The sequence below is a fragment of the Elaeis guineensis genome, chromosome 7 (genome assembly GCF_000442705.2).
Source record: "Elaeis guineensis isolate ETL-2024a chromosome 7, EG11, whole genome shotgun sequence".
NCBI lineage: Eukaryota > Viridiplantae > Streptophyta > Magnoliopsida > Arecales > Arecaceae > Elaeis > Elaeis guineensis.
Window position 1 is genome coordinate 23532476 of NC_025999.2, and position 72089 is coordinate 23604564.

Here is a 72089-nt window from a genome sequence, read left to right on the forward strand (position 1 = left end):
GATTAGAGCTGCGGATACTTGTTTCGTGCTCGCCGCGATTGCTCGCTGACGGGGTCACCGGAGGCCGAAATAAGCTTTCCTCTTCTTCCTCTCTTCTTTCTCCTTCTTCCCGTGCCTCTGTGCATGACTGCCGGTGACAGGTGTCGCCGATTTTTGTCAGAGAAGGGACCCCTGTTTGGTCTCTTCTTCCCTTTGGTTTTCCGACGCCGGCGATCACTACCGACCGCCGACCTTGCCTCTCCAAACTCGAGAGAGATTGTCCCCCTCTGCCATCGGGTTCGCCGTGTCGGCCGTGGCCTGAACGGCCGATCAAGGGAGGGGACCTGCCGATTTCCTGTTTCGGCCAGGAAGGAGCCCGAGAGAAAAGAGAAAAGAAAAGAAAAGAAAAAGAAGAAAAAGAGAAAAGAAAAGAAAAGAAAAAGAAGAAAAAGAGAGAGAAAAAAAGAAAAGGGGGAGAGAAATTTTCTCTCTCTGCTCTCTCTCTTAGATTTTTAGGATTTATGGAATCAAAAAAAATAAAATAAATATAATAATAATAATTAAAAGAAATATAAGAAGAGTTTCCATGGATCAATCCAAAAATCCTGGATGTTGTCGTCTAGTTAATCCATGTGAGGATATTGGATTTTAACAAATTTTAATTTTTTTAATTCGATAAAATTTTAATCAAAAATATGATATTTGACGTATCAGGTCCGGAGAAGGATTTTCAAGATTTCTAGAATTTCTAGTTTGAATTTTCTTTTGAGGTAAGTAGTGTTTACTTTTATTGAATTTATCTGATAAATTATAAATTCTGAATTAAATAAATTCATGGCATGCTTGTGATTGAAAATATTTATTGAAAATAATTATTGAAATTATTTATGATTGAAGTTATTTGTTGAAATTATTTATAATTGAAGTTATTTATTGAAAAATTATTATGATGATGTATGATCATAAAGAATGATATGATTGATTTGACTCGAATATCATTTATTTATATTATTTTTAAAAATAATATATGAATTAGAAGATGATATGAATTTGACAACCTGACTATGTAAAGGACCCCACCAATGGAGGCATATACGTTGGCAATTGATTGTCCTGAGGATTTATATCGCCAGCGAGACCAGCGACATGTCGTTAGAGAGACCAGCGACAAACCGCCAGCGAGACCAACAGTTTCAAAGGACTTGGCTGTCAGATAATTCATAGCCTACCGCAAGCAGATACGCGGTATTATGACCCTACCACAAAAAAAATATGGTCATAGTCATGGTTGGTAAGAAGAACTTAAGAAATTGATGAATTTAAGATGATAAGTATAATCTGAATTATGATGAATTGAAATTTTATATATGATTGATAATATAATTATGATTTCATGAATTTACATATTGATTTTGTTATTATTAGTAAACCGGCATGTACAGTATTATTGCCTGATTTATTCAGTTAAAGGTATACACTGCTTACTGAGCTATTTAGCTTATGATGAGTTTTATATTTTTCTTTACAGATCTAGAAAATTAGCATGATGTGAGATTTCGGTTGGGAGATCGATTAGAGATGGAGTTAGCTCATTTGATTTAGGATTTTCTCAGAATTGATTCAAGACTTTTATTTTAAGTGTTAACTTTGTCAAACAATTATTTTTCTTTTGGACACTGAGTTTTGATTTGTTATTTGAACTAAGATTTGATTATTAAAAATTAAAAAATTATTTAACTTTATGTGTAAGATATCATAATGAGATGCCTTGCATGCTTATGGAAAAAGTTTTCTATGAGTATGCGGCGGTTGCCATGACCCTCGATTCAAATCTCGGGTCGGGGGTATGACAATTAATATGGTATCAGAGCATAAGTAGATAGATAAAGACATGTAGAATAGAATGAGCGAGTGATGGGTAGATATTAGGAAATTTGAGAGGTTAGTTATGATAATTATGATCTGACCTGTTTCAAGTAAGTTTATAACCTTATTAAGGATAAGTTATTATCTCAAATTTATCATAGGTCAATATGCCTCCACGATGAACGAAGAATACTCAAGGAGCGATAGGAGGGACATCAAATCCACTTGGTGATAACACTCCCCAATTGAATAGCAGCACATCTCAGCAGGAGGGAATCCTTGATCCTACCGAAAATACTCCGACAGTACAGGAGGAGCCGAACATGACTCAACTAATGCAAACTCTGATCGGAGTAGTTCAAACACAGCAATAGTTACTTCAACAACAACATGCACAGCCACATCAGCATCCTCCACCGACACCTGAACATGGAGAACATCCGATGCAGAGAAATAATATCGTTGAGTTTAAGAAGCTAGCCCCTCCAGCCTTCAAAGGGACCATCGAGCCACTAGAAGCAGATAACTGGATTATGAAAATGGAGAAGGCATTCACTGTGCAAGAATGCCACGATGAAGAGAAGATCCGCTACACAGCATATCTGTTACAAGGTGAGGCATATAACTGGTGGCGTATACTTGAACAAAAATATGAAAATGATAGGATACCACTCACTTGGGAGAGATTTCGAGATAAATTCTTGAACAAGTACTTCCCTCGAAGTGTCAGAATACAGAAAGTGTAGGAGTTCATTCATCTGAAATAGGAGAACAGATCCGTTGTAGAATATGAAGCTAAATTCATGGAGTTAGTCAAGTTTGTTCCAAGATTAGTTGAGATTGAACAAGACAGAGTACATAAATTTAAAATGAGACTGAAAACAGAAATTAGAAAACAAATTATACCCTATGAGTTAACTACTTATGCCTCAGTTCTGAATAAAGCTCTAATAATTGAGAGGGAAGTTAATGAAGCACATGCGGAGAGAGAACAGAATCAGAAGAAGAGAAATAGATTTGGTGGAACTCAAGGACGAAATCAGAACAATAAGGGTTCAGCAAAGAAGCCAGCAAATGATAAGAATCGTGAGAATGAGACAGCTAGATATTCGAGATGTGGCCGAAGAGAGTATGAGTCTTCTAATTACCCATGGAATATTGATTTTTATTTTAGCTGTGGACAGAAAGGATACAAAATTGCAGATTGCCCCCAGAGGGATGAGAATAGACCCACACAAACAAAGGATGGAGGTCAAAGGCCGAAAACTCAAGGAAAGATTTATGCACTCACACAACAGGATGCTCAGGCCTCTAATGCTGTGGTGACAGGTATCATTCCTGTATCTGATATTTATGCTTCAATTTTGTTTGATTCTGGTGCAACCCACTCCTTTATATCCACTACTTTTATTAAATAACATGATATAGTATGTGAACCTATGAAAACCAAATTATATGTTGAGACACCAGTAGGTGATATTTTGAGTATCGAAAGTATGAGCAAGTCATGTAGTATCAGAATTGGAGAAAGAGAATTACCGACAGATTTGGTGGTCCTAGATATGCATGATTTCGATGTCATTCTAGGAATGGATTGGCTTGCTACTTATCATGCCTCTGTGGATTGTCATGGAAAGAGAGTGAACTTTCAAATACCGAAAGAATTAACATTCAGTTTTGATGGAAGTACAGGAACCACCCCTCCACGTATTATTTCATTTGTGCAAGCTAGACAGATGCTAAGAAAGGGATGTAGAGGTTACCTAGTATCAATAAAGAATAAAGAACATAATGAATTAAAGTTACCGGATATTCCTATCGTAAATAAATTTTTGGATGTATTCATTGATGATTTAACCGGACTACTACCAGACAGAGAAATTAAATTTACCATTGAGTTGGCATCCAATACCGGTCCGATTTCTAAAGCTCCTTACCGAATGGCTCCTATGGAGTTAAAGGAGTTAAAACATCAATTATAGGATTTATTGGATAAAGATTTTATAAGGCCTAGTGTATCTCCTTGGGAAGCTCCAGTCTTATTTGTGAAGAAGAAAGATGGTAGTATGAGACTTTGTATCGACTATAGAGAGTTGAATAAGAATACTATCAGAAATAAGTATCCTCTACTTCGAATCGATGATTTGTTTGATCAGCTGCAAGGTGCACAAGTCTTTTCTAAAATTGATCTTCGTTCAGGATATCATCAGTTAAAAATCAAAACAGAGGACATACCAAAGACTGCATTCAGAACTCGTTATGGACATTATGAATTTCTAGTGATGCCATTTGGGTTAACCAATGCTCCAGCGGCTTTTATGGATTTAATGAACAGAATATTCAAATCCTATCTTGATAAGTTTATTATCGTATTTATTAACGATATCTTGATATATTCAAGAAGCAAATTGGAGCATGAAGAATATTTATGGTGTGTACTACAAATATTGAGGAAAGAAAAGCTTTATGCCAAATTTAAGAAGTGTGAATTTTAGTTGGACAAAATAGTCTTTTTATGACACATCGTGTCTAAAGATGAAATTTCTATAGATCTAACAAAAGTGAAAGCTGTGATGTAGTGGAACAGACCTACAAATATTTTCGAGATTCGAAGCTTTCTGAGAATGGCAGGTTATTACAGACGATTTGTAGAAGGATTCTCCCATATAGCTGCACCTTTGACTCGTCTTACTCAAAAAGGGGTTAAATTCGAGTGGACCGAAGATTGTGAACAGAGTTTTCAAGAGTTAAAACAACGATTAGTTTCAGCCCCTATCCTTACTATACCAACAGGAGATGAATGATTCACAATATATAGTGATGCATCTAAAAAGGGACTCGGCTGTGTATTGATGCAACATGGTAAGGTAGTGGCCTACGTCTCAAGGCAATTGAAACCATATGAACAGAATTATCCGACACATGATTTGGAATTAGCTGTAGTGATTTTTGCCCTAAAAATTTGGAGACATGACTTATACGGTGCGCAGTGTGAAGTGTTTACTGATCATAAGAGCTTGAAGTATATTTTTACGCAGAAGGAATTAAATATGAGACCGAGAAGGTGGTTAGAACTATTAAAAGATTATGATTTAACAATTCATTATCATCCTGAAAAAGTTAATGTCATTGCTGATGCCCTTAGTAGAAAATCTATGAGAAATTTGGTAGTTTTAATCACACATCAAAGCTAATTATTGGATGATATAAGAAAACTGAAATTAGATATCCGAATATATGACTCAACAGTACGATTAGCCAACATGAGGGTTCAGTCAACACTCATTGAAAGAATTATAGTTGCCCAGAATGATGATCCATAACTAATGAAAATAAGAAATTCAGTGAAAGCTGGTGTTCAATCTGAATTCAAGATACATGATGATGGTTCGTTGAGGTTTGAAAACAAAATTTGTGTACCCAATGATTCAGTACTCAAGCATGAAATACTTCAGGAAGTACATCAGATCGGTTATACAGTTCATCCAGGAGACTTAAAGAAAATATACTGGTGGAATAATATGAAGAGAGAGATCGCTCAATTTATGGCTCAATGTTTGGTGTGTCAACAAGTTAAAGCCGAACATCAGAGATCTGCGGGACTACTTCAACCTCTTGATATTCCAGTATGGAAGTGGGAACATATCACTATGGATTTTGTAACTGAACTACCTAAGACTCCAAGTAAAAATGATGCAGCCTGGGTGATTGTGGACCGATTGACAAAGTCTGCATACTTTCTACCAATTAGAGTTGGATTTACTTTGGAAAGACTAGCAAAATTATATATGAAAGAAATTGTAAGGCTACATGAAATTTTAGTGACCATCATATCAGATCGAGACACCAGATTTGTATCACATTTTTAAAAGAGCTTACACAAGGCATTAGGAACAAAATTGAACTTCAGTACAGCTTTTCATCCACACACTGATGGTCAGTCAGAGAGAACTATTCAGATCTTAGAAGATATGTTGAGAACTTGTATTTTGAATATGAAAAGTTCATGGGATGAGCATCTACCTTTGATTGAGTTCGCTTACAATAACAATTATCAGGCTAGCATTGGTATGGCACCTTATGAAGCATTATATGGTAGAAGATGTCGATCACCGATTCACTGGGATGATATTGGTGAGCGGAGAATATTGGGTCCCAAACTTGTTCAATAAGCAGTCAAAAAGATTCAATTAATTAAAGAATGACTTCGGACAGCACAAAGCAGACAGAAAAGTTATGCAAATAACAGGAGACAAAAATTAGAATTTTAAATTGGTGACCATGTATTTCTCAAAGTATCTCTTTCAAAAGAAATTTCAAGATTTGGCATTCGTGGCAAATTGAATCCTAGATATATGGGTCCGTTTGAGATTTTGAAAAGAATTGGTGAGGTGGCTTATAGACTTGCCTTACCACCTTCACTTGCAGGAGTACATAATATTTTTCATATTTCTATGTTAAAGAAATATTTACCAGACCCAAATCACATCGTGGAACTTGAACCATTGCAAGCTAGAAAAGATTATTATACTCAAATATTTATCTCCAGGGTATAATGAAATTTGAAGTTAGAATTTTTTTGATCATTATTATTTCTCTGACTGAATGGAAAAGATTGAGGTTATCTATTGATATTGACGATTGTTCTACAAAAGATGGATTAGAGTTATTTATAATTTAATTTGATAATGAATTGATTAATTAAGAGTTGTTAATGTTTAGATAAAGAAAATTGATATACTTACTTAGAATAGAGACATTGATTTTGATTATAAGAAAAATATAGTTTTGATTTAGATCAATTTTTGAGTTATTGATTTTTATTATGGAATGACTTAATGATAAAATTTGCTTCAAGAATTAGAATATTTAAAGAGTTTGAGGGTTTGAGTAAGAAAATTTTGATGACTAGAAAATAGTGATATTGATTCAATCAACAATGGTGATACTGATCTTTATGAAATGACTTAATGATGAAGTTACATTGAGAAATAAAATATCAAAAGTTCGAGAATGAGATTGAAATGATAAATCTTAAACCTTTGAAAGTATGAATAAGAGAAATATTTTTGAATTTTGATTGATTGTGATATCATCAAATGATTCACATAAGTATGTTTTTCCTATCTTATGATGGGTTGAAATTAAGAGTGGTTAATATTTTGAAAAAAAAAAAATGAATGATGATGATGAATGAAGTTCTTATGCAAGAATAGAGATATTGATCCTCTTCTATTTACAAGAGATAGATTTGATTTTAATTTGAGTCATGAGATATTGAACATTAATTTTTACAGGAAATGAGATCATAATTTTGAAATCTTGAAACATTGAAAATCTTTGAGACGTGGATCTTGATAAATAAGAAAATGGATGGTTCCGTTCAGATCGATATTTGATGTACTGACTTTTTTCTTATGAAATGATTTAAGAATGAATTTATATCAAGAATTAAAATATTTGTGGATGAGATTCAAATAAGAAACTATGAAGACTCAAGCAAGAAAAATTTCGAGGACGAAATTTCTTTTTAGGGGTGAAGAATGTTATAGCCCAAACCCGTTTCAGCCCACAAAAGTCCAAACAGAAAAAAAATAAATAGAGGAATTCTAAACCGGGAAGAAGACTCCCGATAGGAGTCTCCTTCTCCGGCGAAATCCGAGCAAAGATCGAACTCCTAAGACCCCTCGGAGTCCTAGGAATTCCTATAAGAAGACCCCCTCTCTTTAGAATCAATTCATCGGTCTTTTCTTCCCCTCTTTCTCTCCGATTTTCCCGAAGAAGAGCCGCGGGCGCAGTTGGTTCCTCGCCGTGTTTTCTCTCCGACGAGGTCCCAGGAGGTCGTGGTAAGTCCTTCACTTTTTCCTCCCTTCCTTCCTCTTTCCCCTCCGTGCGTTTGTGCGCGGTGGCCGGCGACGAGCGTCGCCGATTTTTGGTCGGGAACAGACTCTGTTTTTTTGGCTTATTTTCCTTGAAATCTCCGACGCCGGCAATCGGAATTGACCGCCGGCCCTGTTTCCTCCGTGACCGGGGGAGATGGCCCGTCGGCCGCCGGCCTCCGCCGTGGCAGCCACGGCCCGAACGGCCGATTGAGGTCTGAGGACAAGAGTCCTCTGTTCCGGCGCGGGAAGAAGAAGAAGAAGAAGAAAAAGAAAAGAAAAAGAAAAGAAGAAAAAGAAAAAGAAAAGAAAAGAAAAGAAAAAGAAAAGGGAAAAAGAAAAAAAAAATTGAAATTGATGAGAGAGAGAGTTTCTCTCTCTTCTCTCTCTTCACTTCAGTCTGAACCCTGACTTTATCTCTCTAGAATTAAACTTTTTCTCTCTACTTTCTCTCTCTAGAATTCTCTCTCTAGATTATTTCTCTCTCCTAAGATTTCTAGAATTTTGAGAAGAATGACGATGAATTTAAATGATCCTCGTGATGGATTTTTGATCCGTGATCGTCGGACGGTACACCAACATCCACTTTGATCAGATCAAGTATTTTTAGATTTTATTTCTCATGATCTTATTGAATTGTCCACATGATAATCTTAGCATGATTTGATCTGATCGATCGAATTTGTTGAATCATATTGTCTGAAGAATTCAAAATGAGTTTTCTCTCTCTAGAATTTTCTCTCTCTAGAATTTTTTCTCTCTAAAATATTCTCTCTCTTGATTGATTCTCTCTCTAAAAAAGGTTAGTGAATGAAGAAATTTCTTTTAATAAGTCTGATCTGATTCTAATGAAGAACCCTGATCCATGATTGTCAGACAACGTACTGGCACCCACTCTAATCAGACCATGAATCTTTAGATTTGATCATCCATGATTCCGATCTAGCCATGACTTGATTTGATCACATTGATTTCACCAATCGAGATATTGGACCCATCGTAATGTTGGATTGTGTCACCTGATCAATTCGAATTGTACCTCATGAATTCTCTCTCCTTTGATTTTCTCTCTCTACTTGATTTTATGAAATCGATGAAGAAACCTCGATCCTATCACTTCGAATCTGATTTGATCTGATAGTCAAACTTTGGATCATTTAGGTCCTAATTAGATTTTGATTAGATAAAATTAGATGATCGGACCCAATCTAAACCGTTGAAAATATGGTATTCGTATTCTTTCTAATTATTGAAATTGATTCTGTATAGGATTGTGGATATTTGATCATGGGATATCGCGATATGATCTATGAACAGAATTTTTGGAAGAAAATTTATAGAATTTTATGGATTTATTGGAATGCGTTCGATGTAAGTAATGTTTCACCTTTTATAGATTCATCGGCAAATTATAGTGTATTCTTCTGACATGATTTGTGAAACGATGCATGAATTGGATGAATGGTATTTTTGTTATGAAAATATCTTATTTGAAATGTTATGATGAAGCATGATTGAATATATTGATTTCATGATGCATTATATTGATTGATTTCGATACTACATGATTATATGTTTTATTATCGAAATTAGAATATGAAACATGATTTATGAAGAATTATGATATAAGAAACAATAAGAATTGACAACCTGACTGTGTTGAGGACCCCGCCAACGGGGGCATATACGTTAGCAATTGACTGTCCTGAGGATTTATGTCGCCAGTAAGACCAGCGACATGTCGCCAGATAGACCAGCGACAAAACCGCCAGTTAGACCAGCGGTTCCAAAGGACTTGGCTGTCAGATGATTCGCAGCCCACCGCAAGCAGATACGCGGTATTATGACCCTGCCACAGGGATAATATGGTCATAGTCATGGTTGGTAAGAAGAATTTAAGAAATTGATGAATTTAAGAAGAAAAGCATAATTGAAAATTATGATGAATTGACTTTTATATATGATTTACAGTACGAATATAATTTCATGAAATTACATATTGATTTGTTATGCATAGTATTATTTGCCTGATTACTCAGTTAAAGGTATACACTGCTTACTGGGCTATTTAGCTCATGATAAGTTTTATGTTTCTCTTACAGATCCAGAAAATTAGCATGATGCGGGATTTCGGTTGGGAGAGCGATTAGAGATGGAGTTAACTCATTGATTTAGGATTTTCTCAGAATTGATTCAAGACCTTTAGTTTTGTTTTTAGTATTGACTTTGTCAGACAGTTACTTTCTTTTGAACACTTAGTTTTGATTTGTTATTTGAACCAAGGTTTGATTATTAAATGAAGAAAAATTTATTTAACTGTTTGTGAAGATATTATGATGAGATGCCTTGCATGCTTATGGAAAAAATATTCTATAAGTATGCGGCGGTTACCATGACCTTCGATTCACAATCTCGGGTCGGGGGCGTGACAAGGCCTTTGATGGTATCTCCTGAAATTTTCTCTTCGGCCTTATGAAAAGCAGAGGATTTGGATCAACATGGATAGCGTGGATATCTTCTCTACTCCAAACAACTATCTCTTGCACAATCATCACTGGTACTCCAGGGAAATGGTTTCCAAACAAGCACGGCCTGAAGCAAGGTAACCCTCTATATATCCCCTTCGTTATTTATTCTGGTTGCCGAAAAGTTAAGCAGAATTTTTAAACTCGTGACACCGGAGGGCTCGATCACCGATGTGGGTCCCTTCCATATCACAGGCCATTTGCAATGTTTGCGGTTTGCGGATGATACCCTATTATTTTGTGGTGCATCAAAGGAGCATCTAAACAATTTAATATTTATCTTATACTCCCTTGAGCTTTTAATGGGTTCGAAAATCAATTTTAGCAAAACACAACTGGTGGGGTTGAGCCTATCTAAAAATGAAACATTCAACCGCTCGAGGATCCTTGGATGCCATATATCGCAGTTTCCAATTACATATCTGGGCATTCCACTACATAGTGCCCCCCTTAAACGAAGTAATTGGAACTTCATGCTTGGATGGAAGAGCTCTGTTCTATCCTTGGCCGGATGCCTCATCCTCTTCAATGCAGTCCTAAGAGCGATATCTATCTATTGGATGCTGTGCTTCAAATGCCAGCGATGGTGATCAAAAGAATTAACTCCCTTTGTCGAATTTTTCTTTTGGAGGCACCCAGACTCAGCCAACAAAGGAATCAAGCTGGCAAGCTGGAACCAAGATATGCAAGCCAAGGCATCCTGGAGGCTTGGAAATCACATACCTCAAAACCCTCAATTAAGCCCTTCTACTGAAGTGGTGGTGGAAATTTTTCTCCAGCATTCACCGGCCTTGGTAGAACCTGATTCACAGAATTTACTACTCTAGTAGAACTCCCCTCGAGTCCTCGAGCTACCTACTTCGGATCGCTTCCCCATACCGAAGACCAGTGATGTGTCTTAAATTGTAACTGCAAGCACACGGTGTGCAATGTAGTACTTCCGACGAGTATGGATCGATCCCATGAGGAATTGAGTATTTTTGTGTTTGTATTAAACTTTTACTCAGACGAGCTTTGACGAGAAAGTGATGATAGTTTGTACTAAGAACTAAAGATGCGGAGCAGGAAAAAAATACATGAATATAGTATCTAAAAAATCTGAGATTTTTGAATCCATTAGATCCTTGATTTAGATATCTATCTGGTTGGTTTCTTTTTTATACTTAACCTCTCTTCTTAGTACATGACACAACCAAGCATAGGCTATGCATAATTTGAAAACAATAACTTATCAAGTTTGTTACCATATACTAACTACATACCTTTCTTTGCTCTCGAATAAGCATAGATCGACTTAACCTAATTATGATCTATCAAACCCTCATTCACTACAACAGAAAAAGATATTTGCGATGCAAACAAAGCATTACAAATAATAAATTTTCATCGTAAATAATTATTTGCAACAGAACTTCTGTCGCTAATAATTCAACGCTAAAAATAGGGTCACAAATAATATTTTGCAATGAAAAAATAATTTCGTCGCTAATAATTATTTTTTTGTGATGAAATTTTTTCATCATAAATTTTTTTAAATTTTTTAAATTATTTTGTTATGGAACAATTACATCACAAATAGATGAATTTGCAATGAAAATATTTTATCACAAATAATTTTTTAAAAAAATTAAGTTTAAAAAAATAAATTATTTGCGATGGAAGATTTTCATTGCAAATAAGTTTATTTGTCATGGATATTCCATCACTAATTAAAACATAATATTTTTTAAAAATAATTTATAAATATATATTTTTAATTTATATTTTTAATATTTTATATTTATAATCTATAAAATAAAAATAAAAAATTCACACAATAAATCCATAAATAAATTTGATTATTTTATATTAAAATATAATTATAAAAAAATAAATTTAATAATTACAAGAGGTCTAAAATAAAAATAAAAAAATATAGAAACAAGTCGCTGGCTTTCAAGCATTAGCATCTGGAGAAGAAAAATGAGTGAAGCACAATGAACCAGCCTGCTACTACCTTATCAGCTCCATCATCTGCTCCATCTGTGCCATCCGCTCCATCATCTACGTCTGAAACGACTGGTAAGAGTCAACGCATGCAGCCAACTTATCAGCTCGCTATCGATCCTCAACAGTCTATCTCTGTATCTCCACCAATCGGACATCGCAGGCAGTATAGACGTCAGCCTTGGACGAGCATGAGAATGGGAGAGCTCTGATCCCATATCCTAGCCTCCTAACATAACAGGGTCTCGTACCAAGCATCTAATCATAGATCTCATCATTTGTGGATGCGGTCAAGCTCTAAGGGGTAGGTTAGGATCGCATCTCTATCATACGATACTGAAAATTAAATTTATAGCTATTCTAAATTTATACTAAAAATTAAAATACTAATAAAAAAATAGTTAGAAAAAATTATATAAATCTCCTAGCTCCCTGCCATTCACTCCTCTGACAGTCGCTGGTGGATCCACTGGTAGATCTTGATCCTACCAGAAAGCTCACCACGCTCTATATCTCTCTGCAATATGAGAACAATTAATAAAAAAAATTTTAAACAGTTAAATAGTTAAAATATGCTAAATAAAAATTACTTACCATCTGCTCTATATGGTGAGCAAATGACCTCGAACCCCCACAGTACGAGACGATCAGTCTTATCCAATTCGTGGTATTTTGGGAACATCAATCCTGTACAGTTAACAATCAAATTAGTAAGTAACTAACTGAATTTAAGAATAAATGATTCAATTATTAAACTCTAAAAAAAATTTAGATGCTTAACCTGATATGTCGGGTCCTTATACCTACATCATATGACAGCTCAATCCACGATACTGATGATGTCATATGACCATTGTTGCACTGCCTCCACCCCCTGGTCCTCCACTACAGCATACCAATGGCGATGAATGCGATGCTGGTAATCTTTGAAATGCAAGCATAAATGATCATCCACAGCTTACCGCACACAATCATGCTTAAAATCAACAATATCAAGTATAGCCTGCCAATAATAAATATTATAAGAATACAGTGCTAATTAAATATTTCACTAAATATTATTTTATCTATAAGTGGCTATAGAAGATCTCCCTCTGAGTTGGTGTAATGTGATGTCAATCGGAGAGCGTCACAGGAGCATAGCTGCAGCATATGATGCCCAGCTCAGTCCGTCATGGTTTGCACCATCCCCTAATGGGCGTGGTGAAGGCGGACGAAATCTCGATATGGAGATGCTATCCCTCATGCCCGTGTCTCCAACACTCCAGGGTGAAGTTCTTCGACGGACCTCACCCTCGTCTCACCACCTGCACCAAATGGCCTGAAACAATAATGAATAAAACATTAGTATGATAGCTATCTTTAAACCTAGCAGATATAATTAAAATCAAATTTTATTATATAAAAAATATTAAAATATCACTCGAATCCACCTCTGCAATACCCTCTTGCGGCTCTGATGGTGCGATAGTGGAATGGGGGAAGGCTCATCCTTAGGGGGAGGCTGAGAACTCAGATGTGGTTGTTTTCCTCCTGGCACCATACCTGCAATACTTAAACCATACATATAACTAACTTAAGATATAAATAAATATAATAATAAATAATAATAGCTAAAAATATATAAATACTAATAAATAGAATTATATTGCATACCATTATTACAAAAGAAGATTCAATAAAGAATATAGATCTACTCATCAATATCCATATCCTCCTCGATTTGTAGGTCCTCCTTCGAATCATAATAATCAACTAATGTATCATCTTCTATCTCGTAGTCATTTATGAACCGATTGTCACCCTCTGAATTATCAAAATTAAATATAAAATCAGCTTCAATTTCGTTGGACGGCAGATCAGCCCTATTCAAAGGAGTTGTCATAAGTTCTTTGTCAACAAGAAGCTCGGTCAATATTTGTTCTTCCTATTGAAAAGCTTCCTCTTCATGTAGATCTGAATTTTCGTCCATCTCTAGTCAGGTTGGTATGTCATATACGTCTCTAGATATTATTCTTTGTACAACATGCTAATCATCTTGATACTTCGGATCCTTCAAATATATTACTTGTTTCGTTTGATTTGCTAATATATATGGTTCATTTTGGTACCACATTCGTACAAAATTTATACTGATAAAGTATGGATCGATATGAATATCAATCTTTTTCTTACTAATATTTCATCATTCACACTGAAACAAAAATATCGAATTATTAGACCTATACTTCAGTTCTATGATATCTATCAATATACCAAGATATTCAATCTCCTCTTCTCCTTCATATTCTATCATAGTAATGCCACTATTCTGGATCTGTCTTTGCATCTCAAGCTCTCTTATATAAAATCTTATTCTTTTAATGATACAGGATGTGTAGTGGTTAACCCTTCGATTGGAGCCACATGCTAAATTATATGACTCATCGGTCACACCCTCTTCTTTATTGAAATACTTAGATTTCATCTACAACATAACATAAAAAATTATGTTGGTTCAAATAATTAATTTTATAATTATTAAAATATAACATAATACTAAGAAAACTTACATGATCTTCAAACTATTTTATAAATTTTTTTCTATATCGATCATCAACATCTGTATTATTCTTTCTAGATAGTATCATTTTGTGCTCACTGCAATAAGTCATGATTTTTAATTTTATATCGATATAAAAAAATTAGTTAGAATATTAAAAAGTATGCTAAGATGGTACTTACTCAATAAAATCTTTCATTTCTTCATAATTATTTAGAATATAAAAATATGCCTTAGATAGCTCATTCATGTCCATAAACTCATATCTCCTTCCACCCCTAAGTCGAACCATTTGTTTGAATAAAGATAATGTCGGCTCATAGTCACCCCATTCACGGTCTACGTTATGATCTGTACGATTAAATTTTATTTCGATATCATCATCAAGATACATTGAGTAGAACGTGATACACTCCATAGCTATGTATGCTTCCATTATAGACCCTTCAGGTCGTGCCTTATTGTGCACATATTTTTTTAAGGTACATAAGAATCTATAAATAAAAATAAATTTAAATTTAACTAATATATTTACATCTTGTAACTGATATGACATAGAAATTATGATTTCTTTACCTTTCAATAGGATACATCCACCGATAATATATCGGTCCGGCCAAAGGAATTAAATCCATCTGTTGCTAGATCAAGTCGGATATTGCGCGGGTCACTCGTAAAGTGCGGATGCTTTGCATCAAAGTCTTTCCACACTACAAAATCAGTCGGGTGGCTAAGTATGTTCTCTTCTAGAACTCGCTGCTCATGATGCCATCTCATTTCTTCAACTATCTTTGTAGACATATACAACCTTTGAAGTCTTGAAATCAATAGAAAATATCTCAAAATCTTATGAAGGATCTTTTTTTCTTTTCTATTATCAATTTTGTATCTAGACTTATCGCATTATGGACATTCACTTGCTTGTTCGTTCTCCTTATAAAATAATATACAGTCATTCTTACAGGCATATATAAAAATATAGCCAAGTCTCAATTTTCACATGTATGTTTTTATTTTAAAATATGATTTAAAAAATTTCTCTCCATCAGGAAAAACTTTAATCAATGTCAAATTTTGGTCAAATGACTTCTGACTCTATCGGTTCACAGTTTTAATTTAAAGTAATTTGATAAAAAACTCTAACTTGGAGAACTTTACATAATTTAGATAGAGCGGCTCTCGTGCATCCCTTACAAACTTTACAAACTGTTCAGAAGTCCCTTCTACCTCATTAATATTGTGTTCATGATCAGAACTGCCTTCAGATGCATTAGTACTCATGAGTATATTTGAATGAACATTCTGATGTAAATCATCCAATAGTCAACCTATACCACCATGTTTGATAGGTTCAACAGCATCATTATCATCTTTAATATCATTATCATCGCACACAACTTCATTTGGATCATCCTCTCCATGTTATATCCAGTGAGTATACTTCTTATCCATACCATAACATAGCAGATGCTCCTCAACAAGTGATATATGATGATATACTATATTGACACATCTCTTACATAGATACTTTATCCTACTAGCACTGTCAGTCTTACGTTGTGTAAACTCAATAAAATTTTGAATATCTTTTCGATATTTAGGTAAGAAAATATCCCTAGCATTCATCCAATTTTTGTTGATATCCATCTAACAATAAAAAAAATCATTAACAACAAAGAAAATACCCTTGGCATACATCCAAACCAGATTCCGACCCAAATCCTGGATCGAATTTCAAACTGGATCTCATATCAGATCTTGACCAGAATCCCAACCTAGAATCTACATATACTAATACAAGGCAATTGCTACCTAATTATTTTATCATTTAAATGACTTATAGATAGATACTATCCTTTTCAAAAAATGTATCACTTTTATTGTTGCCATAGCTTTGTACTTTGTTCTATATCCAAAAAAAATTCAAAAGCATCTCTCTACAGTTCTCCAAGTATACAATATAGATGGATCATATTTTAACCATATCTAATATGTAACCAGAGAGCAAACGAGATAACTACAATGAAATTTTTTACAATAGAATAAAGAACACCATGACAACAATAAAAATTTGATGCATTTCTGAATTACCCAAATCAGGACATTCAAGAGCCATTCACAAAGTCCGTTTGGAAGACTCTGGGACCGACTCTTGAACCAGAGTCTAAGGTTACATCAATGCATGCATTAAATCACTACCATGCATCTCTCTATAAAAATAGAGAGATGTACCCGGATCCCGACCTCGATCCAACTTGGATCGTGATCCAAATCTTGGATCGAATTTCGACTCAAATTTCAATCCGAATCTGATCCGAATCCCAGATCGGATCTAAGTCAAACCGAACCAGATCTGGATCAAATCTCGAATTCAGCTAATTCTAGTTAAAACATTAAATCATAATCATAATAAAATATAAAGAATAAACAAGCAAAAGCATTAAATTATAACAAGCAAAAGTATTAAATTATTTTTTTTAAAAAATAATATTTTATCATTATTTTAAAAGCATAACTATTTTCATGATAAAAAATAATTTATTTTTAAATATTTTAAATATTTTATTTTATTTATCATTATTAAGTTTTAATACTTATTATTTTTTATTTTTATTAACAAATTATTATTTTAAAAAATATTTTTTTTATTTTTTCTCCTTTCTTCTCCTGCACACCACAACCCCCCCACCACCACCGTCGGTCCCTGGCCCATCACCACTGCCCCCCACCCCCTGTGGGCCCCCTCCGCCCCCCACCCCCCATGGCCCCCCGCCCCCGTCCTCTGGCCCACCCCGCATCACCCCCACCCCCTGGCCCGCCTCGCTTGCGGCCTCCACAGCCCCCCGTCCTCCACCCCACCCCCTGGCCCGCTCCGCTCATGCCCCCCATCCCCCATAGCCCCCACCCCCTTGCCCTCTCCACTTGCATCCCCCACCACTCGCAGCCCCCACCCCTCCCCCCCCCCCATCCTCCACCCCACCCCGCATCACCCCCACCCTCTTGGCCCGCTCCGCTCACACACCCCACCGCCCCCCACGTGCCCCCCCCACATCTTCTACCCCACCCCATGTCACCACCACCCCCTAGCCCGATTCGCTCACGCCCCCCACCCCCCTACTCCTCCCTTCCCCGTGGAGCCAAAAAAAAAAAAGGATTTACCTCGCGGCAGTGGCGGTGATGATGGAGAGGAAGACCGATGGCGATGGCGATGACGGCGGTGATGACGAGGGCTCACTCAATGACTGATGGAAGCTCGAGAGGGGGGGAGAGGGTTTCGCATAGGAGAGGGAGAGGATTTCATGGGAAGTGACAGGTAGACGGAAGTGACAGATATGGTTTTAATAGAACTTTTAACGACGTAATATTTTCAATGCTAAAATAATTATTAGCGACAGAAATTTTTTTTCTTCGCTAATAATTTTTGTCAAATTTTTTTTCCTAAACACTTTTCCCTCTAAAAAAATTTAATCAAAAAAATTTCAAAATAATAATTTATGATGAAAATCAAAATTTTGTCACTAATAATAGTTATTCATGATGCAAACAAAATTTACTTTGCAAATAATCTATCATTTATTTTTTAAAATTTTTTTAATTTTTCATCGATCATTTACGATAGAAACTTTACATCACAACTAATTTAACATTTATGATGAAAAATATATTTACATCATAAATAATACTTATTTGCAATGTAATTTTTGCATCAATAATAATTGACTCATTTATTTTTTAAAAAAAATTAATTTTTTATTGATTATTTTATGATGAAAATTTTGCATCATAAATAATTTAATATTTATGATATAAAATTTATTTTCATTATAAATATAAATTATTTACGATAGTAATTTTCATAGTAAATACTTTCATCGTAAAAATCTTATTTTCTTATAGTATAATTTTTTTATTTTTTTTAAATATGATATAATTTTAAAACTTAAAGCTCATCTTCACCAGTCATTATCTAAATAATTATCACTAGAATATCTTCATAAAAGATCACCTCGATCCAGTAGTCCTAGCTATATCGATCAATAAAATTTGATTTCAACGGTCATGAACGATCACATGATAATCTGATAGATAAAGATCACTAATGGATCTGAAATATACAATGATGATCTCAATGATATTTGTAGCATACTATTAAAATTTTACTTCAATCGGACATCATTATCATGGTCAATTTAGCACAAGATGATTTGAGTTGTTAAATAAAAAATAAGTGATTAAAAGGCCAAACGATATCTGATTATAAGGTGATTTTTTTAGATAAATGATCTTTGCTACTATTTTAATCATTTATACGGTGGTGATCATAAAATTTAAATCATACATATATGAACCATCTAAAACTATATGTCTCTTGATACTTATTCTTAAAATCCTTAAGTAATTATATTTATACTTTTGTAAGACCTACTTAAAATGGATGGCTCATATATGCATGGATTGGATTTTATGATCATCACTATACAGATGATTAAAGTAGTAGCAAAGATCATTTATCTAAAAACTCACCTTATAATTGGATGCTGTTTGGCCTCTTGATCACACATTTTTTATTTAATGGTTCAAATCATTCCATACTAAATTGATCATGATAATGATGTCCGATTGAAATAAAATTTTGATAGTATGCTACAAATATCACTAAAATTATCATTATAAATTTTCAGACTCATCAATGATCTCTATCTATCAGATCATCATACGATCATTCACAACCATCAAAATTAAATTTTATTATTCGACATAGCTAGGGCTATCAGATCGAGATGATCTTTTGTGACAATATTCTAATGATAATTATTTAAATAATGAATGATAAAGATAGATTTTAAATTTTAAAATTATATCATATTTAAAAAAAATAGAAAAAAATTATATTTAATTATAAAATATATTTTTGATCTATCTTTTGGTTGTAAAATATTAAAAAAATTTATGACTAAAAAATCAATCATAAAATATTTGAATTATTTTTTAAACTTATAAATTATTTTTACCATAAATAATTTGTTATTTATTTTTTAAAAGAATTTTTTATTTTTCATCGATTATTTATGATAGAAATTTTATGTTATAAATAAAATATTATTTATGATGTAAATTTAATTTGCATCATAAATTATTGATTATTTATGATACAAAATTTTCATCATAAATAATCTACCATTTATTTTTTTAAAAATTTTTAATTTTTTATCGATTATTTATGATAAAAATTTTATATCATAAATAGTAATTATTTATAATGTAAATTTAATTTCTATCATAAATAATAAATTATTTATAATGTAAAATTTTTATCATAAATAATATATCATTTATTTTTAAAAAAATTGATTTTTTATCGATTATTTATGATGAAAATTTTGTATCATAAATAATTAATTATTCATGATGCAAATTTAATTTGCATCATAAATAAAATTATTTATGATGAAAAGTTTCTGTCACAAATAATCTATCATTTATTTTTTAAAAAATTTTGATTTTTTATCGATTATTTATGATAAAAATTTTACATCATAAATAATTTAATATTTATAATGTAATTTTTTTTACATCATAAATAATAAATTATTTATGATGAAAAATATTTTTTATCATAAATAATTTATTATTTATGATGTAAATTTTATTACATCATTAATTTATATATTTGTGATGAAAATATTTTTATCATAAATAATTTCATCATTAAAATCCTCTTTTCTTGTAGTGGTTGCACATGAGAAAGAGTGAAGATGAATCTCTGCTTCAGCCACCTATCTTTGATCATTACTTCAAGCATGGACTATAAAGAGATTTTGACCCAACGATAATCCATTAAGATTGATCAAGAGAAGAAGAAAAGTTAAAATTTATGTGAGGGATGATCTCTTTAAGAAACAGACATCATCCATATAGATATCAAAATCAAAAAGGATTCTAGCTTCGTTGCAAAGCCCAGAGGGTTGCTTAACTAGACATGATTTAAATAGAGGTGTAGGAAGAGATTAAAAATATTAAAAAAAATAAATTTTAGTATTAAAAAGTAATTGTAAAATTTTAAGTCATAAGAGAAATTACAAAAAAAAGAAACTATCTTAATGCTGAAATTAAAACTTTAAAAATTTTAATCTTAAAAACTACTACATAAGAGAGATCAATAGAAATAAAATAATAAAAATTTATTTCTGAAATAAATTTACGTTGCTACAATAAAATTCCAACTCCTAAGCCATTAAAGAGGCTTAGAGTTGGTTTCAAAATAAAAAAATAAAATAAGAATAAAAATACCTAAACTAAGATCTCCTCTCATAACTTTCTCTGTCCTTTTGATTCTCTCACCTTCCCTGGGCTGACTCTCCTTCTCTTGTGTTGGAAGGATGGAAAAAAATAGGAACAAGATAATTAAAGAACCTAGGGGATGTGGAGAAAGAGATATGGAGGAGTAAATTTATTAGATGAATACCTTCTAGGTAGAGGTGTTGGGCTTTATTTATAGGTGCTAGGAGACTTCAAATTTATTTGGCTAAGCAATATGAGATTAATGGACTAAAGATGGTTGGGTAGGGTTTTTAAGCATCAACTAAGAAAGAAAGAGGGCATGGCTTTTGTGCGTGAGAGAAAGAAGGAAAAGGAGGCATTGGTTGGTAAGGATATGGCATTAAAAGGAAAGAAAGGGAGGAATTAGTTGGCTCTAGCATGAGATTTGTTAGGTTTTTAACATGAAGAAAAGAGGAGCGTGTGAGGGATTTGGATAAGGAATGAAGTGGGGCGTTAAAGGAAGTTGATTGCATGAGTTTGTTATGGCATGTAGGAAAGAAAGAAAGAAGGGAGGCGCTACTTGGATTTTGCATGAAAGAAGAGAAGGAAGCATGGCATGAAAAGATAATAAGGAAGTTTAAGGCATTTAGGATTCTTAATGTGGTGTTAAAACAAAAGAAGGGAAGAGGTTGTTAGTTATTTCCTTAGTTGGCACTAAGATGGAAAAAGGGGAGAGTTTTAATGTGTGAAGAACTCTATAAGTGGTGTGGAGAAAAGATAGGAAAGGGGAGCACGTTAAGATGTTTGATGCATGAAGAAAAGAGGAGAAGTGGGGGCATTTGGGAGTTTTGATATGGCGCCTCTTTCTCTTGGCCTTTGATCAAAAAGAGCTTGCTTCTCATCCTTTGATCTTGATGTAGCATCTTATTCTCTAGGATTTTTATCATGTGGCATCATAAATCTTGACCATCAAGTGGAGCGCTGCTTCTTAACCATCGAATTATTGCCTTGCTTCATCGGTTCTTGAGTTGGTTGCTTGGTTCACTTGAATCTGAGCCAAATTGAGTTTAGTTTGATTATATGCACTCAATCTCATAATTATCCATAAAATAGACTAGAAAGCATCAAATTCTTAATAATAATAATCAATTAACAAAGGATTTAATGCTTTTATGTCATAAATAATGTATTTATCATACCCCCCAACTTGAGTCTTACTCGTCTTCGAGTAAGAGTAAAAGAATTATTCTATAAATTATGGGTTATATGATTTTTTTTTTGAAAGAGAGAAAGATTGATGTCATACACCAATATACTTAGTCATAAGTGACTTTAGAAATTTTTAGAAAAAAATTGGTGTACAGTTAGAAGCTTGGTAGAGTGTGTCTTTGGGATATCAAAACCATCCGCTAGAGTGGTTAAGTATAGAATCTCAAATTTCCTTCGAAGCCTTTTTCTGGTCTACTCCAGTTTTTATCCTTGGTTCATCTTACTCTAAAATGGATTCATGATTCATCCCTTTTACTTGTTTATTCATTCATTCTTCTTTTCTCTCTTTTTTTTTTGAATATAGTTCATGCAATGCCTTAACTCTTTCAGCATTTGTTTAATCCTTGTAGCAAGTTTTAGGCCGATGACTCCCAAACTAGTTGATTTTAGAGCATTAAGTGTAGAACACCCCTCAAGCTTACTAACTCGAGTCTAGGCTATGGGCTAAAGCGACTGTACAGCAAAACTTCTTCACATTGCTCGCTTTTTGATGTGAATATCATTGCTTACTTAGGCAACGAGACTCAGTTATCTAGTGGGAGATCAATGTTTAGAACTTGCCCCTTACTTTTATATTTATAAAGAAATTGCAGGTATCATGTCATTCCATTTATACCTATAAAAGGTAGACTTTCCTTAGATATTAATAAGGGTGATTATAAAGGTATAAAAGTTAATTTTTATTTTATTCATAACTATCTATTGGATTTTATTAATATGCAGTCCCTCGATACTTCACAATTTATCTAAACTGTGTATCAATTGCCACCAAAATACCTAAATCCTCTCAAGTCTAAAGTATAATAGGTCTATGGAGATCCATATTTTTCAAGATGTAAATTTATCCCTTAGTCCTAAAAAAAATTAGAATTTAAGCACAATATAGCAAAAATAATATACCAAAAATTGGGTAAACGAAAAAGGATACGAAGGCACCTGAGGAGGAATCTTCGATGAGCTCTCCTCCCAACTTAGATGATATTATCCCTAATGGAGTGGCATCATTATTGAGATAGGATTTGATTAACCTAAAAAAAACTGAAAGAAAAATGAAATTAAAAAGCAAGGAGCTGGATTGCCTCCCAAAAAGTATTAAGTTTATAGTCTTCAGTCGGACTAAATATTGATAGTCAATGGCTTAACAGGAGGCTCTCATCTCGATTGAGTCATCTGGTCAGTAGGCTCTCTTAGGATTACTAGTAGCTTCTCCTCTTATTTTGGATTTAGGTCTGATGCAATTGGCAGGATTTCTGCAGGACCTAAATATGCATACTTAAGGTGCGCGGTGAGGGATTTTAATTCTAATCTAGGTGCCTCCTCTATTGATGGCTTGGATAATGGGTCGACCATTTTCATGAGTGGCTCAAAAGGAGGCACCTGTCTCTGGCTAAGTCCATGGTCATTGGGTATTTCGTGGATGTCTTCAGGTTTATGATTTAACCAAAGACTTGACTCAAGGTCGACATCCTCATCGCTAATGTCAATGGATTCATAAATATTATCTTGGATCACGTTTACATTAACATGCTGGGTAAATTTTTGTTCAAGATTGAATATATTTAACTCAATGGTCATATTCTCAAACGATAATCTCATAAGTCTATTTCGACAGTTGATTTCAGCATTAGCAGTAGCTAGAAAAAGGCTCCCTAAAATGATAGAAATATGACCTTCGAGATTCGAAACTGATTCAGTCTCTACAATGATGAAGTCTACAGAAAAGATGAAATTACCAATCTTGATTAAAACATCCTCTACCACTCCCTTAGGGATCCTAAAGGATTGATCTGCTAGTTGCAATATGATCCATGTTGGCTTAAGTCCTCCCAACTCTAGTTGCTTGTAAACTAAATAAGATAGAATATTTACACTAGTCCCCAAATCAAGTAAGACCTTCTCGATGTGGGTTTCTCCTATAATACATAAAATAATCGGAGACCCACGATCTTTTTATTTCACAGGCACATGACTAGATAAGTACGAGCTCATACTTGCTATCAAAAAAGCTCTCTTGGGTATCTTTGTTGTCCTTTTCTTGGTGCATAAGTCTTTTAAAAATTTAGTATAGATCAAAACTTATTAGATCATGTTTAGAAGAGGGATATTTACTTGGACTTGTTTAAATATCTCTAACATTTTATTTAAGTGTTTTGATTATTTGTTGGACCTCAGTCAGTTTGGAAAAGGAGCTCTAGAAGTTGTGGATCTTGGGTTTGGTGCACTATCAGTTTCAGGAGCTTGATTTTATATAAGATAGATCGTTTGTGGGGTGACTCGACAGATGGTCCTCTCGAATGTCAAGTGAACCTACTTTGTTGTCCACTTATTTTCCTGACCTCAAGGTGTGAATAGCATTCATTTGGTTAACTTGATTTCTGTGTTGGGGTCATGGATCATTTTGAATTCTTGGGTTAGGTTCAGATTAGCTAGGCAGCCTCCCTCATTCTCGCTCACTCATGGTAGAGGCTAGCTGACCTACTTGTATTTTCAGATAGGCCATGGCTTGGGTATTAGCATTTAAGAGCTAGCTCGTGGTCTGCATAAGTTATTCAGTATAGCTTGGTGTCAGTATTGGATTTTGCCAGGACTTCTATGCTTTTCTCTAGAGAATTAATTTTTTTTTCATTATTGTTAAAGCCTGGTGGGTTGTTTATCATAGGGTTAGGCATTGGGTTTGACTGATTGAAGCTAGGACCACCTATATTCGAACTCTATGACCATGAAAAGTTTGGATGATTCCTCCATTCTGGGTTATATGTAGGTGCATAAGGGTTATTCATTGATTTTTGATAGGTAGTATTTACTTGTACACACTCATTATCTATTGGGTTCGCCAGGAGGGGACTTCTACAGGGACATGGTTTGGTGTACTGCACCCATTGCACATGGGTGCAGATACTTGGTTTACACTGACTGATTTTTGAAGTTCTAAAGCCTCTAACCTATATGTTAAAGTGGTAATTTTGGCCTCTACAGTCAGAGATGTTGGCATTTGATGTATTCCACCCTTTGAGAGTATGGATCTTTCTGGCTCCCTAGTCATTTTTCACTGTAAATTTTTCTCAGCTAAGTCTTCTAGAAATTGCCGGACCTTATTAGATTTTTTATACATGAATTGGTCCTAGCACATAGACTCTAGCATGGTTCTAGAGTTTGGTCTAGCTCCTCGTAGACTATTTGACACAACCTCTAGGTCTCTATTCCGTAGTGTGGGTATTGGATCAAGAGGTTCTTAAAGCAGTCAAAGCATTTTCAAAATGACTCACCAACTAGTTGGTAGAATTGGTTAATCTCATTTCTAATTTTAGCTATCTTATGATGGGGGAAAAATTTCTTTAAGAATATTTGTACAAAATCTTCCTAGATCGTGATAGACTGGTTTGGAAGGTTGTATAGCTACTTTTTTGCATCATCCTTAAGTGCAAAATTAACTAGTCTTAGTTTGATCTCATCCTTTGAAACTTGTTGCAACCTCATGATTGTACAAACCTCTTCAAATTTTCTAATGAATATATATGCATCCTCTATTCCAATGAACTTTGGAAGCATATTAATAATCTGAGGTTTAATTTTAAAATGATTTGCCGTAGGTTGGGATAACCTGATGCAAGAAGATTGGACAAACCCAACTGAGTAACATAAATTCTTAAGCGTTTGGGGTTGATTGGTTTCTTCCAGTTTAGAGATTTCAGGGCTTGAAATAGGAATCAAATCGATTCTAACTAGTCAACCTGATATCTTTCTCCATGAAGAAATTGAAGAAGTCACTTTGTTTTTTTTTTTTTTTTTGATTTTTTTTGATTTTGATTTAATTTAAAGAAGAAGAGAAAAAAGGAAGGAGATATAGATGAGAAGTTAAATTTTTTTTTTTGTTTCACAAACACGTTACACAAACAAACCTAACTAAGATTAGCCTAAATTTAGATAGCTCCTAACTGCTAAGGTTGTTTTTGAGTACTCTAAGTTAAAACTAACCAACCAACTGGTCAGAAAAGTATAAGATTGGTGGGAGGCTCTCCATGCTTTCGTAACAGATCTAATTAGAGAACCATCATTCTTCGAGACATAATCTCTGAACCACTTGCCTTAGACACCAACTAATTGATTAATTAGCATCCAATCTAACTCTTAAACTTCCTTGTCCTAATGAGCTCGGACGTCCCTAAGGTTAGCATCTATTGATTTTATTTAAAGATTAGGGTTAATGCAAATGAGAGAAACTTGTTTGTAGGCTAAAAAAGGATGATAAAATCTTCACCTTATCTTGTTCATATTTGTGCCCTTAAAGTAGTTTAGATATGCTTATGCACAACCAATAAGAACAAACAAGTTTCAAATTAAAACTAATAACAACTAAGATCTAGTGAATATGCAAAAAGAAAGAAATAGATTAGAATACGTATCTGACTTTCCGCACTCACCAACTTAATGTAAAGCAAAATAAGAAAGATAAAAAAGAAACACTAAAACTAAAAAGCACGAAGAGCAAAGATTTAAATACAAATTAAAAACATGCCAATTCTCCGATAATGGCACTAAAAACTTGATGTGTCTTAAATGGTAACTACAAATGCATGGTGTGCAATGTAATACTTCCGACGAGTACGAATCGATCCCACGAGGAATTGAGTATTTTTGTATTTGTATTAAACTTTCACTCAGACGAGCTTTGACAAGAAGGTGGTGATGATTTGTATTAAGAACTAAAGAAGCAGAGCAAGAAAAAAATGCAGGAATATAGTATCTAAAAAATCTAAAATTTTTGAATCCACTAGATCTTTGATTTAGATATCTATTTAGTTGGTTTCTCTTTTATACTCAACCTCCCATTTTAGTACATGACACAATCAAGTATAGGCTATGAATAACTTAGAAATAATAGCCTATTTAGTTTGTTACCATACACTAACTACATACCTTTTTTGGCTCTCGAATAAGCATAGATCATGAAAGGATTTAACCTAACTATGATCTATCAAACCCTTGTTGCACATGGGAAAAGGTGACAATGAATCTCTACGTCAACCACCTATCTTTGATCATTGCTTCGTGCATAGGCTATGAAGGGATTTTTACTCAACGATAACTCATCAAAATTGATCAAGAGAGGAAGGAAAGTTGAGATTCAAGGGAGGGTTGATCTCTTTAAGAAACAGACATCATCCATGTAGATATCAAAACCAATAAGGATTCTAGCTTCATCGCAAATCTCAGAGATTGCTTAGCTAGACATGATTTAAATAGAGGTGTAGGAAGAGATTAAAAATATTAAAAGAAACTAATTCTAGTGCTGAAAAGTAATTGCAAAATTTTAATTCATAAGAGAAATTGTAAGGAAAAGAAACTATCCTAATGTTGAAATTAAAATTTCAAAAATTTTAATCTTAAAAACTATTGCATAAAAGAGATCAATAGAAATAAAATAATAAAAATTTATTTTTAAAATAAACTTACGTTGCTACAATAAAATCCCAACTCTTAAGCCATTAAAGAGGCTTAGAATTGGTTTCAAAATAGAAAAATAAAATAAGAACAAAAATAGCTAAACTAAGATCCCCTCTCAGTACAGCTTTCTTTGCCCTTCTGATTCTCTCACCTTTTCTTGACTGACTTTCCTTCTCGTGTGTTGGAAGGATTGAAGAAAATGAGAATAAAGTGGCTAAAGAACCTAGGAGGCGTAGAGAAAAAGATATGGAGGAGTGAATTTATTGGATGAATATCTTCTAGGTAGAGGTGTTGGGCCTTATTTATAGGTGCTAGAAGGCTTTAAGTTTATTTGGCTAAGCAATATGGGATTAATAAACTAGAGATGGTTGGCTAGGGTTTTTAAGCATCAACTAAGAAAGAAAGAGGGCATGGCTTTTGTGCGTGAGAGAAAGAAGGAAAAAGAGGTGTTGGTTGGTAAGGATATGACGTTAAAAGGAAAGAAAGAGAGGAATTAGTTGGCTTTAGCATAAGATTTGTTAGGTTTTTAACGTGAAGAAAAGAGGAGCATGTGAGGGATTTGGATAAAGAATGAAGTAGGGCATCCAAGGAAGTTGGTTTCACCATTGCAGTGGTAGCCCAGCGGAATGGGCCTTGGTTTCCAACCAAACAATCTGGATTCGAATCTCGATGGATGCCGGGCTACGATTAAATGCCAGACTTAAATGATCTGTGGTGATTTGATCCTGACGGCCTGGGTGTGAGGTCTGAAAATAGTTTTTGGTCCATTGTGCACTGTGGTGGGGCTGGAGGTGACGTACTCACCCGATTTAGGGTCTTCCCTCGGACGTGGTGGAGAGGAGATTGCACTTATTGCTCTCTTCATCAAACATTCACCCAACGGGATGGGGGCTCTCATGGTCACGCCCAGAGGGGGTTGCTACGCCAGTCACCCCTCCTCATTTTTTCTAACCCCAAAAAAAAAAAGAAAGTTGATTTCATGAGTTTGTTATAGCACGTAGGAGAGAAAGAAATAAAGGAGAGAGGCGCTATTTGAATTTTGCGTGAAAGAAGAGAAGGAAGCATGGCGCGAAAAGATAATAAAAAATTTTAAGGCATTTAGGATTTTTAATGTGGCGTTAAAATAAAAGGAGGGAAGAGGGCATTAGCTATTTCCTTAGTTGGCGCTAAGATGGAAAAAAAGGGAGAGTTTTAATGTATGAAGGACTCTTTAAGTGGTGTGGAGAAAAGATAGGAAAGGAGAGCATGTTAAGATGTTTGGATGCATAAAGGAAAGAGAAGCAGGGGTGTTTGAGAGTTTTGATATCGCGCCTTCTTCTCTTGGCCTTTGATCTAAAAGAGCTTGCTTTTCATCCCTTATAGCATCTTATTCTCTAGGATTTTCATAATGTGGCATCATAAATCTCGACCATCGAGTGGAGCGCTACTTCTTAGCCGTTGGATTATTATCTTGTTTGATCAGTCTTTAAGTTGATTACTTGGTTCACTTGAATCTGAGCCAAATTGAGTTCAGTTTAATGGTATGCGCCCAATCTCATAATGACCTATAAAATAAATTAGAAAATATCAAATTCTTAATAATAATGATCAATTAACAAAAGATTCGATGCTTTTTATATCATAAATAATGTATTTATCAATCAGTCATTAAACTTTCACACCTCTTCCACCAATGCTCCTTCCTAGCGGTTGGGAACGGTCAGCTAACATCATTTTGGAAAGAACCATGGCATGATAGCATGCCATTCTACATTAAGTTCCCTAACCTATATGCTCTTACCAAAAACCAGGAGGAGAGCACTACTAGCTTTATTGAGCAGAGGGATTGGGCCTCAAACTTCAGAACACTAACGACTCATGAGGCAATGGCGGAATTTCAGACTCTCTGTTCACTCATACAACAGCCGAAACCCAACAAATCTGATGACCAAAGACTACGGAAGTGGAGCTCAACCCAGGTATTCACAGTTAAACACTGCTATAACTTCCTCATGCATGACGGAGTCACATCGCTCATCGATGGAATAGCTTGGAAGCTACCCATACCAGAGAAAATAAAGATCTTCATTTGGCTCTGCTACCATGACAAAGTTCCTACAGCTTCGAACTTAATCAAGAGAAAAATTGAGGTACAAAATTCCTGCTCACTTTGTGGAAGCCATGAAGAAACAACAGATCACCTTATGTTGGGTTGCACATGCTCGCAAGCATGTGGAACCTACTGCTCCAGAGGATGCAATTATAGCAGATTCCAAATAGTCTCCATAAACGCTGGCACAACTTGTGAATAACAATAGAGAGGAAGGAGACCAGAATAGCAGTATGTTGGAGTATTTGGAAAAAGTGTGATGGGAGAATATTTAAGTTTGAGGCCTACTCTTATAAAGAAGTTGCCAAACGGACGGCTCATCTCTTCTCAGACTAGATGTCTGTGACTAAGGAGGAAGCATCCACTAATCTGGCCAAGCTCCTCCATATCCCGTAAGAGATTCAGGTTGGCCGATCACCCTGAGATGAAAAGTTCACAAGTGGGAAGGGGCTAACCAACTAGCCGAGACACTGTAAGTGGGAACTAGTAACAGAGAAGAACAAAACAGGACTTACATCCAACTACACTGCATGGCACTGTGGAGGGACAAACTTCCTAACAGAGAAGAGCTAACCTCACTTTTTTTTTTTTTTGTGCAAAAGGGGTTAGCCTCACATTGTTGACTCCTTGTCACTCATAACCCAAAACAGTCATGTGACCATGCTTGTATTTAATCCATTCTTTTACTGTACATAAACAGGGAAATATCTTCCTTCCTCTATAATAACCAAAAATAATAATAATAATAAAGTAACAGCTCGAATAGAGGCTAGCCAGCGGGAAATTATTGGTTAAACTATCGTGTGTGTCTTAGATCATTCAATAAAAACCTATCACATCATGTAATAAAATGAATATTTTTCATTCAAAACATCAAAAGTTATTAGCTGACCAATCATAATTAACAGTGAAATTTTTTTTCTATTTAAAATTTTCAATCAATCTTGGATGATAGTGCACCTTTTTCCAATAACAGATGATGTGATGACTTCTTACTTGATGGTTCAAGATACATGTGGTAGAATGGTTCTAACCAATAATTTCTTCTGGCTAGCTCCTCCCAACTATCTTCCGTGTATGCCATCCAGGTTTGGCTCCATCTGCTCAACTGCCTTAATTTGAGATTGCAACTGCCGGCCTCCCTTGATTTTCTTTGGACTAGTTGTACAGTAACATTTTACCAAATCTTGACCAGGATGGAAGAGCCTCTTGTACATATTCTATACATTAGATAGATACTGGGTACTTAAAGAGGATCGAAGAATCCAAGTAACACCTTATTGGTTTATCTTTTTTGATAAGATCCTAGATTGTTATAAATAAGATTAAAATATATTTAGTGCATGCCTATTTGAACTAGGGGATGATAGTATATAATCTATGTGAACTAAGAGATGATACAGCAAAAATATTTTTAAAATAAATCACAAATCAATCATAATATCTGAAATTAGATTTAATTTAATTTAGACCTACCGAGATATCAATGAAAGTGTGAGAGAGCCCATGTTGGTATATCCAATAATCTCATATTAGCTATACACTAAATCGATCTTGCATATTTATATGGGCCCAAAAAACCCAACTATGTCATCTTAGCTAACCTTTTTTTTGAATGATGTCCTGAATTGTTATATAGCACCTAGGAGCTTTGGAAGGAGCATGATGCTTGATTGTTCAACAATGAGTCTATGATCATGCTATGATCATCAAGCACATTAAGGAGAACTTCCTCCATTGGACCTCACAGTTCTAATCAAAAAGGCTTCAATATTTGCTCCTCTTAGAGCCATGATAGTTTCATAAAACATCTTAGCATCTTTAGTTTGTTCTATTGGTCTCTCTTATCTCGTTGAAATCAATCTCTTCCCCTCACCGCGCCGTCGATGGTAAAGTGTTTTCTGTTAGCTGTGCTGGAAGAAAAGGCTCAATACAAAGGCATTTTGGGAAGAAAACTTGGAAAACATCTGGATGGATGTGGATTTGTTTTGTGTTGGCACAATTCAGAATTGGTGGATCATTTATTCTCGGAGTGCGCTTCATTGTAAATATATGGAGATTGTTCGATCAATTGGTTGGTGCCCGACAATCCTTTAGGAACTTTGAAGGGTTGTGTTTGGACTGGAGATTTAGGAAATTTTCCAAAAGCGGCACATCTACTAAGGCTGATCGGGGCAATTGCATGACCACGCTGGAGAAAAGGAAATACCCATATCGTCCTGAATAAACGATCCTCTGTAAGCTCTGTGGCTGCCGAAAGCTTGCACTTGTCCTCCACACGATCCAACCTTGGCACCGCAAAGCTGCTGAGCGAGCATCCAAGAATCTGGAACCTGTTCGGAAGGCGGCCAGGGATGCTGGATGGGGTTTAATAGAAGCTGACACACTCAATGTACTGTCTATTTCAAAGAGTTTCAGAGTATACCGGCTTGCACAAGAATGGTTCTAATGGAACCTGGAAATTGCTCAAACAAGCTTGGAAACCGTCAGAGGATAAAAGACAGAAAGGAACTCTATTGTTTTTATTCATTTCTGTTTCAGTGGCACCTCCCTCTTTTTGTTTTCATTATTGTTTGCGTTCTGTTAACAGGCATTGACTGAGCCTCTCTCTTCTTTAAACTCTCCTCTTCATATATTCTCCTCCTGATAAAGGACTGGTAGCAGTCTTCAGCTCCCTCGAAACCTCCGAAAAGGAAAACAGTCTCATCCCCGAAACTCTATGTTATTCTCTTTCGTCACCTCAATTAATCCAGGTGGGCATGAAGCCATCCCATTTCTCAGGAAAAAAGAAATGGTAGCATACGTTCCTTGGCAGCAATTAGGAGCCATCACTGAAGAAAGGTTTGGATGATCCACTCAGCATCTGTTTTATCACTCAGGTATAATCTGATATCCATGGATGCAAGCAGCAGCAATTATTGGTTCGAATTTGAACGCTGTCATTTCAAGGTGTGACAACAATTCCCCTCTGCAAAGCACTAAACCATTCACCTCGGCAGCTGCTTTACGGATTGTCTTATATGAAAATTCCAAAAGGCCTTCATGTTACGGAATCTATTCATGAAATTTTTTTGAATGGCTGGTTCATTTCTTACTCTTAGTAAAAGTGTGCCAAATCAAGATGCTTTCTTAGGCTTCATTTTCAGTATTTCAATTCATTGGTAAATTTTCCAAACCCGCACTGGTAGCAACCAAGATCCAAAGCCCAAAGCATCCAAGCAGGAGAATTTTCTGTTGACAGCTTATAAAGGATTCCTGGTTAAAACACTTGATCGTCTAAACTGCAAATCCTCACCAGTGTAAGGGATAGAGATGGACTTGTCATAAAGAATCACGCATTAAAATATACTTCTACTAAATCTTTCTATGAACTGCAAGAATTATGAAAAAGTACCCTCAGGGAAGCATGAGACTGGCTGCTGTTGAGTAAGAGACATAAGATGGCTGCTTCAGGACTCGATGATTTTGGAGGTTCACATGTAGCAAACAAACTAGCTGTATTTTCACATTCAGAGAGTTCCTCAAACTAAATCGCGCATTTCAGTCCTACCATAGACAAATAAGAAAAAGCTCATGTACAAAAGGCTTCCATGACTAGCCACGACTCGGTGAATTACCATCGCCCATTTTAAAAGCACATAACTGAAAGGCTGCATGAACCAAAGAGCAGTCAACCACCATCATGAATAATATGCATTCAGCATCTCCCGATACACCATATCAATGAATTGGTTATTCTGTAACAAAAAAACATGCAGAAATCCAGATTATCTTTACCGCTGCATCATGCAGATTCAAAAAGGTGGTGTGAAAAAAGTCAACCAAAACTACCACAAAATTAGTAAAAGAACAACCATGATCATAGAATAGTAACAGACAGCTAGAATACACATGATTCTCAAATCACCCAAGGAGGCAACATGAGACTCATTCAGTCGAGTATTACTAAAGCTGGAGGGAGGCCCAAAACACTGCATCCCAAGCCAATTACAAAACAGAAAATGTCAAGCAAGTGAATATCTTTTTTTTTATTTTATTTTTTTGAATGAAAGTCAAGCAGGTGAATTTCATAAGACAAGGCATTATATAAATTGAAAATGATGAGATGGAAGCACTTTGATAACACACTAAATATCATGATGAAGACTAGCTTTGATGGGAACAAAGATGCAGAAACTGTAAGATGTGAGCGGACTGAAAGGATTAGCGGAAATTAGTTGATGGAAAAGACTCGAGGATTGAAAGGGGAAAAGCACAGTACGATCAGCACAAAAAGAAAAAGATGCATAAAAGAAGAAAAGAAGTATAAAATTTAAGGAGAAAGAAGAAAGAAGCATATAAGAAGAGAATGGGCAAAAAAAAAAAAATCTGGGTTACTGAAGAGTGAGAAAAAGCAGGAAAGGTTAAAAAAACGAAAACGAACATGAATGCATAATTAGATTTCTCATGCAGATGCATATGAGCATACATCCAAGCATTCAGATGCCTAGTTTCAACGACCTTTTAGCCATGCTGCAAGTGCTTTTCCTGACTCCAGGACCTTTCCCAATTTAGAAACTCAAATTTCTAACATGGTCATCTCCCAGTCATTTCCCTGGGAGGGTAAACTCTTCTTAAATTATGCTCACCTCCCATCTTCAAAAAACAGATTATTACAAGCAAAGCAATCAGCAGCAATACTAATGTAACTAGACTAGCATTAGCAGAATTGGACATATAAATAAAGAAAGCATAGAACCAGAACATATTACCTGCACAAGCCTCAGCAATGCATCACGGACTTTGTCTCTTGTAATTACTGGGTCATAGTTTGGAGATGGAGTAAGCGATGGAGGTGGAGCAGGGGGTGGAAAGGGTTGAAGTAATGGTGTACCATATGACCGCTGCATGTTAGCAGGAGGATGAAGTGGTGGGGCAGTTGGAATGGAAGATGAAATTGGTGGCATCACCAATGCAGAAGAAGCTGGTGCAGGTGAAAATAATGAAGGTTTAACAAGATTTGTAGCACGAGTGCTACTGCCACTGTTAGATTCATGAGCATCAAGGACAGGCATCAAAGGAGTGGATGAAGTTGGCAGAGTAGGGGTGGGTTGAATTGTTGGCAATGGGGATGGAGTAACACTTGGTGTGTGGGAAAGTAAATGGATAGGCGCAGAAGGTTGCTGTGGTTGTGCAGCAATTGCTGCATTTGATGCATTTCCAATATTCATAGCTGCCTGCTAAACAAAGCAATTCAATGTCAAGTATAATAAAATCAAATGATAACTCAATCTGCACAGGTTCTGAAATTAATAACAACCGTAAGCAATAGAATGATCTACAATAAATAAGTAAAACTACCCTTGCATTAAGACAAAATAAGGGAATAAAAAAGGAAAAGAAAATAAAAATATGCAAAAGCATCCCCCAAAAAAAAAAAAAGACAAGGAACTGGTTACAAGAAGCGTACATACACTGAAGAAGTTCACAAATGTATCATCAGGAACATCTGGAACTGCTGTAGTGGCTGATGATGTCGGTGGCTCTAGAGGACCTTCAATGACTGACAAACTAGGCACAGCTTCCAGTTCCTCAAACTCACTGCTGCAAATGCACAGCAATAAAATCAAAATCCCAAGACAACTTATTCACATCAGTCAAATTCTGGGATTTACAGGAGACCAGATATAGCAATTAGATGTGCTTTTCTTTGTACATCTGCATGTGTCCACATGGTGTGGATGCACTCATGCCTGTGTGCATGCATTCTTTGAACGTTTGTAAGTTAGGTTGCAACCTGTAGAAAACCTTCTATATGATGCATAGGGCCAACAAGTGAAGGGCTGTTTCCAAGAAAGAAATTAGGCTTCATTACAAACATGAAAACCTAATTAGGTGCTGTCAATCATTTCACACCAGCTCCACTTTCAGTACTGTGGCATTCAAGGGCAACCCTCCCCAAAGTGCGGGTCTCCTAAAAGAGAAGCTAGTATTACATGAAGGGTCAGAAAGATAGCAAAGTGAAATCAAGGAAAAGTCAGATGGACAGGCTACATGCAAATCCCATCCTTCTCAAGCTCACCCTAGCAAAGGGTATTAGCCATTTCATTAGCATTTTTTTCACCAAACAGGAAATTCCATGTACGAAAGACGACATTTATCATTATCAACCATCTGATTTTAAAATGGGCAGAAACTAACATTTTTACCAGCATCTGTAAAAACATAAGGAAATAGATCCTGTATTTTGAATTGTTTTTGGAAGCTGCATTTCAACTTTCAAGGATTCCATTTGCACCCCCACTCGTACAACAACATCACAATTATCATTCATGCAAGTTATTAAGCATGATCACACGTGAAGGTTTACGTGGGCATAACATTGGCATTAGACTGACAATTACCCATGCAGAACCTTTTTCTACAACTGTGCTTCATAAATAATGCCATCCTAAACCTTAGCATTGTTGTGTACATGTGATTTTAAATTCTTGTAGAGAATTTTTGCTTTAACTTCAGTGAATGATTTCTCATGGGCTTCTAACTAAACTGGCATCTCTAGGCACCAATTTCCCCCTGGTCATCCATGAAACCTTTAATTATGAAAGGCTTTTCTTGCATGCCAGCTATGGTATTCATTGAGCTATCAATGCCAATGCTGCCATAAGCATAACATAACAACCTAGTGTTATCCCAACGATCCAATTGGTTTTATAATATAGCCTTTAACAGTTGAAACTAAAGGAGAGAACGTAAAAAGAAGAGAGGATGATGAAAGAGCCAAATTTGGATATTAAATTTGCCCACCACAAGCCCACCATTCTGACTAAAATGTAAAAATAGTTTCCCAACCAATCCAAAATGCTGGCCATTACTTATAAAGGAGGAGAGGCCATCTCCTTCCACACTTGAGCCTTTCTCTAATCATGCAACAATAACATCTCAATGAGGGAGATACGCCTAAAAGAGGTGTTTGGTATTGGATAATCTATCCAAGATCAAGGGTGATGTGGGTGAAGGTGCTAAGATCACCGCATTTGGTTGCACCATAATGTTCCTACATGACAGTAATTTCAAATCATCCTCACTCTTCAAATCACCTAACCCGATAATGGGATACCCATTCTCGAGGTCGAGAATCCAAGATCACTCTCGGGCAGTGATCTTGGACTAAAATATAAGGACAAAAATACCCCAATCTAGCAAAAAAATAGGTATATCGATATACCGCTAATATATTATATCAATATTGTATATATGATATTATATATTATATTTATGATACATATTATATTATAATATATTATTAATCATATTATTGTTATATTATGATGCAATAATAATTCTCATTAGAGTAAAAATATCTTATTATACTTTGTATTTATATAATAAAAGTATTTAATATATTACTTCTACTTGTCTTATTTTTCTAATCAAAATAAATATTCATATTAATAAATAATATATTATAAGTATAAATAAAAATATTAATTCTATAATAACAATTAATATACTTTTATAGGATTAATAACTTATAGGACTAATAAATATATTTTTATAGAATTTATTAATTACTAATATATTAATAAATATAGTAATATTTTATTTATAATATATTATATATAATTAATAAATATATTTTTATGGAATATATTATTAGTTTTGGTATTATATGATTAGTGATCTTGGATTCCTATAGAATACCAAACAGGTTACTCATAGATACCTAAAGATTTTTAATCACTAGACCATGGCCTACCAAATGTGGTGATCTTAGATCACTGGTGATCAAATTACCAAACCATGGTGATCCTATTTGGGTCACCAAATGCTACCAAAGAGAGTAAAACATCTTGTTGAATACTACATCAATTTTTATAGGTATTAGAGTTCAGTTTTACTTATCTAAGTTGATCAAAACAACTTGCTTATGATAAAAAAAGCAGCCGTTTATTGTCTCAAAAGAAACAAAGGACAAGGTGCATATTCACAGATTCCTCATTATCACTGAAGAAAAGAATATCATCCACAAATTAGAGATGAGAGGAGCGAATTGGCCCAGCCAAAGCTCCTACAGAAGAAAACAATATTGTTTCCTTGATCACACGAGGTTATGTAGTAGAATTTTTTTATCACCATCAGTTCCTTTTTCCATGCATGAAGCAAGTCTAGTTGCAATTTACAAATGTATCAATTTTGTCAGAATACCATTTAGAATGATGACTTCTCCCTTACATTCATTTAAATACATAATTTTGTTTGAAGCAGTTTTTTTACATGTATTCAATAGGTTCAACATGATGAAATTTACATCAATCACAACTACAACATTTTTTTCAATTTTTAAGATATCATCTCCTAAATTATATACAGGAAAGCCACTTGTGTACCATCTACCCCTATCAACATGAATCTGAACACCACCAACTAGTTATGAACCTACTTCTCACACCTGACATATCAACTTTTCTTTGTTCGAGTTCTTGTACTTCTTTAGACAGACAATGAAATCAGAACAACTACTACAATACCCACTTTGTCACTGTCATTTGAAGATCTTCAAGCTCTAGATTTGCACTAGACAAGCACATAAGCTGCTCACAAAAAATACACTTGAAAAAGTTCATGCCAAATAACTCTTAGCTTGCTCAAAACATGTCACTGAGTTTCATAATTGACCAAATGCAGTACAGGATCATAATGGCCACATTATTGTTCCATTCTATTAAAAGCTGGTAGATTTCATGCTAAAACTACAATAGGTAGTAATTTCAAAATAAGTAGAATGTAAAAAAAGCTGTGTTCACCTAAGACAATAAGCAAAAACCTAGCCTATTAGTTGTTGATTATAGGTAATTAAATCATTCATTGGCAACAATAAAAATTTTTCTCTGTATAGAAGAACAAAAGATGGACATATTAGATGTACACTATATCGCATGGCTACAAGTATATAGTATAAGACATGGTTGACAATACAAGTATCATTTCTTGCACCTTATAAAAAGGGGAGAGGGTACAACAAGACCATATATTTAGGAACAAATTTATGACTACGAGTAAGCAAAGAGGAAGAAATATAGTGGAAATTAGTCCTATAATTCAAGTGCTTATATAAGCCACAACATAGTTGTTGACGAAATATAATGCATCAAGTTACTTAAAATTGATAGTATTAGTTATTAGAATTTTTCTTCAAAAATTATTAGACTGTGCTAAAAAAATTATGGTGCTTTCAATCCAAACACCACTGCAACCAGTCAATAGACAAATACATAGTTTGCAACATAATAACTTGAAGATAATTCAGCAAAGAAGTTCTGCTCAAAAAAATCAGATACATGGTCCGAGCCATCAGATGGACAAGATATTTATGAACACAACATGGGAAAGCAAAAGTGCAGGATTGATGATAGAACAATATTACAACCTATTGAGTATAACGAATTTAGGAAATATCGCACACTACCTTTTGGTTGAAGCTACTTTGGGCTTTGGAGGGACCTTGGAATATGCATTAAGTATCCTGAATGAAAGAGAATATTTCAGTATGAAGTAATGTAATTCATCACCTAGCAAAAACCACAACTCATTTACATACATAATGATAAGTTTCTAGAATATAAGGAAAAAAATTTAAATGAAATATGCATTAAATACCCCCAATGGAAGAGAATACTTTAGTCTGCTTGATAATTATAGTCATAAGTCATAACATTTACAATTAACGTAATAAGTCTAAATAAGAACCACAATCACACAATGAAGGCAATAGAAAGATGATTTCTATCAACCTTATCATTTAATTATACAAAATTCTAAATAAACTAAAGACGATTTGAAATATTATGATCACTGTCCCTGATATTATATTACCTATCATGATTCCCAAAGTAAATGTAAATCAAGGTTTTCAAACTCCAATATGTCAGTCATCTCAATGAGTGGCTGAGATAGAGATGAACTGAGATCCAAGTTTATCTCAACCAATAAGTGGGAAATTTGGAGGATCTACAGAATTTTTGAGATGTCAGCCAATATTTTTTGAACAAGATATTGTAATATTAACCTATATGACAAATTCAAGATTAAGTACTATATTTAAGAATTATTTCAAGATTTATTAGCTAAGAAAGCTTATTTAAATAAGTAGTAATAATAATAATAAATATTGGTCAGTACAAATAATACATTGTTTCGGCCGATATCTCGGATTTTATCAGTTTATATCGGCCAACATACGCAAGCACGCACATGAAGATCTCCGCCGAGATGAAAACCCTGATGTAAATATGATAAACCAAGAAAAAAGGTCAAAAGGAAAGTTAACTTGGAAGAATTCAAAATAAATTACCTGCTAAAAAGATTTGCAATTGCTTCACAGTCTTGCGAGTTATAAAACCATATTCCATTAACCTCCTGAGCTGCATTTCGATACAGTAGATATGGAACCTGTACTTCATACTCGAAGTCTCCCAATAGATCCTCCACCAGGTTATCTGTTCATAAAAGAAAGTTATAATTTATATAAAAAACCAGCTTCTATAGAATGATCAAAGAAGATGGCTAAAATGGGATATGCCATCCAATCGGATTTTGAAATTTTCTTTCTTAATTAAGTTTTAAGTAGATGCTTCTTAGGTCAAATCAGCGAAGAAAACAAAGACCATGACTAGCAGGCCATAGACGAATTTTCCCAATTTGCTCATGTCAAACAACCAAAGACCAGTCAATTTGGACAATCAGAGCTATGCAGTTGGGGAATGCATTTTGTCTAAAAATATTCTGAAATTATACCAGATCAATATCAGCAGAATGTTTAAATATTAATGTGCAAGAACCAAACATCATTCCATAGATCAAGATGACTACAGTTTTAATTAGTTAATCACCTTATAATGAGCATGGGTTGAAGCGATACATGCTTGTGGCATGCCGACCTGGCACTAGCTTGGGACATGCTGTGGCATTCCATGCCAAGTCATGCCAGTGCTTGGTAAAGCAGCATGCCACAAGCAGCATGCCAAGTGTTGGCATGCAACTGGTGCCATGCCTTTCCCATGTGCTGGTAAGTTTCGTATGATATGTATGATGCCATGTTGTGCCATGCCAACTGGCACTTAAATCTATGCAAATTCATGAAAAATGAATGACTCCAACTTTCTAAAACTGGAACACTAGTAAAGATCTTGTGTTTTATTTATACACAAAGCCAATCAATAGTACAATATTTCTTCGATCACAAGGACAACCAGATTAACAAAGCAGACTAGATTGGTCATAAAACACACTGAACAGAACAGCATCAGAATCTACAAGAAGGTAGATGGTAGTTCGGGTCAACTAGAATAAACAGGCCAAGAAAATTGAAACCTAAGTAGTTATTTGTCAGAATATTCCATTTAGGCTGACATAAGAGCCTCAATATGCACAATGCAGACGGCACACAATAATACAAGGAAGCAACACTACATAATGCAAGTGCAAACTGATACTGACACTGATTGAAATAAAATGTAAAGTCTAGCAGAGAGCTTCCTCACTATTATCAAGTAAAAGGGGGCATAAAGTACTTAAACCATCTACCCTATTGTCCAAGAAGATAACCAATGTCGCATGCTTGCTCAGCCAAATTTGAAAAGTTGAGATCAAAGGAGATGGTTGTCACAATTCTCTCGTAATCAAGTTGTCAAATCAGAGTAATTGGAAGATTAGGAACCGCAATTAGTTGGACTCTAACATTACTGTAACTTATGAAGACCTTGCTTGAACGACCTGATCATTCCAAACTTGATTCAATCCATGCCACAAATTAGAGAACTACTGCATACTTTAACAATCAATCTATAATTTGTACAAAATGACAAGGATCAATGGTGTATATCTGCAATATGAGAAAATATCCAAATATCTAACCTAAGCCTTTTAAAAAAAACTTTAGTTTTGATTTCACTCTAGTACATTAACAACAACAGGTTACAGGCCAGAACAACTATCTGTAAGAGTTAATTACAATAATAGCATCAAAAGTTTAGTTCAATACCCGTGTTGCGTCGGTTCATGACAATGAACTGAAATCTAGGCTGTGTATTCCTGTGGGGGAAAAAAAAATTATACTTCGTAAAGTTGAGAAAAATAACAAAGCCAATAAAATCACAACTAAATAGAATGGCAGAACACAACGTAGAAAGACATAATTGTAGCAGTGGGAGACACCAAAACAGCATCGTTCTTGTTCTAAAAAAACGAATTAAAAAAAAAAAATCCTTGCTTTCCATCCATATATTAGATAAAAGAAAGGACCGAATCAAGAAATGGAAATCCAAGTAGGGACTCAAAAATACAACATAATCGAATGCACTGAGAGAATCAAATCACCTCTTGACGACAAAGAGCGATCCTTCCACATCCTTGCGGCTCTGCAACAAATGGAGAGAAAACCCCAATCAGATAAAGAAGAGAGAACAGAATAAAAACAAACTAGAAGGAATCAAAATGGAAGATCGAGGCCCACCCATTGGTTGAGCTCGATGTTGAATTCGTAAAAGGTGACATGGGCCGCGGTTATCAGGATCTCCTCGACGTAGGGATCGATCCGCTGGAGGACGGTGAGGTTGAGCAGCTTGGTGCTCTGGTGATCGAGGTTGGGCATCAGCTTTCCGTTTTGCGACATCCTCACAGGGTCAATCCCGAACCCTAACCCTAACCCTAACTCTTAGATGATCTAAAGGGTTTCATCGCCGGGGAGAGGGACTCGCAAGGTTTCGATTCGCTCGAATATATAAAGTATGGAGTGTTATAGAAAGCGGGAGAGCAAGGAGAATGGGAGCGAAAGCAAGGGTAGGAAGAGAAAAGGGTTGCCTTTTCTCGATGGAAGGGGAAGGAAATGGAGGATCTCCAAGATGCCGCCGACCAACTTTGGCCTCTGGGACGACGGAAATGCCCCTGAATCTGGGTTCTGGGTCACGAATACGACCCGAGTATCAAGTTGCGACAACGCTCGCATCCCGTTATATCAACCGTCATAATGGAAACAACAGCTAATTTTTTTTATCAGATATCTGCATGATGCAATGCAAGGGCCATGTTGAGTTGGCAACTGCAATTGAAATTAGGATAGAACCGGAATGAATTAGAATAGGAGTCGAAATCATATCACTTAATATGTTTAGTTTTTAACTGAAATTGAAATCAAAATTAAAATAAAATTTAAATATTAAGAGAGAATAAAGATTAGATTTTAAAAGATAAGGACACATATCTCCATTTCTTCCAAATCAGAATTGAAATAGGGCTCAATCCAACTAACCTACTACAATGGAAGTCACTCATTTCTATTTTTATTTTAAACTATCTTATAACCCCATGCGATGCATGTGATGTAATTTTTTAAAAAATATTTAATTTTATTTATCTATTTTATTATATATATTTTAATTATATTTTTAAAAAAATTAAAATAATTAAAAAAATTATATTTTATGCATAGCATGCATTATAAGCTATCGAACAAATCTTGTGAAGATCCGTCGATTCTGATTCTATGAAGTTCCTTCTTAAATCCATTATTTTATATTATTTTTATCTTTAATTAATTTTAATTCCTTCCATCTCTCTTTTCTCCTCTCCTCCCACACCTTCAATTCTCCCAATGACAGCTTCGACAATGTTGCCCATCCACCACAATTGCTATCAATGACAGTAGTATCTTCGAGTTCGAGACAGAAAGAAAATAAACCAATATACAAAATTTTAAATAATTTATAAAAATGAGTTCATTGTACTTTTAAATTAATTGATAACATATTTATATTTTTTAAATTCTTACATATAAGAACCAACATCAAACCTGAACCATTGTCTAAGCTTCCTTGGGCTGCTCTAAGCCTCTTCCTTCCCCTGCCTCACGTGCACAATGCATAAGGTTTCAAAAATATTTTTTTCTTTTTTTTTTACTTTAAAATTCATGTAGGAGGAAAAATCAAAGTGGCATGGTACTCAAAGGCTTTGAGGCGGAGGTCGGCCGCGATAATGGAGGCAGTGCAGATTCAGGCTTAGGAGAGAGAGGCAAGAGCATGAAGGTGAGCAACACTGCATGGTGTGTACTCAAACTTTGGCACCTCCCTCCTAGTCGACTTGAAAAAATCAAACGAGTGTGGTACTCAGAGGCCTTAAAGTGGAGGTCGTCAGTGATGACAGAGGCGACATAGGTTCAGGCCTAGGAGAGAGAAGCAAGGGTGTAGAGATGGGTGATGCTGCATGGTGTGTACTCGAACTCCGACACCTACCTCCCAATCAACTCGAACTCCGATCATACCCATCCTCTAGGAAAAATGAGAGGCAAAAGGTTTGAAGCACCTCGATGCCTTTGCCTCTCTTTCTTACGCCTAAACCCATGCCACTCCATCGTCGCCACCGACCTGCGCCTCAAGGCCTCCAAACTCCAGCTCCTCCCGTCCAATCGATTCAAACTCCGATTATTATAAGAGTATTAATATTAGCGATGGTATTAATGACGGAAAAAAATTCCATCACTAATAATATTTTTTAGCCACCACAAAATCAACTAAAAATTTTACCATCGCTAATACTATTAGCAACGGCAATATAATTATTAGCAATGACAAATACCGTTGTTAAAAATATTTAAATTTTTTAATTTTTTTTTAAAAATATTTAAATATAAAATAATTATTAAAGATGGCAAATTGAGGTTATTAGCGAGAAAAATCTTATCGTCGCTAATAATTTTTAAAAAAAAATCTGAATAATAATTTGAAAAAATATTTTTTTGATAAAATATTTATGACTGAATTAGTGATGATGATATTTTTTTGTTGCTAATAATCTAGAAAATGATTTGGGTTCAATTCATTCTAATTCGAACTCGATTCAAATTCAATTCAAAATCCTGTCAAACCTAATTTAATTAGACTTTGAATCTCAATCTTAATTGGATTATAAAATATAATTAATCTAAAAATAAATTAAAATTAATTAAATTAAATATAATTTAAATTAATTAAGAGAAAATAATTTTTAATTTGAATTCAATTCGAATTCAATTTGAACCCAAATTGAATCTAATTCGAAATCCTGTCAATCCTAATTCAATTAGACTTTGAATCGAAGTTCTATTTGAATTATAAAATCTAATTATCTTCAAATAAGTCAAATCTAATTAAATTTAATTTGATTTAAATTAATTTAAAAAAAATAATTTCTAATTTGGGTTCAATTCGAATCCAATTCGATATCCTGTCAAACATAATTCAATTAGACTTTAAATCTAAATTCTAATTAGATTATAAAACCCAATAACCCTCAAATTAAGTTAAGTCTAATTAAATTTAATCTGATTTAAATCAATTAAGAAAAAATAATTCGAAATTTGAGTTCAATTCGAATCCAATTTGAATCTGATTCGAATTCAATTCAAAATTCTATCAAATCTAATTCAATTAGGCTTTGAATCCATATCCTATTTGAATTGTAAAACTCAATTTACCTCAAATTAAGTTAAGCTTACTTAAATTAAATCTAATTTAAATCAGTTAAGACTTGATCCATGATTGAAATCGAATCCAATTCAAATCTGATTTGAATCCAATTCGAAATCCTATCAAACCTAATTCAATTAGGCTTTGAATCTAAGTCTTACTTGGATTATAAAATTTATTTAACTTTAAATTAAATTAAATTTAATTAAATTAAATCTAATTTAAGTCAATTAGAACTAGATCCATGATTCAATTCGAATCTAATTCGAATTTGATTCGAATTCAATTCGAAATCTTGTCAAATCTAATTCAATTAGGCTTTGAATCTAAATCCTACTTGGATTATAAAATTCAATTAATCTTAAATTAAATTAAGCTTAATTAAATTAAATCTAATTTAAATCAATTAGAACTAGATCTATGAATCAATTCAAATCCAATTCAAATCTGAATCAAATCCAATTCGAAATCTTGTCAAACCTAATTCAATTGGGCTTTAAATCCAAATCCTACTTGAATTATAAAATCTAATTATCCTCAAATTAAGTCAAGTCTAATTAAGTTAAATCTGATTTAAATTAATTAAGACTTGATCCATGATTCAATTCGAATCTAATTCGAACTGGATTCCAATCCAATTCGAAATCCTATCAAACCTAATTCAATTAGGCTTTGAATCCAAATCCTACTTGGAATATTAAAACTTAATTAGTCTCAAATTAAGTTAAACTTAATTAAATTAAATCTAATTTAAATTAATTAAGACTTGATCTATAAATTAATTAAGCTTAAAAATTTAATAAAATCTAATAATGATTTTTAACCACCCAAAAAATGATCAAGAAGAAAAAAAATTAATATTAAAATTTAATAGTATTAACGATAGCATTAACGATGGAATAATTTATTATTGCTAATAATTTTTAAAAGATATTATTTTAAAAATTTAAAAAAGTTAATATTAAAATTTAATATTTCAACAAAAATTTAATAGTATTAGCGACGGCGAATGGGTATGAGTGATGGAAATTGACGTCGCTAATACCCTAGCATGAAAAATAGGATTTTATTGACCGTATTACCAACGACAATCGGTAATAGTCTGGCTAAAAAACACCACTAGTCCATCGGAGGAAAAAAAAATTCTGTGCTCATTCTCCTCCTTCCCAGCTTTTCTCCACCTTACCGACGCCTCCTCCTGACCGACAGTGACCCCCTCCCTGATGCATTCTTCTCAATGTTCCCCGCTCCCCGTGCATCCTCCTTCCCGATGTCTCGATCCCATCTGCACCTCCTACACCGCGGCCCCGACCCCACCTCACCCACGGTCGCCCTGACGGGCACCTCCTATGCCACGGCCTAGAGCCCACCACCCCAGCCCTGCCTCGCCCGCGGCCGCCCTGATCTCGCTGGCACCTCCTACGCCATGGCCCCAAGCTATCCACCCCGGCCCCACCTTGCTTGTGGCCTCCCCGACCTTGTCGACCAGACCTTGTGGCCCCTACCCCATTGGCCTCCCCGTGGCCCCATCCCTATCGACCTGACCGTGCGGCCCCTACCCCGTCATCCCTAGCCCACAACCCCGACCCTGCGCACCCTAGCCCACACCCCGTTCCCATGCCAACGTACCTACTATTGTGAGTATAAGCGATGACATTAGCAATGGCTAATATTGTCTAGTATAAGTGACGGCATTAGCAATGGCTAATACCATCATTAAAAATTAATTTAATTAATTAGTTAGATAATTAATTAATTAATTAATTAGATACACGGGTTTTGGGTCTCGACATGTAGAGTGCTCGGATCGAGAGAAGGTATCGAACAGTATTACAAACAAGGGGTCAGGGTGTGCCCTGCATGCCCAAACCTCGGGTCATAGCTGGCATCCAAGACATCTAACCCTCACATGCCCTGTACGCTCAGACCGATGGAAGGTGCCGGATAACATTAATTATATATTAATTTTAATAAAATTTATATTGCATGGAGTGATAGATCCATCAGTTGATTGATGTATATATTCTAATGTATCCATACATTTATTTATTTTTGTATGGGTGAAAAAATTTTATACATTGGTCAATTGATTGTCTACTATGAACAGTTTGGAAAATGCAAGTAATTCTATAGTTCATTACAGTAATCAAATGGTATACTGAGGGTTTGAAAGAAATTAAGGACAGTATTTTCTTTTTGTTCTCTCTACACAGGAGAACTAAGAGAAAATACTATCAAAATTTTTTTCGATCCTTGTTGTATATCGTTTGATTACTATAATAGACCTATAGAATTAATATATTTTTTAAATATGATAGGACCTATCTTTACCTATTAGCTGATAATAGGATAGCAGTGAGACAATTTTAAGAGGAGTAAGATAGAGAAGGACCATACACCCCAGTGCCTCAGTGGTATAGAAGTATTTCAGAGGGTATCCTAATTGGATGAAGTCTTGTTTGGCATTGAATATGATAAGGAGAAGTCTCGAAGGTTCGGTACAACTCATAACTGGATAAAGTGAAGCATCTTTTGGAAATTACCATATTGGTCCACCAATTTGATCCGTCGTAACCTTAATGTCATGCATATTAAGAAGAATATATTCAATAATATTTTCTACACTATTATGGATATCAAAGATAAGACGAAGAACAATCTTAAGGCTCAAGCAAATATGAAGAATATATGCAAGCATCCTCTATTAGAGCTGGTTAAGGTGTTACCTGAAAATTTTTTGAAGCCGAAAGCATCTTATACCTTAACAAGGGAGTAGCTAAAGGATGTTTGCAAATGGTGTAAGAGCCTTAAATTTTCAGATGATTATGCAAGTAATCTAGTTCGGTACATCAATATCAAAGATTGTAGGTTTTATGGGCTAAAGAGCTATGACTGCCATGTATTCATGCAATGATTACTCTCATTGGCTTAGCGTGATCTCCTTTCCAACTTCATATGGAGTTCTTTGATCGAGCTTAGCCTTCTTTTCAGAGTCATTTGTACTATCAAACTATCCATCGACCATATCTTCAGTCTTGAGACTAGCAGTGTAGAGACCATATGTGAGTTGGAGAAGATATTCCCTCCCAACTTCTTTGATTTCATGGAGTACCTCGTGATTCATCTGGCATATGAAGCTAGGGTAGGGGGTCTAGTGCAGTATAAGTGGATGTATCCATTTGAAAGATACATGCACAGTCTCAAGAAAAAAATAAAAAATAAGGTCCGAGTCGAAGGTTCTATTATGGAGGCTTATATAATAGAAGAGATTTCAAATTTCAGCCGACACTACTTTAATCCCAGTGTGCAGGCCAAGTGACTCAGGTGGGCTGAAATAATGACGGTGGTGCTGAGGGATCAGAGTAGGAGATCTCAATATTTGCCTATCCTGCTCGAGAATTTGGACACAAGGTTTGCCATATTTTCTCTAATACTGAACTTCAACAGGTAGAGATATATGTTTTGCTAAACTGCGTGGAGATCGACCCATATGTCCTGTAAGTGTCCATCACAATGTCAACCTTTTAATCACTTATTTCAGTATACTTATCTTATGCATGTTTAGGCAATATGATGAGATATTGAAAAGGAGAAAACTCGAGCATAAGTGATGAAGAAATATCAACACAATGCTTAGAGAACTTTGCATATTGATTCCATCTATTGGTAAGCATCCATTATCATTTTATATATTTTAATTTTCATCAATTTATTCTTTTTATATTACGTAGGTCATTCAAGGGAGTGAGTCCATACCAACGAAACTGAGATTATTAGGTTACGGGCTTGAAAAATATGTGATATGCTATAATAACTGTAGTGTAAATGGTTTCAAATTTCACATCCAGCAATATGAAAATTATAAAAGTACAATGAATAGTAATGTATATATAAAAGGCAGCTGGTGGGAAGATAAGGTAGAGAGTGACTACTATGAAATCTTCGAAGAAGTGATTAAGATGAGCTACATTGAAGGTAATAGTATTATTCTATTTAAATGTCAATAGTTCAATACTGACAATGGTATGAAGGTTGATCCACAGCCCGAGCTTATTGAAATCAAATATAGATCAAAAACTTATATCAACGAGCCATTTGTACTAGCTGCACAAGCTGCTCAAGTGTATTATACTTCTTTCCATCAAAAAAAAGAGGAAGAAAAAATTAATGAGCTATATGCAAAATTAAGTCTCGAGCCATTTATTACGTGCTCGAAGAAGAAGAAGAGACCCAATTATCAGAATGCTTTCAAGAAGATGAGACAGTAAGAGTTCATCAATCCTTTGATGATGTAGAATTGGATGCTTCAGGAATTCTCCTACGTGAAGATGGCCAACATGAGGAGGTAGATCCAACTAAGATTGTTTTAAAGAACAATCCTCCTCAAGAAGGAGAAGAAGAGGAAGAGGTAGAAAAAGAGAAAGAAGAGGAAGAATCAGAAGAAGATTCTGAAGGATACCAAACATCTGAAAAGGGCGATGAGTAGTGCTTGTCTTGCATCATTTTAATTACTTATCTTGCATTATTTTAAATCTTGCATTGCCATCCATAATTATATAATTAATTTGATGAATCTATTTATTTTTATTTTTAGAGAGCATACATCATATCTGTTGGATGTATGCCCTAGAAATCAATCTTGACTGACACATTTCATATCACTAGGACATGATTTTATACTTATTGGACAGTCATATTATCATTCATATCTATATATCCATGAATCATCTAAGAGATTAATAAGATGATGACATATATTCTCAAAGAGTTAAAAATTTGAGACATATGTCATTGATGGTTGATTCCTAAATTACTCCTGATCATAGGATCATCATAGGAATGGTGATTGATCCGAATAGATCAGTGCATGAATCGCTTCTTTCGGACAGATGGATCTCGAGTCTGCAGTATAGAGACACTGGAGAGAAAGTGCAGGTGGTTATTAGAGAACAACTAGCACTGAGTGTGACCAATACGAGAAATCACATGGATGTCTGCTCACTCGTTAGTGACTTTCTCGATGCTGCAGTTGTATGACTGATCCTTTGATCTGAGATGATACTACTTCTCGCAGTGAAATTATTGGAGTTTGACTGATACATCAACATGAGTCTCAAGAAGTCCTTGTAGTAGTGTTGACGATAGTTGGTCCACTGTAGGAGTGAGGTGTGCATCAAGATGGGATCTATCGATCCTAGCAGAAGGGAGTAGTCCTATGAGATTTAAAAGGCTGAGTCCTTAAATCTATGGCCATAGCAGTGTGATTGATAAAAAAAATTTCATAGAATCACATATAGACTTAAGCTGATTGAATCTATCATATGACCAATGTTGAGGTTTGACGATTTATTCATAACCTGCCATCTAATCGAGACTCACGATAGAGGGACTGAATCACATGTTAACTACACCTAAAGGTACATTTCAGTTCTACTGGATTGCCACAACATATTGCTAGGTGTCATTAGTTGATTGTAAGAGTTCACTAGGGTTGTTCTGGATCGACAATCTTTGTTGAGTTAGAGTAGAATTATTCTGACTCATTGAAAAGAGTTTCAATGATACGATGATAGAGATCATCGTATGTCTCACTACCAGATAAAATTAAACTTATGGGGTCACACAACAAAGGGATTAGGCCTAAAATAAGTAATTGAGCTTATAAAGTGTCAATTGGGTTTAGAAAAACCCATTGAGTTCATGGTAACCTTGCTAGCACATGGTTGGACCCAATTCCTCTTTTCATTAGAATTACTTATTTGATAAGTTAATTCTAACTTAATTATCTGATAATAACCTATATGAATAAGATTTATAAGACTTCAATTATTGGATGTCTAAGGTTATAGATCATATAAATTAAGGGTGCAAGTCTCTTATAAATCTCCTTGATAGTTATTATGGGGCGCCACCTTGATTTGAGCAATTTGAGCATGTCCATTGATTAGAGGATCTTTTATTTTCATATAGGATATCTCTTGGGTGTGTTTTGGGATATCTAATTATGGGTGTAAGGGCTTCAATTGTTGGCACCTAATGGGCTTCCTAATGTAAGTTGGATAACTTAAGTTAATAGGAATCCTAATGCAAGCAGGACTTATATTATGAGATTGAATAAGATTCAATCCTTATGCCTATTTAAAGGGACCTCCCCTAAGATCTCTAGAGCATCAAAACCAGTAGCCCCTTACATCCAAAGGCTCTCCGCATGCCCTCTCTTCCTCTCCCTTTCTCTTCTCTTGGGTGTTCTATACACCCCTTCCTTAGGACGCGCGTCCCAAAGAGTTTCATACCCAAAGAAGTTTGAGTGCCTCTTCCTTGCTGATTTCTAACATCTGGTAGTAGCACAAAGCAAGAAGAAACTCTAGAGAAGAGGAGAAGAAGAAGATCAAGTGTTAATCGTGATCCAGACTTCATTCAGATTCAACAGACTGAATTTTGGAGAATCAAAATTTGGATTAAAGAGGACTGTTCCAGACTGATCTCGAGTGGATACTCATAGAGATCAGATACTTGTACGGCTAAGAGAGAGCCTCTTCTCTTTCAGATCCAGTTTTGAAGAAAGGGATTGCGAAATAGATATGTGATTTGATCACAATTTGAATTTCAGCATATATCAATTTCAGTATATGAAATAGATCTATGTGGTTTTATATTTTTATGCATGTAAAATTTAGATTAAAAATATTTTAATCTTATTCTTCACTATGGTGTTTAGAAAATAAAAGTTTTAAAATACATATGCATGCTTCAAACCCTAAAATCCAACAGTGGTATCAAAGTCACGGGTTTTTATATGCTAAATTTTAATATACATATTTTTGAAAAAAATTCAAAATTAATTTTTTCTGGATACATGAGATGTATGGATGGATCTTCAAATATGAAATTTGATTTTAGATTTAATTTTAGAATATATAGTTGATATGTTGATGCATGCATAGATTTGAAAATTGATCTAGAAATAGTTCTAGTTCATGTGAAATAGATATATGCATAAAATCTGAATTTTTTTATGATCTGAATTTTGATTCATATGTATAATATATGATTATATATTTAGATCATAAATTTAGTTTTAATTTGATCTATGATTAGTATGAGATATATGATATCATATTTATATCTGAAATTTTATTTAAGATCTGATTTTACATGTATATATGTGATATATGTTTGTATGTTAGAACTTGAAAATTATTTTCATATTTTAATACTTACTTTCATACAAAGAATTTAGATCTAAAATATAATTTTAGAATCTGAAATTTATGTTTGTGCATGAGAATTTTGATCATGAAAAAATAAAAAATTAAGTCATGTAATAAGATTACATCTAAAGTTTTTGATTTGGGACATATAGGTCTAATTCGATTAAGTAATTAGTTAAACCGAGTCAAATGTTGAATTAAGTTAGATCAATTAAGTTAATGATCATATAATTATTGTTGATCAAATCGATTGAGTCCCATATATAGAATCGATTAACCTAAGGACCTAATTTGGCTTGTTGATTTGAGCTCGATTCACTTGAGCTAACCAATTCTAATCAATTGTCCAATTGGTGTCTAAGATAAATAATTGAAAGGTGGTTATTTAATTGATTTCGTTTTCTTATCTGGCCAATTTATTAGTGTCTAAGAAAAGCAACCGGGGGACCCCTACCAATCTCTACTTATTTGGCCAATTTGAAAGATTGAGTCACAAATATGGTTGCCTGATGGTTTAATTTAGCCCATGTCAATTACATCAGTCATGTGATGACTAATTAGATGAGATCCAAATTTAAATCTCATGACTGATTAGATGAGATCTAAACCTAAATCTCTCTACAAAATATTAAGTTTAAGATCTTCCACCGTTGTAGATATGCGGGCATGCCACCGACGTTGATTGTTCTCGACTTATCACAGTGATTCAGTTGCATCAGGAACACGCAATAACTCTATTAGCAAAGAGTTACCGTGGGATAAAGATGGGGTTGGACCCAATAACTGTTAGGTGAGGGACCCAACGACGGCTTTATACCTACTTGTGAACAGTGGATCTGGCTTAACTAAGAAGTGCAGGCAATAACTGTTAAGTGAGCCCACATGACTTAGAGACCAAGTGGCTACAATATACTTAGAGAAGTATCTAAGTAAAGAGTTGTCCATACATCGGTGTTTATTCGTATTACCAATAACTGTTAGGTGAGGTGCACGATATTGGTAGGACCGCAGCATCCACTAGAAATTCAATTATCGCGTTAGAATTTTTGTTTCTCCACCCAGAGAGTGTGGGAGTTCTGATAAAATAGTGGGAGTCTCTTTTTGCATCTAAAAATCTCTATAGCAAAATTATAAAATAAATACAAACACTCAATTAGAATCTTTACTCTCTGCTATTCATTGTATTAGCTTCCAACTCTCTAGTTTAAATCCTAGATATCAACTGATTAATCAAAATCGAGTACATAGATTGGCTTACAAACTTAAGAATTATTCTTAATTTTAAAAAATTAAGTAATATTCTCTACTAGATTATTCTAATGTTAACAACCCATCCAATCCATAGTCAACGAGCTATACTTGATGAGTGGATGGACAATGATAATAAAGATAGGTGCTATGAATAAGTACATGTACATTGCCAACGACATGTTGATTCATTCATAAGTGTTGTGAGGTGATCAGAGTCGCACAGTATATGTAATGCATGATGGGCAGTAACTCTATAATCGTTATTTGATAATGATCAAGGACATTAAGGAGCTCAAAAGATTCAACATGACCATGCATAAGGAATTACTTATGGATTTCATCCTGCGATCCTTGATTAGTTTATATGAATAGTTTATGATAAACTACCATATGAAAGATCATCATGGTACTTTATCTAAATTGGTCAAAGTGTTGATAACAAAAGAACCTTAAAAGAGTTCAGAGGTAAATACTTGAAGAGCCTAAAGAAACAAAGACACACCTAGAGTAGATATGTCGAAATTGCTTAATACTGTCCTTACGATTTTCTCTTCTCCTAGTTGAGCTACAGACTCTAGTGTAGAATCGATGGAAAGATAGAGGGCTGAGAAAGTAACCCTTGAATTGGCTATAGGGTAACAGTTGCTGCTGCGACCATGGATATTTGTTCTTTACGATCATCATTTAGATTTAGTTCTTAGAGACAGTCTCTATCATTTGCATGTTGATGCATATGTGAACTTAATTGAGTAATTAGTGAATATCATTAGATCTGAAAGATCCAAAATTGAGATAAAATTTAAAATATATATGGAACCTATAGCTAAGTCATATTGGAGAAGAAATGATTAATAAATTGAAAAAATATGGGCTTGAGCTCATTGACTGTTGTCAAATCTAATTTGTGCATCATCTCTTTGAGAAAATATGATCAAGCTACTCTTGTAGGACAAGAAGAAAAGAACCACTGAGATACTTATCCTTGTACACATTTGATGTGTGTAGCCTATGTGATATGCTAACCAAAGAGTTATCTCTACTTTGTATATGAGATACAAATCTAAAATTTTTGAAAGGTTCAAAGAATTCAGATGTAAGTAGATAAACAAATCGAAAAATTTTTGAAGGTACTTAGATCGGATTGAGGATGCAATACCATTGAAAATTTTTTTTGATTATCTCATAAAATGATATTATTTTATATTGGATCCCTCTTAGTAAATCTCAGCTCAATGAGATAAAAAGAGTCATGAAACTATATGAGATATGATCTGGTCCATAATGAAATTCACTGATTTATTTATATTTCTTTAGGAACATGCTTTATTTCTATAAAATTGAGTTCTCTCTAAACCTGTTCCTACCACACCATAAGATATGACATAATGAGAACTGAATCTTAATTATTTTGAGATTCAAGGATGTCCAGCTTGTGTTTAGGATAGCAGGTGGATATGTTAGAGGATAGGTCTATAAAACTCTTCCTAAAAGAGTTTAGAATATTACTTTCCGATGGGATTACAATATGATTATGACTCAATGCTATCTTCTTAAAAAACTGTTTAACCAAGATGAAGCAGTGGGAGAAAAATTAAGCTCTAAGAGAGTGTCTCTGAAGAGTAGGGAGCCTTGGAACTTTAAGAACATATTAATCATGAGTCAGTAGATGTATATTCCTCCTTCACCTCGTACACATAGTAGGATCTCCAATCCTCTCGAAAGGTACTTGAGTATACTTAACAGAGGATGTAGAGAAAATCATTTCTCATGGGAGATAGGAAACATAGAGATGATCCCAGAACCTACAATAAGACGATGTGAGACATCGACTCCAAGAAAAGATGTGCAATAGCTTTTCTGAGTAGAGATCTTTTGAAGATTTCTATATGAAATAGCCTATGGATATCACTTTTTGTGATAGGTGATCACAAAGACCACAATACTCTTAGAGTTGGAACATTCATTTCAATGATATGATCAAATTGTTTGATTAGATATGAGAAATTATGGATTTCAAAAGGATCAGTGGAAGTGTCCAATACTGACATCGATTAAAATATGATTGAATATAGATTTCTCCATGAAAGACATAAAGTGAGCAACCTAAAGATCTATAGAGATAGATGCAATTGGATGTTTGTATTTTCACAAATAAGGTACAGAGATCAGATGCTGAAAGCGTTCAGCATAAAAATCTCGGAGAGAGATCTGCTATCCTCTCGGGCATAGTCATATGCCATAAAGTACTTGAACTGATTCTACCATGATTGTCACAAGTAGATATCAGTTATATCCAGGATATGAGCACTGGATTGCTGTGAAAACATCCTTAAACTCTTAAGAAGAACTGAGGATATGTTCGGAGAAGGATCAAAGCTAGAAGTGGAAAGATACACCAATTCAGACTTTATGTCTGATGTTGATGGAAGAATATCTACATCATGGATGTGTTCCTATGTCGATATCTTGGAAAGATTCTAAATAATCGATCAATGAAAGCTGAGTACACTGTAGATGTGTAGGATGCTTTCTGGTTGTAATGTTAATTGCAGAATTAGTTGTCATACCATCAGATATCGTGACACTATACTGCAAAGATAATGGCACCATAGTCTTTGCTAAAAAGCCTAGGTTTCATCAGATATCCAAGCACATAGAACAGCAGAATACGTGACTACCTCGAGTAGAAACATATAGAGGTGCAGAGAGCAAACTCCACATGGGATATGGATGACCTACTGGTAAGTCACTTGGCTAGCCTAAGACTATAGCCTGTCTTGTGAAGATAGGACTTGGTACATGACAGATTGATTTTAGTGCAAATGAGAGATTGTTGGATGTATGCCCTAGAAGCCAATCTTGGCTGACACATTTCATATCTCTAGGATATGATTTTGTACTTATTGGGTAGTTATATTACTATTCATATCTATGTGTCCATGAATCATCCAAGAGATTAACAAGATGATGACACATATTCTCAAAGAGTTGAGAATTTGAGGCATATGTCATTGATGGTTGATTCCTAAATTACTCCTGGTCATAGGATCATCATGAGGATGGTGATTGATCCGGATAGACCAGTGCATGGATCACTTCCTTCGGACAGATCGATCTCGAGTCTGCAGTGTAGAGACAGTGGAGCGAGAGTGCAGGTAGTTGTTAGAGAATAACCAGCACTGAGCATGACCAACACGAGAAATCACATGGATGTCTATTCACTCGTTAGTGACTTTCTCGATGCTGCAGTTGTATGACTGGTCTTTTGACCTGAGATGGCACTACTACTTGCAATGAGGCTACTGGAGTTTAACTGATACATCAACATGGATCTCAAAGAGCTCATGTAGTGGATGTTGGTGATAGTTGATCTATGGTAGGAGTAGGGTGTGCATCAAAATGGGACCTATCAACCCTAACAGAAGAGAGTAGTCCTATGAAATTTAAGAGGCTGAGTCCTTAAATCTATGGCCATAGCAGTGTAATTGATGAAAAAGAGTTTTCATAGAATCACATATGGACTTAAGCTGATTGAATCTATCATGATCGATGTTGAGGTTTGATGATTTATCCATGACCTGCCATCTAGTCGGGACTTACGATAGAGGGAATGAATCATACGTTAACTACACCTAAAGGTTCATTTCAGTTCTACTGGGTTGCCACTACATACTGCTAGGTGTTACTAATGGATTGTGAGAGCTCACTAGGATTGTTTTGGATCGATCATCCTTGTTGAGTTAGAGTAAAATTATTCTGACTCATTGAAAAGAGTTTCAATGATACGATGATAGAGATCATTGTATGTCTCACTACCAGATAGAATTGAATCTATGAGGTCACACAACAAAGAGATTAGACTTGAAATAAGTAATTGAGCTTATGAAGTGTCAATTAGATTTAGAAAAATTTATTAGGTTCATGGTAACCTTGCTAGCACATGGTTAGACCCAATTCCTCTTTTCATTAGGATTATTTATTTGATAAGTTAATTCTAATTTAATTATCTGCTAATAACCTACATGAATAAGATTCATGAGACTTCAATTATTGGATGTTTAAGGTTATGGATCACATAAATTAAGGGTGCAAGTCCCTTATGAATCTCCTTGATAGTTATTATGGGGTGCCACCTTGATTTGATCAATTTGAACGTGTCCATTGATTAGAGGGCCCTTTGTTTTTATATAGGGCATATCTTGGGTATGTTTTGGAGTGTCTAATTATGGATGCAAGGGCTTCAATTGTTGGCACCTAATAGGCTTTCTAATGTAAGTTGGATAACTTAAGTTGATAGGAATCCTAATGCAAGTAGGACTTATATTGTGAGATTGAATAGGATTCAATCCTTATGCCTATTTAAAGGGATCTCTCCTAAGATCTCTAGAGCATCAAAATCAGCAACCCCTCACACCCAAAGCTCTCCCCATGCCCTCTCTTTCTCTCCCTTTCTCGCCTCTTGGGTGTTCTATACACCCCTTCCTTAGGACGCACGTCCCAAAGAGTTCCATACCCAAAAAAGTTTGGGTGCCTTTTTCTTACTGGTTTCTAACATCTGGTAGCAGCACATAGCAAGGAGAAACTTTAAAGAAGAGGAGAAGAAGAAGATCAAGGAGAAAGATCAAGTGTTGATCACGATCCAGGCTTCATTCAGATTCAGCAGGCTAAATTTTGAAGAATCAAAATTCAGATTAAAGAAGACTGTTTCAGGCTGATCTCGAGTGGATACCCATAGAAATCAGATGCTTGTGCGACTAAGAGAGAGCCTCTTCTTTTTCAGATCTAGTTTTGAAGAAAGAGATTGCGAAATAGGTATGTGATTTGATCATAATTTAAATTTCAGCATATATCAATTTTAGCATATGAAATAGATCCATATGGTTTTATATTTTTATGCATGCAAAATTTAAATTAAAAGTATTTTAATCTTATTTTCTGCTGTAGTATTTAGAAAATAAAATTTTTGAAACACATATGCATGCTTCAAACCTCAAAATCCAACAATGACCTCCAGAGGCCGGAGCTGCGCCAGCCGAGGACAGAGCTCTCGAGGAGAGAGTGATCACACGGCCAGCTTGCATGGTTTTGCATCTCTCACACCGGACGATAAGCTCTAACACTTTATATATTATTATTTATATTATTTTATCATTTTTAACTAATATAACATTATTTGTATTAGATATTTTGCACTCAAGTTCGGAGGACAGGGGGTCACCAGTGACCCCACAGTCGCATGCAGTAGCGATCACCGGCTCTCAGACACAGCACCATAGTCGAGGACCCACCCGGCTCACAGCACCTCTGACTGAACCAGAGGATATAGAGATCATTTATATCCAGAGCCGTTCGTAAGCACTACATACTCAATTAATATATTTAGAATTTAGTAATTTTAGAGTTAACATTTATTCTACAAAATCAATTTTACAGCATATTCAAAGAGCCTTCTACATCTCATGTTGTTACCGAGATCATACGCCAATTGATGTTGGGACTGATGAATGAGTTCTCAAATTGGCCGTCGGGAGCTCGTGATGCAACTTGGGAGATGTTTCTGGTAAGTCAAAATTAGTTTAATTTTTAAATTTTTGATACGTTGGTATTTTAATTACATATTAATACATATTTATTTCTATCTTGTAGGAGTACTATCAATTCAAGACTCCTCATGACGAGGAGACTAGCCGTCGGACCTGTTGGAGTTTCATGATTTTATGCATGCAAAAATTTTTCAAAATAAGTACACAGTAAAAATTTAAAAATTTAGATTAAATATAATTTAATCTAAGCATGCATAAGATCAAATCTTAAAACCATAAATAGGATCGACATATGTGAGATAGGATTCAGATACGGAAATCAAATAGAAAAAATAAATAGGCTTCGATCTGATCAGAAGCTTATTGATCTCACCAGGATGCTAGCTCCCTGCAGAGATCATATCTTGATGGTTAAAAATCTTCTTTTCTCTCAAGACACTCTGAGAGAAGAAGAAGAAATAGGAAAATATTGATCTCTACGCTAGAGATCATGAGAAGAACCCTTTCTTTTCTTTTTTTTCTTAAACCCATGCACCAAATCTCTACGCTAGAGATGTGGGAATTTTGTCCAACTTTTGGGCAAGGAGAAGAAGAAAAATCTAAATCCAAACATGGACAAAAGAGAGAGAGAGGAGAGTCCCCAACAACCAATCTTTGGTTGTTGATAAGAAAGAAGGGATTGAAGCAAACATACCTAATGCCTAGATGTATCACGCCATCCCTCTCTCTCCCTTGATTTTCTATGCACAAAACCCTCTAATTTTTTATGTCAAACTTGATCACTTCTCAGCCCTTTAACGCCCCATAGGACCCCCATTTAAATAGGCAAAGGGGATAAGGTTTTGGGTAGAAAGATAAGAGTCCAATTCACTTAGGACTCTAATTTTTTTATGCCACCCACTCTTCCTTATTTTTGCGTGCCCCATATCTCACGGAAAAAGGTGAAGGTGTGAACTCCTTTCATGCATCATACCTCATGCAAAAGAGAGAAAATAGGTGCTAATAAAAGGTGTGTGTGGGGCTTGTCTTTGGCGCATGAAAAAAAGAGAGTTTTAACTTCATGAGATTCTTTTTTAGGTGGCTGATTTAAACTAATTTAAACTCTAACCAATCCTAATCATATTAAAAATTGATTAGACCCAAATAGATTAAAAATTAAATCTGATTTGGAGCTCAAACTATTTAGATTAAATGTCACCTAATTAGAGGAGGAGTCTTAGTTCTTTTGGACTCTCTTTTGATGCTTGAATCAAACTCAATTTAATCCTAATCCAATTAAAATTTGGTGCATCTATGCAAATAAGAATTTTTAGACTAAATAGAAACTCAAACACTCTTATTTAGATCTTAATCTAATCAAAAATTAAGTCAAACCCAAATCTTAATTCAACAAGGAATAATTCTCCCATGCAATTTGGTTATCTCATAACCCAATTAAGCTTGATCAAATCAAACCCATATCAAGTCAAATTAAATCTAATTTAATTAGACTTGATGCAAATCTCATTGTTCAATTAAATTGAGCCAATTAGTAATCTAATTACTAATTAATCCTCTTATAACTTACTAACTTTTTAATGAGTTACTTAATTGTAACTTTTATATTGGATCCATCATCAATCAAATTGATAATCAAATCCTATCACGATTCATAATCATAATTCAACCATCTGATCAATCAAAAGTCTCTTTATGTGTGATCCCATAGGTTCTATTCTGTCTGATAGTGAGATATATTATGATCTCTATCACAATATCATTGAAACTCCTTTCAATGGGTTAGAACCATTCCATCTCTATCCAACAAGGATCATCGATCATCAAGATGATACTTATGAGTCTCACAATCCATCAGTGACATATAGTAGTATGTAGTGGCAATCCAACAGAATAAAAGGTGATGAACCTTTAGGTGTAATTAACGTATGATACAGTTTTTCTATCGTGAGTTCCGATCAGATTACAGGTCATGGATGAATCGTCAAACCTCATCATCGATAATATGATAGATTCAATCAATTCGAGTCCATGCATAGTTCTTATAAATTTTTTTTTTCATCAATCACACTGCTATGGCCATAGACTTAAAGACTCAACTTCTTAAAGCTCATAGGACTACTCCCTTCTACTAGGATCGATAGATTCCATCTAAGTGTACACCGTACTCCTACAGTGAATCAATTATCACCAACATCCATTATAAGAACTCATTGAGATCTATATTTATGTGTTAGTAAAACTCCAGCAGCTTCACTATGAGTAGCTGTAGCACCGCAGATCAAAAGATCAGTCATACAACTGCAGCATCGAGAAAGTCACTAATGAGTGAGCAGACATCCATATAACTTCTCGTGTTGGTCACGCTCAGTCGTAATTATTCTCTAACAACCATCTGTACTCTCGCTCCAGTGTTACTATACCGCAGACTCGAGACTCATTTGCTCGAAGAAAGTGATCCGTGCACTGATCTATTTGGATCAATCACCATCCCCATAATGATCCTATGATCAGGAGCAATTTAAGAATTAACCATCAATGACACATATCTCAAATTTTTAACTCTTTGAGAATATATGTTATCATCTTGTTAATCTCTTAGATGATTCATGGACACATAAAACATGAATGATAATATAAATACTCATAAAGTACAAAAATATATCCTAAAAATATGATATGCTTTAACCAAGATTGGCTTCTAGGGCATACATCCAACAGAATTTTTGAGAAGGTGGCCACACGGAGGCTCCGAGATGGCCTCTACAGCCTTAAGCAGTTCGCCATCCAGTACTCTAATTCTCAATCACCATCGGACTGGAGGTCCTTCACGGATCACTGGATGCGAGTGGACGTATGGTAGGCCCTCTGCAACCAGTGGAGCAGTGAGGAGTACTCTGATAAGTGGCAAAAGATTTGGTAGAATCAAACTGCCCAGCATGATTCGATCAGGCACACGGATGGCTCGATCGGCACATATGTTATGGCCGATAAACTGATAAAAAATTTATACCAAAACTCTTCATTAGAATTGTAAAAACTCTTATATATATGCTTTAATTAATTTAATTTTATTATTTACTTATTGTAGATATGGTAGCTAGATCGTTCCCTAGACCAGCTACAGTTGTGGTAGGCCACACACCAGTTTAGAAAGACTGGTGATTATTTGGATTCTATGTCGTGATAGATCGTGGTAAGAACTTCAAATTTTATTTATTAAGTTATTATAAGATCTATTTTTTATATTAGAACTAATGTATTTTTGAACTATGCAGATGCATTATGTAGCATACGTTGCTAAGAGGTATGGCGATGACCCATCTTCTCAACCCCCCTTGACCTTGAGGGATGGCTCAGTGCCACCAAGGGGTGAGTAGGAGCCGGATCATAGGATTCGACTACAGTTTCGATCCTCCATCGGCTCGATATCCTTTGACATCCTCACAGGCCTCGACATCCCAGATCTGAAGCGATGTACAAATGGAGGAGGTCGTGCAAAGGCTTCTGAGCCAGTGACTTTAGAGCCTCTTAGTTGCCATCCGTGATACGATCGTGGAGCTTCTTCAGGATCCACAGCTGTGCGACCAATTGGACTCATCATCCCATCCATCACATTAGAAAATTATATTACTAAACTTTTTTACTTATTTTAAGTTTTCATATTTAGAAACTTCATATATTTAGGTTTGAGTTTGGGAAGGAAATATAGGGGCTAAAAATTCAATATAACCATCCAATCGATGGGTCAGAGATGTCTATAGCTCCATATCATCGAATAAAATATATAGAATAATCTGTTTGAGAATCGAAGGATTGTATCGAAAGATATGCCTCCGTATCAAAAGATATACTTCTGTATCGAAACTTACTAATGTTGTTTTATTTTTTCGTTATAGGATGCTGGGACATCCGGCTCTTATCTACCAGTTATTGGAGAGGAGCAAGAGGATAAGGTGGACGATGATGAGGATCAGACCTAATTTTTTTTTAATGTATTGTATTTTTTTATACTTCTAGTAAAAAAATGTATAATTTATATTTTAATATAATATACTTAGTTTTTAATTTTTGATTGTCATATTATCTTTGAATTTTAATTATAATAGGTATTAGGAATTTTAATTTATTATGATTAATTAAAATAGAGTTTAAAAAATATTATTATTATTTTTAAAAAAAATAAAATTAATTATTAGTGATGAATAGTGCTATCGTTAATACTTATTAGCGATGGCATTAGCGATGATAATGCCATCGCTAATATTTTTTAAAAAAAAATATTTAATTTAAAAATTTAAAAAAAATAGCGACGGTATTATTGGTTGCTAATAATTATTAACGACCATATTAGCCATGAAAATTTCATCGTTAATAATTTTTTAAAAAAAATTTAAAAATTTAATTTAAAGGTTAAAAATAATTAGCGATAGAATTTTTTCATCACTAAAGCCATCGCTAATAGTATATCTATATGTGTGTGTGTCATATATAAAAAACTTCTTTCCTCAGATAAAGCCGACACATAGAAAAGCTAGACCCGATCCGACCTTGATTCTAGTCAGTCCAAGGTACTTGAGCCGATCTTATCTGATATAATAAGAAAGATTGACCTTCAGCCCCCACGTAGATCTTTAAATATTGTGACCACCGAGAACAACTGATGACAAGTGGATAAGAAAGAAAATAACAAACATATCTCATCAAATAAGCAAGAAGATAACAAGTATATCTCATCCAACAAAGCAGGACTAACTATCGATTCTCCTTTTCGAGTCGACATTCTCGATAAGATAGGATATAACAAATATATCTTTCCGGATAAAGCAGAAGATAACAAACATATCTCATCCGATGAGTCAAGGCTAACCATATAATTCTCCTTCCTTCTCATGGCTCTTTAACCTCTATCTATAAATAATGATCCATAGGGGATCCCCAAGGTATGAAAAGATCTTTTTTCCCAAAGTGCTCACACTTTCTTATCTATTTCAAAGATTTGATTTGAGTGTTGGAGGGTTTCCATTGAAGCCAACTCCGATCAAAGACTTATCTTGTAGGTTCTGCCACCACCGACCTACGATCACCACCCAACTCAAGCCAACCTAATCAAAATTGATTTCTACAGCAACAGATTGATGCAAGAGAAATGGCTTAGGCTCATTTAGAGAAAAAAATGAGTGTCCTATCAAAGAAACTTTATCGCACCACTCTAATGCCATCAAGTTCCTAAAGATTAGATCGGCCAAATGTAAACTAATCCAGGATGACCATCTCTAGATTGGCTAGACATTGACCAAATCTAGGCCAACCATCTTCAGATTGGCTAGACTTTAATTAGATCCAGACCATCTCCAAAATAGCCAGACCTAAGGTATCTATCCTCCTCTCCACAGCCATGAGTCAAGCAGATTGATTAATGCCCTCCAGGCTATCCTAATTGGGCTCAAAACTGGAGGGCATGCAATCCAAACAAAGAAAGAGATCACCATGTCTAGATAAAGAAGGAGGCTATGAAAATCCTCCTGATTCCCGAATCATGACCAATCCATGCTCTCTCATCTATATTTCAAAATTTAAATATCTAACGGGATCTAAATAAAGAAGGAGATCGCAGCATCTAAATAAGGAAGAAGATAGCAGCATCTAAATAAAGAAGAAGATCACAGCAATCAGATAAAGGAGGTTACGAGAATCCTCTGGTTTTTGAATCATAACAGCTCCACGCTTCTTCATCCATATTTCAAAATTTGAACTTTTGGTGGAATGCAAATAAGGAAGGAGATCATGATAGATTAAAATACAAATAAGGAAGGAGATCACGATAGGTTAAAATCCAAATAAGGAAAGAGAAATTTCTCAAATTCCACCCCCTAAATCTAATAGATCCATACTTCCTTATCTATTTGAACAAAGTCAAGGACATTCCAAGAGAACAAGATCTAAGAGGGAGAAACTCTCACAACTCGAAACTCTCATAGTAAGAGGCTCTCAAGCCCTTATTCGTCATTCCATTTTCTTTCCTTCTTGTAGGACCACAGGTCTTTGAGCAATCAACTTGAGGCAAAATTCTAGTCCAAGCTGAGGCAAAGCTCAAGTTCGAGCTAAGGCAAAGATAAAAATAGAGGGCCAGCTGTCAAACTCAAGTCTGAGCCAAGGAAAAGGTGAAAACTGAGGTCGAGCTATCAAGATCAAGGTCGAGCCAAGATAAAGCTCAAGATCGAGCCGAGGTGAAGATCATACCTAGCTGAGACAAATAACAAGACAAAGCTGATGCAACCTCTAGCTTTTGCCAGTCAAGATTTCTTAGAAAACAAAGGAAGGGTATGCTTTCTAGCGAGGATACAAGAGTGCATCATTTTCAAGCTAGTTTAGCTTCTTAACCATGTTCGGTCAATTAAGAAGAAGAGGAACTTTTCTGGGAACAGCCTGCTCAGGTAGCTCCATGCTAGGCAGTTTCTGTTGACTCTCGACAATCTATGGCAAGAATGCTTTTGTGCACTCCCTTTGGTTCCCAAAGTCAAACTTGATAGAGATCTTTTTGATTCTCGAAAAATGAGGGACAAAGGGATCGATCGAGAAAGATTTCTTATTCTTATTATAAAATTATGATTTGATCTACATATGTAAAGATTAAGATCGAATCGAAGTGAAGATCAAACTAAGCTAAAGCAAAGATCAAGATTGAACCAAGGTAAAGATCAAACCAAGCTGAGGCAAAGATCAAGGCCGAGTCGAGATGAAGATCAAGGTCGAGATGAGATGAAGATAAGATGGAGCTGAGGTGAAGTTCAAGATCAAGCCGAGATAAAGATCATACTGAGTCAAGGCCAATAACAAGACATAATCGAGGTAAAGATCAAATCGAGCAGAAATAAAGATCAAGATCGAATCGAAACAAATAACAAGTTAGAGCTAAGGCAAAGATCAAAATCAATCCAAGATGAAGATCAAATCAAGCCAAGGCAAAGAACAACCAACCTAAGGCAAAGAACAGAATTGAGCTGAGATAAAGATCAAGGTTGAGCTGAGATGAAGATTGAGGCTAAACCGATGTAAAGATCAACCAAATCGAGGTAAAGATCAAATCAAACCGAGGCAAAGATCAAAATCGAGCTGAAACAAGATCAAGGCCGAATCAAGATAAAGATCAAATTGAGCTGAGGTAAAGATCAAGACTAACTGAGGTAAAAAATAAAATTGAGCCAAGGCAAGGATCAAGTTGAGCAGAGGCAAAGATCAAGGTCGAGCCGAGACAAAGATCAAATCGAACCGAGACAAAGATCAAGATTGAGTCAAGACAAAGATCAAGACTGAGCCAACGTAAAGATTAAATAGAACTATGGCAAAGAATGAGATAGAGCTGAGGCAAAGATCAAGTTGAGTTAAAGCAAAAATCAAGGCTAAGCTGAGGTAAAAGATCAAATCGAACCGAAGCAAAGATCAAGACTGAGCTGAGATAAAGATCAAGACTGTATCGAGGTAAAGATCAAACAGAATCGACATACAAAATGAGATCGAGTCAAGATAAAGATCAAATCAAGCTGAGGCAAAGATCGAAACTAAGCCGAGATGAAAGATCGAGGCTGAAGTGAAGCCTGATGCCATGATGAAGCCCAAGGCTGATCTGAGAAGGCCAACCTCCATAAGCTGACCTCCTAAAAAGTTGAGCTCCCGAAGTCGATCTCCCAAAGGTCAACCTTCAAAGGTTGACCTCCCAAAGATGAGCTCTTGAAGGTTGACCTCCCAAAAACGAGCTCCTGAAAGCTGAACTTCCAAAGATTGACCTTCTGAAGCCAAGCTCCAAGAAGTCGAAGTGAAAAGGTTGACTTAAAAATACAAACCAATGAAGACCAATTAGAAGCAAACTAACTAAAATAGGATAACATGACTCTAATCATTTTTTTTTCACTTCAAAGCTTGACTTGACTTTAGAATCAGAGGGCTCAGCAACAGTCAATCTAGCAAAGTTCTTTCATTCTTCGTGCATAGATTTCTGACTTCAAGATTGATCGATGCTCCTTGCCTACAGACAAGTCGAGCAGAGGCCACAACAATAATGGCCAGAAGGCATTAAGTGGAGCCCTTAAACTCCAACTATCCAGAATGAAGAAGACCTCAGCCAACGCAAGGGAAGTTTTGAGAAGGGTGCCTCATCACCAAGATGAATAACCTATGATGATTTTCTCAAAGCTGCTTCATCTTAAGATGAATATAGCCACGAGAAGGATGCCTTATCACCAAGACAAATATGCCACGATGATTTTTTCGAAGGTGCCTCATCCCAAGAAGAATATAGCCACGAGAAGGATGCCTTATCACCAAGATGAATATGCCACGATGATTTTCTCGAAGGTGCCTCATCCCAAGATAAATATAGCCACGAGAAGAATCTCTCAACATCAAAATGAATATTCTAGAATGATTTTCTTGAATACGCTTGATAAATCATATATTTATACATATATTTTATATATTTAATGGTGCTAACATCTTCAAAAAATCTTAATTTCATACTTAAGTTGGACTTTCTTGCAAAATTAAGTATTTTTGAAAATAGTTTTGAAAAATATGAAATTAGTATGTATTCATGAAAAATAGATGTCGAGTTAATTGATTAATCTAAGTATCAAAAATTAAGTTTCACATCCATTAAAAAAATTATGAGAAGTTTAATTTATGTTTCTTCCTTATTTCGCAGATAAATTCAAATCATCAGAGATATTTTGAAACCCTGGAGCCTCAGAACCTTAGCCGGCCATTCACCCTATGAAACCCTAACACCACACGTTCCTTTTGTTGATGCCATTAGTCAGGAAAGGAAGAAAAAGATAGTTATTCTCTTCCTTGGTCGGACCCCCTTGATTCTGATACCTTTGGCATAAGGACCCCTAAAAGATAGGCTACGAGACTCCAAATTGAGTAAAACTTCATCCTATAGAATTTAGAGATAAGTCAAAAAAGAATAAAATTTATAGAAGTCAATTTAGATTTTAGATGAGATAGCTACATCAAAATAAAATTGGTAATAGTATTGGATAAAATAGGAAATACCTGATACACCTAGATTCTTCCTAGTTTTTTTTAGGGCAGAAACCTGATATGGCAACCAATTTTGGGTGGAAAGGAGATAACCTGGAAGAAAATAAATAACAGCAAATGAGAGTCCAAAAAGATTCAGCATGAGGAGCTTGGGCGGTAAAAGTAAATAAGGCAATTCTTCATGTGACTGTTTCCTAAATTGAAAAGATACATCCTTCCAAATCAAGAGGGATTTACATGGAATAAATTCAAGAAAAAAATATCAAAAAATTACCAAACCCTAGGCCTTTTTAAAGGAGTCCACACCCCATATTGCAATCATCTGGAGTTGGACTACACAAAGAAAGAGAGAGAGAGCGGCGATAAGGGCTTAGGGTTTGGGTTGTAGCTTCAAAGAAAGGGAAGCCTTGAAGAGAGCCTTGTTTCTTCTACCATCACTTCTATCACGCCTCCATCTTTTTCAAGATCAGATCCAAGTAAGAAGAAGAAGATGATGCAAGCAAGCTCTGTGAAGTATGAAGGAAGAAAGAAGATTTCATCAACTATCATCCTGACGAGGCTGTGCGAATCAACTTCCAACCCTTGTTACGGCTTTCTAATTTACTTTCTTTATTCTAGTTTTGTTTGTCTTCTTTATTAGTTATCTTTAATATTTTGTATTTGAATTTAGATTCCAATTAATGTAAAAATAATTTTATTCTCTTTAAATTTGCTGATTTTTATTTTAAGTGCAAGTAGAAGCTAGGATCTACTTAGTGTAACGAAAATTCAGTGCAGGGGCAAAATGGTAATTTTAAAATTTTTTCAAAATTATTATTTTACAGTGAAATTATTAATTAATCTCATTAATTAATACTAAATAATCCTACACTAGGATCTAAATATGATACAACAGCGTGTATTTAAATTTAAAATTCAAATTTGAAACAGTAAATTTTTTACTGTACTGTGTTCAAAACACATCACCTTTTGCGAGTAGTCGATCACCGTAATCTGATCACCGTCGGGGGGCTCTGATCGTCACATCGCAGCCACACTAGTATCTGGCCTCTGCGGATCGTCCACATGAAGCTCCCGTCTGATCGGCTCCTCACGAATGCTAGTTCGTGATTTCATCCTTTTGATGGCTGATGTTGATCGAACTCCTTCGATCGATGTGTGCCAACTCCTCGGATGCTCTGGATCGTCTGCACAATTGGTTGAGAGGCTGATGGATCTCTCTCTAAAATTTGGTGGACTCACGATACTCGTGGCACACCAATCTTACTTCCCGAACCCTAGGTAGAAACCTTAGGGTACACACCAAAAACCCTGCACCCAATTTTCTTTCTTTTCTTTCTTTTTCTCTCGGAAGGTTTTGGACCTTCACCTCACACACAAGGCTTCCTCACGCCCCACTTTCTTTCTCAAAATTTTTCTTAGCATGCCCCACCTCCCTATCTCTTTTAAAATAGTTCAAAACGTGTCTTATCCGCGTGAGAGGATAAAGACAAGTGGTTACACATTTGAATTCAAATCAAATTTGAATTCAAATGAAAACCAACTCATCCCTATCCACTTGTGGCATGAGAAGAGAAGGGCGTGGACTCTTTGTGCGTGGAAAGGTTTCACAAGAAACTCTTTCTCGTGTGAATTATGTGGCGCACAAGATGGATAAGCTTGAAGGCAAAAGAGATAAGTTATCCATTCAAATTCAAACACGGTTTGAATTTGAATGGTTAACTAATCAGCTTTATCCATCCATATGGTGCACAAAAGTGGGCGTGAGAAGGGCTTTGCATGAGAAAAAATTCATCAAAAGTTTCTTCTCGTGAATTCAAATGGGCGCAGAGATTTAAGGTGGTGCAGGGATTTAAATTCAAATGGTGGTTTGATCTTAATTGAACCAACCTAATCAAAATAGGTCAAGCACAATTAGACTAAATTAAACCCAACTTAATTAGGCTTAATTAGGCTCAATAAAATTCTAATCAAATCAAAAATTGACTAAGCCCAACCCCTGATCAAATCAGGGACCAAACCATCTCGACGATTAAGTCAACTCTTAACCTAATCGGGTCAAACCCAACTGAATCCAATTCAATTGGACTTGATCCAAAAATAATTATCCAATCAAATTGAGTTAATTAGTGATCAAATCACTAATAAAATCTCTCATAATTATTGAGTCCAAATCTGATGGGCAATCGGGTATCAAAGTCCATCAATATGAAACCTTGATCGAAGAGTTCAAATTTCAAATTCAAAATTTGAAATTCAAAATTTTGACCCCGATACCCAAAATGTGTGGAACTCATGATCAGAGAATCTTAATTCTCAATCATAAAGTTCCAGACACATAAGACTCATAATCAGCCATCAGATCAGAAAGGAACCTCTAATGTGTGTGACCCCGCAGGTTCGAACCTAAGCCGGTAGCACAGGAACCAATTCTTGTACTAATCGAAGTGACCATCTAGCAATGGTACCCGATGACTGGATAGGTCGAATAGTCGCAATCGCAACATTCAAAACCTACGTGAATATGGTTACCGTATAATTCATCCCTTTTGACCCCTGTGTTTAGGACGACTCAGGGTTAAACTGTTAACCCTGATTAGATCATCCGAGTCATGCTCAACTCAATTAGTCCTGTGACTCCTCACTAGGACTATCCTGACTAAGGTTTTGCTAAATTGAAATACGACTGTACACAGCTCCTAAACTAGAGTGGTCAATCCCATCTTGACACACGCACCGACAAGTCAAGTACTTGACTACACCCAGCAGCCTTCCGTCACTGAATTAGAAATTCAGGTAGTCCAGTGCCTAAGTGCAGTGAGTTGCTTGTAAGTCACCGTGGTGGTCTCAGATCGGAGGGATATTTATATCCATATCCCATCGGAGCAAATCTTGACAGCAGAAATAGCTCCGGAGTCGGTCACGTTCAGTGCAGATGTACCATTACATCTCACCTATATGCCATACCAATGTCTCCACACTCTTTGGTTATGAAGACAACCAACCCATATGGCACACAACGACCTATGCTCGATAAACATTGTCATCCTTGGTAACAACGTATCATTTTGTCATGAACAGATTTAAGAACTAAGCGACAAATCCTCCTTTGTCGAGTCTAAATAGTCCTAAGGACTTCACCACAACACAGGAGTTCATTAGAAGATGAAACATTTGTGATGAAAAAATATCAAAATAACTTTTATTTATTTATAATTCATGTACTAATACAAAAGGAGCACAACCATCAACAGACTGACGATTGGTTTTGGGATACTATTCCCAACAATCTCCCACTTGGCCTAAAGCCAATCGGTGCAGTATCTAATACCCATCTTCGACTTGTAGTCGTTGAACTCCTTCACCGTAATGGCTTTAGTGAATGGGTCGGCTAGGTTCTTCTTTCCGTCGATCTTCTGAAGGTCGACGTCATCTCGATCCACTATCTCCCGGATGAGATGGTAGCGGCACAGAATATGCTTCGTTCGCTGGTGTGCCTTCGGTTCCTTCGCCTGAGCAATGGCTCCAGAACTCTATCACAGTAGAGCAAAACTGGACCAACAAGGGAGGGTGCTACTCCGAGCTCAGTGATGAATTTTCTCAGCTACACCGCTTCTTTGGCAGCATCTGATGCAGCAATATACTCCACCTCGCATACTGAATCAGCCACAGTGTGCTGCTTGGAACTCTTCCAGCAGACAGCCCCACCATTAAGGGTAAAAATA

The 72089-nt window shown here is 35.2% G+C and overlaps 1 protein-coding gene across 4 annotated transcripts; it reads right to left on the reverse strand.

The window, feature by feature from the left end:
* Positions 1–33263: 33263 nt before the first annotated feature.
* On the reverse strand, positions 33264–42800 carry LOC105061455 (mRNA-decapping enzyme-like protein). 4 transcript variants are annotated; one of them, XM_010945503.3, is made up of 8 exons: positions 42335–42800; positions 42199–42239; positions 41864–41913; positions 40175–40319; positions 39290–39346; positions 35295–35421; positions 34593–35057; positions 33264–33578 (listed from the first exon to the last, which is right to left on the reverse strand). In XM_010945503.3, the coding sequence occupies exons 1-8, from the start codon at positions 42491–42493 to the stop codon at positions 33522–33524; spliced, it is 1101 nt and encodes a 366-aa protein (XP_010943805.1). In that variant the 5' UTR covers positions 42494–42800; the 3' UTR covers positions 33264–33521. The 4 variants fall into 4 exon arrangements, with proteins under 4 accessions (XP_010943805.1, XP_010943804.1, XP_010943803.1 ...); XM_010945502.3 differs by having other exon boundaries at positions 34593–35060; XM_010945501.3 differs by having other exon boundaries at positions 35295–35424.
* Positions 42801–72089: the final 29289 nt, after the last annotated feature.

Bases quoted from the DNA above. Each gene is read 5' to 3' on its own strand.
- LOC105061455 (XM_010945500.3), bottom strand. From the start codon at position 42,493: ATGTCGCAAAACGGAAAGCTGATGCCCAACCTCGATCACCAGAGCACC. The intron at 42,240-42,334 runs GTGGGCCTCGAT...CATTTGTTGCAG, and splicing joins ACATCGAGCTCAACCAATGG to AGCCGCAAGGATGTGGAAGG. The intron at 39,347-40,174 runs GTAATTTATTTT...TCTTTCATTCAG, and splicing joins ATTGCAAATCTTTTTAGCAG to GATACTTAATGCATATTCCA.